Raw genomic sequence first — 60,948 nt, 5'->3', positions numbered from 1 at the left:
AAGCCAGAAGTGCCCTGGGAACAATCGGAGCAGGTTAAGAAAACGGACGGAGGGTGCTGAGCCAGGGAGGCGGGAAGGTGCAGAAGTGTTTGCTCAGGAGTGAAACATGAGCAGTGGCTGGACAGAGGTGGGGAAGGAGCTCTGGATACTGGCAGAAGCTTCCCAGCAGGAGGATCCGCTCCCCGGAGGCCCAGTGTGGTAGCAAGAGCAGGTTGGAGAAGTCGACCGGTGGGATGTAGGGGGCGGCAAACGCAGGCCACAACAGGTTTTGCTTTGCCCTGGGATGGGAGCGGTGGGAGGATTCTGTGTGGAGCAATCCTGTGATCCTACCTTAGACTTTCAAAGGTCCCTCTGGTTGCTGCATGACGGTTTAGGGGTACCAGGGCACAAGTGAAAGACGAGGTGACAGCAGTGACCCACTGCAGGGGTGGCCAGGAATTGGCAGCGGCAATGAGGCAGTGGGACCTGCTCAGATCTGGATGTGTTCTGAGGGAAGGGCTGTCAGGATTTGCAAACCAAATGGGCATGGAGTGAACAAGTGAGAAGCCCAAGTGAGTCAGGTAATTGGTCCAAGCGAACAGAAGGATGCAGGGCAGGCCAGGTGCGGTGGCTCTCGCCTGTAATCCCAGCACTTTGGAAGGCCAAGGCGGGCGGGTCACCGGAAGTCAGGAGTTCAAGACCAGCCTGACCAACATGGTGAAACCCCATCTCTACTAAAAATTCAAAAATGAGCTGGGTGTGGTGGCGGGCACCTGTAATCCCGGCTACTCGGGAGGCTGAGGCAGGAGAATTGCTTGAACCCTTGAACCCAGGAGGCGGAGGTTGCAGTGAGCCGAGATCGCGCCACTGCACTCCAGCCTGGGTGACAAAGCGAGACTCCGTCTCAAAAACAAAACAAAAAAAAGGCTGCAGGGCAGTCCATGGGCAGCTTGGCTGTGCTGTAGAGCCTGAGGGCTGAGAGGACACCCCGGGGCAGTGTAAAAGAGACTGGACTTAGCAATTGGTGAGAGAAGTTGGATAAAGAGAGGGTTTTGTTAGTATGGGAGAAACGGCACCCTTTTATGCTAATGAGAACTAATAAACAACAACAAAAAAACCTGCTGTAGAACACAGAGGGAAACTGCTGGATGGGTGCCTTGGAGGAAGCCACAGGCCAGCGATTGGGTGCACAGGGCAAGGGGCGCTGAGGGAGGATCTGGCTGCAGCTTGCTCAGTGAAGCAAGAGGCTGGGTGAGGAAGGGGTGAGGCGGAGGAGCGGCTCAGGGCTGCCTGCAGGCTAAGAACTGGGAGCCACTGACGCCCAGGGACAGAGGCTGGTGCTGCAGAGAGGGGCGGCGCAGGGAGTCCCTCTTCTTTTCCTTTTAAAAGAATTGCTTTACTGAGATATAACTCACACATCGTGAAACCCACCCTACAAAAACACCATTAACAGGGTTGTGAGCTACCACCACTCTAATGCAAGGGCACGCCCATCCCCCCGAAAAAGAAATCCCGGCCCGCCGCCCCGCTGTCGGCGGCCCCCGCCATGCACCCAGCCCCGGACGCCCAGTCGGCCGTCTGCTCTGCGTGGCCTGTGCCGGGCGCCCGCGAGTGGAGTGCACACCGCGTTCCTCCTGAGCCACGGTTTCCCGAGCCCGGTCTCTAGGTCGGTCCGTCCGCAGCCGGCCTCACACTCCCCTCCGTTCCAGGCTGCGGACCTCGGCGGCAGGACGAACGGCGCCTCTGCTCCTCATTCTGCCCGGGGCCAGCCCGGGCCCAGGGGTACCTGCTGCGTGCCTGGCGCCGAGCTGGGCCCCGAAGACCCCCGAGCCCGCCCAGGGGTTCCCTTCTTGGGCCCGAGCGGGGAGGGGCCGCGGGGTCCAGGGCGCCAGGATCCAGAAACCCGCGCCCTCCCGCCTGGGCAGTCCTCACCGGCCCTCCGCAAGGGAACGGACCTGGCCGCGAGACTCCGGGCAGGCGTGGCGTTGACGCCCAGACCGGAATTTCCTTTCGGCCTCAGTTTCCCGGCCGGCCCCTCCCCCGGCGCCCGCACACCGAAGCCCCTTTAAGGACTTTCTGCGCCCTCCCGCCTCTTTTCTCGCGCGTCTCCCCTCCCCGGCTGCCCCGCCCTCGCCGGGAGCGCGCCTACGTCACCGCGCAGACCTTGGCCGCGTCTTTGCGCCTGCGCCTCCTGGGCCGGGGTGAGCCATTGGCTGCCGAGCTCAGGGCACGTGATAGGGGCGGGGCCTTTGCCGGAAAGGATGGGGCAACGGCGAGAACGGCCGCGTCAAGGGGTAGGTGCAGTCGTCGCCGTGGTGACCCCAGCTCCTGTTGCGTCCGGCCCAGGGCCAGCCAATGGCTGTAGAGCTCTTGGGCACCTGACAGGAGGGGCGGTCCGCCCGCCGGAAGGGGCGGGGCGAGGCGGGCGCCGAGTCAGAGGTAGGAGGGACTGTGGTTGCGCTGCTGGGCGGGGGTCGAGCCGGTTCAGCACCGGCGGTTCTGCGGGCGCCGGGCAGAGACCTGCGGGCGGTGCGTGTCCCGTGTCCTCGAGAGCGCCGGCGGCGGGGCCGGAGGGCGGGCCCAGGGCCGAGTGACAGGCCGCAGCCCCCGAGCATCGCCGAAGGCTGCGCGCCCGCCCGGTGCAGCCGCTGTGCGAGGGCGACCCCGCGGCCCCAGCCTTGCGCGGCCCCGCCGGGCCGCTGCTTTCCCGGGTAGGGCGCAGCTCCCCAGCCTCCGCCCCGGCCTCCCCTGGCGCTTCCTTCCGGGTCCTTCGGCCTTTTCCTGGCGGTGCTGCAGGCTCTCGCCTCTTCCCACCCTGCACGCCGCAGTGCTCGACCCTGGGCCTCCGGGCGGGCTGCCTCCGTTAGGGCCACCCCTGGCCTCCGGGCGCGACTTTCATTGATCTCAGAATTTCTTGGCTCCTTTTGGCCTCTGCAGCCTGGCTGGAGGCTGCCCTGCGGAATCAGTGAATAAGGGAAACAGCAACAGTCACGTTAGGCAAAAGCTGATTTGGACAGTGCCACTGGTTCTTTTAACGCACGGCCCTCAGTGCAGCGTCCCACACGCAGGGGATTGTAGAGGTCCTGAGGTGAAGGTTCACTTTTAAAACTGACTGTAATCGCCACTGTAAAGACCTTGCCGGACACGTATTTCCCAGAGAGGCGCCCACAGAGGTAACGGCAGATGGACCCCAGCCTCACGGTCCTCCCGGAACTTTCGGTTTATATTAGAGCCCCGTAAACACGTTAATAACACCAAGAGCTATAAAATACAGATGGTGATTTAGCATTTCTGCCTTACCTATTTCTAGATATGGATCAGAAACTTTCAAAGTTGGTAGAAGAGCTCACAACTTCAGGAGAACCCAGACTAAATCCTGAGAAAATGAAGGAACTGAAGAAAATTTGCAAGTATGTCTCAGGGTTTAGTAACTCACAGTAACTGACTGGCCCACAGAGCCCAGGACACACACAGGGCCCTGCCGTCCTGCCCCGGCCTGGGAGAGAACCACCCGAGGGACACACCCAGGACGTTTTCTCAGGGCCCTGCAGTACCCAGCTCTGATGGGTGGTCATGTTCTGGGTTCGGGGCATGGGGCGTTGCGGACCCATCACTGCTCTGTGCTTGGTGCTTCTCCCTTCATTCCCGTTTCCGGAGTGCACATATGTGATTTAGAGAGAAACGTGCGGTCTTTTTCTTTGCCGTTGGACTTTGCGAAGGGAGAGAATAGAGCTTGCTGATGGGCGAGTTGGTCCATCGCCTTTAGGGTATGTCCACCCCTGTTAACTTCTCCCTCCGGGAATCCGCTGCCCAGGATCTCTGCAGGTCACCCTCAGGCACCCAGAGACTCATGGGGGAAGCAGAACTTCCCCTCGGAGGGTGGAGCAAAAGTCGTGGACACTGATTATCCTGTATCCTGTGTTTGTAAAACAGGAACTTACAGATTGTTTATAGAGTGATGGAGTGTTGACATTTTAATAGAAAATTTCAGGTCAGGTTTTGCAGCATGCACCAGGAAATCCAATTTGCAATGGTTTATGTGGGGCCAGGAGCTGGGAAGAGGAGCATTCAGGAGGGGCTGGGAGATGTCCCGAGCTCTAGGCCTTCCCTTCCTTCCTGCATCAGGAGGCACCCAGCTGAACAGCGTGCGTGCTGGGCGGTGTGCGTTTGTGCCGGGCGGTCTGCGTTGTGCCTGGTGGCCTGTGTTTAAAGGGCTGGATGGTTTGTGTTTCAGGCTTTGCTGTAAGGCCTCAGCTCTGTGAACGCAGCTGTAGATGATGCAGCTGGATAGATGGGCCACGTTCCAGTGAAACTTTGTGAATGAGCACCGACATTTGAAGTCTCTATAATTTTCACATTTCACCAAGTAGTTTTCATTTGTTTCAACGTTCTTGGCTTATGGGCCACACAGAAACAGGCAGGGGCTGGGGAACTAGATGGGGCCCTTGGGCGGCAGTATGCAGACCCTGCTGTAGAAAAGGGGAGAATGAAGATGGGAAGGCAGTGGTGGTCCCTGCCACACGTGCATGCAGCATCCCTGTACGGAGAGTCTCCCCCCACCCATTCTCTGCATGCGGGGCAGTTGGGTCAGGCTGGCTCGTATCCCCAGGTCTTCAGAGGAGCAGCTGAGCCGGGCCTACCGCCTGCTGATAGCACAGCTGACCCAGGAACACGCCGAGATCCGCCTCTCAGCCTTCCAGATCGTGGACGAACTCTTCGCCAGGTCTCACCAGTTCCGGATGCTGGTTGTTTCCAACTTCCAGGAGTTCCTGGAGCTCACGCTGGGCACAGACCCCGCACAGCCTCTGCCACCCCCCAGGGAGGCGGCACACAGGCTGAGGCAGGCGGCCACCCGGGCCGTGGAAGGGTGGAATGAGAAGTTTGGGGAGGCCTACAAGAAGCTTGCCTTGGGCTACCACTTCTTAAGACACAACAAAAAGGTAGGTGGGCCTGGCCCAGTTTCTCAGAGACTCTGGTTACCTGACATGAGGAGGGCAGACTGTACCAGGGTGAAGATGCACTTCCCTGTCAGACCTGGCACGGCAGGGGTCTGCTTGGGCTTGCCTGAGCACCCCGGCTGCCAGACCATCCGTGGAATGTGGGAAAGTGGACAACAGCTGGGGTCAGGCCCTCCCTGCGAGGGGCGGCGCAGCTCTGAGAAGAAGAGCATAGGGTTTGTGTGTGGATGGAGCTGAGGTTGCATGTGTAATTTTTTATGTGTGTGTAGGAGACAAAGGAAAAGCCAAATCCAACTTCTCACTTGCAGCATTTTCTATGACAGTGGCCCCTGGACTCTGGGACCTGTCCCAGCCTTGCACTTTAAGGCTCCACCCGGATCCAGCTGTGGGTTCTGGCTGGTTCCTGGCATGATGAAACCCACCAGGATCTGCTGCTGTGGCCTGAACCTAGCCTCATTGCCCAGACCCTACCGTGCCCCTTACCCCACCTGCCACGAAGGCTCAGGCCTCCCCAGTGCAATGACCCGGCCCTGCTGGCTTCCCTGTGTGCCCTTGGAGTGCCCTGTCTCCCGGGGTTCATGCTCGGGTTGTCTCAGACCCCTGGGTCCAGTCAGCAGCCCCTGCCTGCCAATGGAACAAGCACACTGCTTGCCTACCTGTGAGGTACTTGCGGTGAGAAGTCTCGTTGCCTCTTTTAAGTTAGCAGATGTGCTGGCTTTCCCAGGCTCAGACAGCAGAGAGGTGTGCATTGTATTTTGTTGTAATGTGCTGTGAATAGCTAGGTGTGAGGGTGCACACCCGTGGTCCAACTGACTCTGAAAGCCGAGGCTGGTGGGTCACCTGGTCCTGGGAGTTTGAGTCCAGCCTGGGCAACACAGCAAGACCCCTGTCTTAAAAAAAAAAACCCACTGTGAACTTACAGACGTGTAGGGCTCCCAGCCACACGTGGATGCTGTGTCTTTTGTTAGGTTTACTTGAACTTTTATCTTGCTCACATTCTGTATAGATGGCCCTAGTTTTTGTTGTGGTTGTTCTTGTTTTTGAGACAGGGTCTCGCTCTGTCCCCCAGGCCGGAGTGCAGTGGTGTGATCTCGGCTCACTGCAACCTCCACCTCCCTGGTCCAAGTGATCCTCCTGCCTCAGCCTCCCAAGTAGCTGGGACTAGAGACGCCTGCCACCACGCCCAGCTATTTTTTTTTCTTTTTTTAAGATGGAGTCTCGCTCTGTCGCCCAGGCTGGAGTGCAGTGACGCGATCTCAGCTAACTGCGAGCTCCGCCTCCCTTGTTCATGCCATTTTCCTGCCTCAGCCTCCCAAGTAGCTGGGACTACAGGCGCCCACCACCACGCCTGGCTAATTTTTTGTATTTTTAGTAGAGACGGGGTTTCACCTTGTTAGCCAGGATGGTCTCAATCTGCTGACCTCGTGATCCACCTGCCTCGGCCTCCCAAAGTGCTGGGATTACAGGCTTGAGCCACCACGCCCAGCCTAATTTTTGTATTTTTAGTAGAGATGGGGGTTTCACCATGTTGGTCAGGCTGGTCTCGAACTCGTGACCTCATGATCTGCCCACCTTGGCCTCCCAAAGTGCTGGGATGACAGGCGTGAGCCACCACGCCCGGCCGACCCTAGTATTTATTTTAAATTGCTCAGGTGGATTTTCAAGACACAAATGCTCGGACTCTGGCAGAAAGAAAGAGAGAAGAGGAGAAGCAGAAGCACTTGGATAAAATTTACCAAGAAAGAGCCAGCCAGGCGGAGAGGGAGATGCAAGGCAAGTGCCCAGGACACAGGCAGGGGCCCACACCTCTGGGGGTTGCCCGTGGTCCGGCAGTTCATTCTCCTGGTCCCAGGGCCCCGCCCGCAAGGGACCCAGGTTTTGAGACAGGCTAGGTGGAGATGATTCAGGTCGGGCTGGAAGGCATTCTCAGCCACAGGACCCCGCCCAACACCCTGCAGGGGCCTCCTGGGCCGTCCACGCCTCTCCCGCGCCCTCTGGTGGTCATGTTCACCCACGCCGTTTGCTGCGCAGACCCCTGGACAGAGATACCGGGCACAGGTGTGCCTGGAGGCAGTGGTCTGAGCCCCAGCCTGGCTGAAGGCCCTGCCACTGGTTTATTTTGTGACTACCTTGCCAGCCCCTTCCCCAAAACTTCACTGTTTGCTTCCCGGCAGTCAGCCTTTCTCGTGAGTGTCATCACGATGGTGTGAGGAGGGGGTGCCACGGCCCTCCTGAGATACCTCCTGACATGGGTGGAGGCACAGCCGTGTCTTCAGACGACATGTGCCCCAGATCCTTCCCCTGACAGACTGTGGTTCCAGACGTGGGCCCTGCCACAGGCCACGTCTGGGAAACACAGGCCTCAGGGGAACCCACAAGGCAGGCAGCCAGGCGCCTAGACGATGAGGAGGCCGCCAGGAGGAAAGCTGCTCCGGCCCGGGAGCTGTGGCATGAACAAAGCTGTTTTGTTGCCCCAGGAAGGAGGTGCCGCCATTTCCTGGGAAGTGCAGGCGGTCTGATCTCCCCTGCACACTCGTGCTCGCTTCCCAGAGGTGCAGAGAGGTTGCCTTGCAGGCCCAGCTGCTGAGCTGGGTGCATTAGGAAGCAGTTGAAAAGTGCACTGCATGGCCAGGCGCAGTGACTCACACCTGTCATCCCAGCACTTTGGGAGGCCAGGACGGGTGGATCACTTGAGTCCAGGAGTTCGAAGCCAGCCTGGGCAACATAGGGAGACCCTGTCTCTACAAAAAAATTAGCTGATGGTATCACGTGCCTGTAGTCCCAGCTAATGGGGAGGCTGAGGCGAGAGGACTACCTGAGCCTGGAAGGTTGCGGCTGGGGTAAGCTGTGATAGTACCACTCCATTCCACCTGAAAAGTGACGCCCTGGGGGGAGTGGGCCTCTGGGTGTGGTTTTGGGTGGGCTGGTGCTTTTGCTGCACATGGTGATGCAAACAGGTGTCTTGATCTTTTGGCAGAAATGTCTGGAGAAATTGAATCCTGCCTGACGGAGGTAGAGAGCTGCTTTAGGCTGCTGGTGCCTTTTGACTTTGACCCGAACCCGGAGACAGAATCGCTTGGCGTGGCTTCTGGCACGTTCGATGCCCTTCACTCCTCCTGCGCGGGCCAGGTGGGCCCTTGCTGGTCTGGCACCCCTGAACCCTGGGATGGGGAGCAGCCCTGCTGCAGTAGAGACCTGCCTGCCTCTGCAGGCCACCCCAGAGTGGGCGGCAGGGCACAGCCACCCCAGACAGCCACAGGTGACCCCTCAGATGAGGACGAGGACAGTGACCTCGAGGAATTTGTGCGGAGCCATGGGCTTGGCTCACACAAGTACACGCTGGACGTGGAGCTCTACTCAGGTAACTGCCTTCCCAGGATCTTTGCGGCGCCACCCTGCCCCAGCTCCCAGGTAGGCCCCTCCCTCACTGGCACCCGGTCCCGGAGCTTTGGACTGCAGGGGCCTCCCCTGGGGGGCTAGATCAGGGGTCACTACCAGGTTTTTCCTTTCTGTGTGGCCTCTGCACTGGGATCCCCCAACCCATGCCAGGCCTCTGTGGCCACGGGGATACTTCTAAGAGCTCATGGCAGCCTCCACCTCAGCAAGGCTGTGGACAGAGTAAGGACCTGCAGAATTGGGGTGAGGTGGGGTCTCGAGGCTGGTGTGGTCCTCGAAGGATGAGGGAGCACAGGCCTGACCTCCAAGTGACCAGGAGCCCTGGGCAGGCTGTGTGGGCATCCCGCCAGCTCACAGGCCTGTCACGGTCTCGTGTTGCCATGAGGGGTCAGGTAGCACCGGCCCTTGCTGGGAGGAAAATGTGATCCAGAAATGGCCACACGCAGCCTTGGTCCTGCAGCCTGGGTGGGTGAGGGTTGCTGAGACATAGCCGCCCTCCGCTCCCCCGGCCCCAGCTTCCTCCCAACCCCACTGATGCCCCACTTGGGGCCCTTTGGGTCTGTGCATGGCTTCAAATTGCTTTCTTTGAGGAACCTACTTCTTTGGAAGCAGGCACAGCTGGTGTCCCTTCACCAGGGCCAGGAGGCAGCTGGGCTGGGAAGCTGCCGGGAGAACTGATCCTCAGGGCTCAGCTGCCCGGAGGTGCCTCAGCAGTGAGGCTGCAGGCCTGTGCGGGGTGGGCACCGCTGCTGCCAGCCCAGGGCTGTCCTTGCCTGCACAGAGCTCAGCCCTGTGCCAGACGCTGAGGGTGCCACAGTAGGGGAAGCCATGGCAGAGCAGAGCTGGAGCTGGGGTGTCTGGCAGAGGAGAGGCCAGGGTGGGTGGGGGCCGGTGAGGCTGGACTGGGCAGGCCCCATCCTGTGGGGTAGTCTGTGGAGGGGAAGGTCCTGTGCCCGGCGGGTGGGGGCAGTGAGTAGAAGAGGCCGTGGGTGGTCTTGCCCCTCCAGGTGGGATGGCTGCAGCCAAGGCGATTTGAGACACACACAGGCAGTGGAGCTGTGTGTGAGGGGAGGCTTTGGTGTTAAGCCACAATGTTCTTTTCTAAGATTATAAAACACTTCCTTCTCACAGCATCCGGTTTGGGATTCCTGGGGGCAGGCATAGGCATCTGGTAGGTTCCCCTCAGGCTAGAGCAGCCTTCACTGCGTGGTCCGCCTCTCCGGGGCCTGTGGGAGATGCCGGCCAGCGCCCTCGGGTGACCTCTGTGTGCCTCTCCCCAGAGGGCCTGAAGGTGCAGGAAAATGAGGACAACCTCGCTGTCGTCCACGCCGCCCGCGACACACTCAAGCTCATCCGGAACAAGTTCCTGCCGGCCGTGTGCTCGTGGATCCAGGTGAGCCTCAAACCTGGTACCTGTGGGTGGAGGGCCGTGTGCAGAGCGCCAGGCATGGGGGGTCCCTTTCTTGGGGGCACTGTGGCCCGGGGGCGTGGCCTGGTGACTTGAATGGTCCCTGACCCACGAGGGCTCTGTGCCTCACCTGCAGCTTCGTCCTCTGCACCCCAGGTGTACCAGGGATCCCCTGGGCCGGTGGACCTGGCGTGTGCCTCCCGGCGGGATGGCTTCCTGGGGCCTGCCGGCCAGGCTCCTGAGCTATTCACACCCCTGTTTTGCAGCGCTTCACCCGCGTAGGGACCCACGGTGGATGTTTAAAGCGTGCCATTGACCTAAAGGCGGAATTGGAGCTTGCACTGAGAAAATACAAGGAGCTGAACATCGAGCCCAAGGGAGGGCAGAGGCACAGGGTGAGTGGGCAGGCGGCAAGCGGGAAGGTGTCCCAGAGGCCTCAGTGGGGGAGGAGAAGCTGTGGGGGGCTGCACCCTGGGCCTGTGGGCCTGGCAGAACCCAACCACACCCCAAGCCCACTCAACCCCAGCAAGGGCTTCCTGTGAGCCCAGGGTCGTCGCCGTGGCAGAGGGGGTGGTGCAGCTGTTGGGTGCTGCCCGGCTGCCGTGTATGGTAGCAGAGCAGAGGTGCTGAGTGCTGCTCGTGCCTCCAGGAAGCCACCAGTCAGGCTGTCCCCCCACAACTCCTTCTAGGGAGTCATCAGCAGTGCGGCGCGTGTCCTGGCAGGCACTGTGTCCACCAGAGGAGAGACCCCCAGCAAGCCCTCAGATGGCCAAGAGGGTCACCGCGGGCTCCAGTGCACTTAGGGGTGGAGACTTGGGTTACTGTCTGCTGGGCCTTGCGAAGGGCTTGGAAGGGTTGTAGGGGGCACTGCACTTCCCTGAGCAAGGAGCATAGGGTTAGGAGGGGGCAGGGCCACCACGAGGGGCTGGAGGCTGGAGGGAGGTATGGGGTGCCTCTGGCGGGGTGAAGCTGGGAGCAGAGACCGTCGCATTGGGCGTGTTGGAGCCGGTCGAGTGGTGGGGGTGCCCGGCACGCTGCTGTGCCAGGGCCTTGAACTGCCTGAGCGCAGAATGGAAATCCGGGCCTCAGTGCCTGGAAGGGCCTGAGAGCTGGGGTCCTCTGCAGATGTCCTCGGCGGCACCCAGCACAGTCAGGCCTTGGGACTGGAGGCACACCACGGCCACCCTGGGCTCGCACAGCAGTGCTGTCTCTCAGGCGCCTCTCCCTCAGGGAACCCAAGCCCTGAACCCCAACGCCCCTGAAATCGGACCCCACACGCAGCCCTGGCCTGGGAGATGCTGGCCTTTTGGCTCTCCCCACTTTAAGGAAAGCTTTGGGGTGGAAGGGCCACTGTGCTCCTGGCTGAGGAAGAGGTCAGGTTCCACAGCGGCAGACTGCGGGGCCATGGAAGTGGGGGGGCGGGGAAGCTCCTCTGGATGAAATGCTGAGCCTGTGGTTTTCCCCGGGTCAGTGGCCTGTGTCCCCAACATGGCGGGGGTGTGCAGACGCTCCGGGGACCAGCAGAGGGCGAGCTTGCTTTTCTCCTTTAAGTCCGAAACTGATTCCCGGAGAATTTATAGTCATGTGGGAGCCCGGTGGCCGCGCCGCTCGTGTGTGGCCGCGTTTGTGGGTGCTGGTCAACACCTCGCTCCACGAGGAAATACTTTTGTGAGTTGTGACAAAAATAGAGTTTTTGCAATGAGAAAGCATGCTGGTCTAGGCTGGGGAGGAAGATGGTGAGTGCCATCAGCATGTCAGGATCAGGGTGAGCTCACTGGTCACGCCCAGCGCACTCAGGCCTACAGGATGGCAGCTGCAGGATCAGGCCCCTATGGCAGCCGCTGTCACCGTTGCCGAGTGGGCCGCATGGGGGCTGCCAGCTGTGTCCACACCTCTCTGTGGCTCACACTGGGGCCCTTTGAAGGTCACTGCCCAGTCTCCACGGCACAGGCGAGGCTTGCTGGAGCCTCACGCTGAGACCCTGCACCAGGCACTGCCCCTGTGCAGCCGCCACCCTGGACTCACCTGGCGCGGCTCCTGCAGTCTGCAGACCGTTCTGTCTGAAGGTGGCTGGTGGGCCTTTGCCTGGCAGTGGAAACCCCTGGAGCAGCCGGCTTATTGGTGGGGGTCCACAGAGCAGAGGGGGTTGATAGGTGGCATGGTCTAGTCTCATCAGGCCTGGGCCCCTCCAGTTGGCACAGCCTTTTTAGTACCAGTAGCAGTGCTGGGGCTGGGGCAGCCAGGTGGCTCTCCTTGGCCTGAGGTTCTGGCAGTGGAACCTTCTGGAATGTCTGGTGCTCCCCCTGCCTGCATCTCATAGCTCCACAGCATCTGGGACGGCCCCCAGGTGGGGCTGGCTGGTGGAAGTGCGTCTGGGCAGCCTCCGGGGCTACTGGCAGCTTGGCCTACTTGGGTGAGGATGAGGAGCTGCCGCTCCCCAAGTCAGGACTCTTAATTCAGCACAGCCGTGGTACCGGCAAGGCCTGCAGGCTCCCGGCCATGGCTGACTTTCACCCACAGCTCCACCTCAGCCTAGTGGATGCAAACTCCCTCGTGCCAGGGGCCTGCATGCTCTTCCGTGAGTGTTCAGCTCAGCCTGGCCCCTGCCCTGTGTGGGCTTAGGAGAGCTGGCCTCCCGGACCTCTGCCGGCTGCGGGCCCCTGCTGGCTGTACCCTCCTGGCTGCAGCGCCAGCCCCTCCTGCCACAGGGCTGCTCAGGGGTGCTATATTCAGGGCCTGGTCTGTGGTGGCCAGGGCCCGCAAGACGGGTGTGGGCCAGGCCACGCAGGAGGGTGCTGGGCAGGGCATAGCCGCCTGAAGGACCGCAGCTGCTGCTGCTCCCACCCACCAGGTCCTGGGGACCCTGCCAATGCTGTTAGCTGTCTCTGAGCTTCTGAGTGACTGACGTGAGCGTCTCACACCCCACGTGGTGGAGCTACCAGCACCACCCCTCCGTGTCGCATGACCCTAGCCCTCGTCAGGCAGGCAGCCACCCTGACCCAGCGTCTGGGACCTGCTGCCCTTCCACTGTCCTTCCTCACTCCTGCTGGCCGAGGGCCCACTCCTGACCCATCTGTGTGCGTCCTCTTGAGATCCGAGTGGTGGCACTGGGTGGGGGGTGTCTGCGGTGCGGCCAGGACTGACGGTGCTTGGAGGGCCCCTCGCCCCCTTCGACCACACAGTCTGGCCAGCAGACACGCCGCAGCTGTGCTTCAGAGCTGGTGAGTGTGCAAGGGCAGCAGGGCCTGTGAGGCTGGATTGAGGGTGTCACAGCTCTGGCAGGAAGGGAGGCGCCACGCTGCTCCTTTGTCAGTTGAATGGACACTCTCTAGACCCTTCTCCGCAAACTGGTGTCTTTTAAAGCACCGCTCTGAAGTCCTTGGAGATTTTGCTCGCGGCAGCTGGAGTGCGAGGAGCTGCCTGGAGATGAAGTGATTGGCGGGCTCGGCGGGCTCAGGTGGGCGACGCTTCCCAGAATAGATGCCGCGGCGCCACTGCGGTATCTGCCCAGCTCCCTCCTGGCTCCGCGCGGCCACCGCATCCAAGTGGCGCGTGTGTGGCGGGTGGCTGGCTGACGAACGTGGATGTTAATTAGAGCCGTTTTAATTAGAAATTATGAATGAGGTGCTCCTCGTTAATTTTCGAATAAAATTTACAGAGGGTTTAAATCACTTCCCTCAGTGTCTCCCCATTTAGCACGGGATTGGCGTCGTTAACTCCGTGTGTAGAACAGAGCACGCTAATTCAATCATGCCTGATTTAAATATTTTTAGAACTTCCAACAATTGTGTAGGAGATGGGAACGTGCAACGCTGCTAGCTGCAGGCAGGAGCCTGGAGCCCAGCGCTGGAAGGCCCAGCCCATCCTGTGGCGGCTCCGCCCGATGCTGGTGCTGAGGCTCTCAGGCAGTCACCCGGGAGCAGACACCGTGTCTTTCCGTTTTATCATTTCCACTTGGTTTCTACGTAGTATTGTTTTCCTTTTGACACAGATGTTCTGTCTTCAGAAAATGCTCACGCTGGTTTGAATATGTGTGCTGTGCATTTGGAGTGCCTCTGTGTGGCTTCCGTCCGTGTGCTGTGCGTTTGGAGTGCCTCTGTGTGGCTCCCGTCCATGTGCTGTGCGTTTGGAGTGCCTCTGTGTGGCTCCCGTCCGTGTGCCGTGCGTTTGGAGTGCCTCTGTGTGGCTCCCGTCCATGTGCTGTGCGTTTGGAGTGCCTCTGTGTCTCCCGTCCGTGTGCTGTGCATTTGGAGTGCTTCTGTGTGGCTCCCGTCCGTGTGCCGTGCGTTTGGAGTGCCTCTGTGGCTTCCGTCCGTGAGCCGTGCGTTTGGAGTGCCTCTGTGGCTTCCGTCCGTGTGCCGTGCGTTTGGAGTGTTCTCTGTGTGGCTCCCGTCGGTGTGCCGTGCGTTTGGAGTGCCTCTGTGTGGCTCCCGTCCATGTGCCGTGCGTTTGGAGTGCCTCTGTGGCTCCCGTCCGTGTGCTGTGCGTTTGGAGTGCCTCTGTGTGGCTCCCGTCCGTGTGCCGTGCGTTTGGAGTGCCTCTGTGGCTTCCGTCCGTGTGCCGTGCGTTTGGAGTGTCTCTGTGTGGCTCCCGTCGGTGTGCCGTGCGTTTGGAGTGCCTCTGTGTGGCTCCCGTCCATGTGCCGTGCGTTTGGAGTGCCTCTGTGGCTCCCGTCCGTGTGCTGTGCATTTGGAGTGCTTCTGTGTGGCTCCCGTCCGTGTGCCGTGCGTTTGGAGTGCCTCTGTGGCTTCCGTCCGTGTGCCGTGCGTTTGGAGTGCCTCTGTGGCTTCCGTCCGTGTGCCGTGCGTTTGGAGTGCCTCTGTGTGGCTCCCGTCGGTGTGCCGTGCGTTTGGAGTGCCTCTGTGTGGCTCCCGTCCATGTGCCGTGCGTTTGGAGTGCCTCTGTGGCTCCCGTCCGTGTGCTGTGCGTTTGGAGTGCCTCTGTGTGGCTCCCGTCCGTGTGCCGTGCGTTTGGAGTGCCTCTGTGGCTTCCGTCCGTGTGCTGTGCGTTTGGAGTGCCTCTGTGGCTTCTGTCCGTGTGCCGTGCGTTTGGAGTGCTTCTGTGTGGCTCCCGTCGGTGTGCTGTGTGTTTGGAGTGCCTCTGTGTGGCTCCCGTCCGTGTGCCGTGCGTTTGGAGTGCCTCTGTGGCTCCCGTCCGTGTGCTGTGCGTTTGGAGTGCCTCTGTGTGGTTCCCGTCCGTGTGCCGTGCGTTTGGAGTGCCTCTGTGGCTTCCGTCCGTGTGCTGTGCGTTTGGAGTGCCTCTGTAGCTTCCGTCCGTGTGCCGTGCGTTTGGAGTGCCTCTGTGTGGCTCCCGTCAGTGTGCTGTGCGTTTGGAGTGCCTCTGTGTGGCTCCCGTCCGTGTGCCGTGCGTTGGAGTGCCCGTGGCCGTCGTTGGAGTGCCTCTGTGGCTTCCGTCCGTGTGCTGTGCGTTTGGAGTGCCTCTGTGGCTTCCGTCCGTGTGCCGTGCGTTTGGAGTGCCTCTGTGTGGCTCCCATCGGTGTGCTGTGCGTTTGGAGTGCCTCTGTGTGGCTCCCGTCCGTGTGCCGTGCGTTTGGAGTGCCTCTGTGGCTCCTGTCCGTGTGCTGTGCGTTTGGAGTGCCTCTGTGTGGCTCCCGTCCGTGTGCCGTGCGTTTGGAGTGCCTCTGTGGCTTCCGTCCGTGTGCTGTGCGTTTGGAGTGCCTCTGTGGCTTCCGTCTGGAAGCAGGCCAAGGGTGAATCTCCTGGATCGATGTGCAGCGTCATTTGGTAGATTGAGTGTCCAGCCTTGCCGCACTCCAGGGCAGGTGTGATCATCCGTGGCTGCGTCATTCACTGAGCTGATAAAAATCCTCTGGAAACTTTCACATTGCCTGCTGCCAAATTACATAGCTCAGATCACCAATTACTTTGTATTGTATAATTAACAAAATATTAATTTGCTATCGGCCAGTGAGTCAGAAAACCATCTTAAGCATCATTCTCTTTAGTTCTGTCAGCGTGGCTCTTTCCTTCTGCTAGTTACTGGGTTACTTGTTTCCATGGCTGAAAGATGCATTTGTTTTTGTTCTCGCCGGTGTTGAGTCCGTTGGGGCAGCCACGTGGGTTCGGCCATGGGCGCGTCCTCCGTTGCTTACAGAACTGGAGTTGTCCCCCCACCTCTGTGGTTTTCTTTTTTTGAGACGGAGTCTCGCTCTGTCGCCTGGGCTGGAGTGCAGTGGCCGGATCTCGGCTCACTGCAAGCTCTGCCTCCCAGGTTCACGCCATTCTCCTGCCTCAGCCTCCCGAGTAGCTGGGACTGCAGGCATCCGCCACCTCGCCTGGCTGGTTTTTTGTATTTTTTAGTAGAGATGGGGTTTCACCGTGTTAGCCAGGATGGTCTCGATCTCCTGACCTCGTGATCCGCTCGTCTCGGCCTCCCAAAGTGCTGGGATTACAGGCTTGAGCCACTGCGCCCGGCCTGTGGTTTTCTTTCTCTGTCAGCTGCCTGTCTGCCTTCTCCACCGGCCTTACCACCAGAGCTCTGATCTTTGGAGTTAGAAGCCAGAAGCATTCTCTTGCCCTCATGTTCAGTGGGCTCGGGGTTGCAGCCGACAGCCTCCCGGGGACCCTGTCAGCCCCTGGGATGGAGGCCCCACCTCCTTTCCCTGCTGTGCGTGAGGGAAAGTTTTCTGTGATGCTCTGGAGCCATGGGAGTGTCTGACTCCCGGGAGGTGAAAAGGACAGAAACTGAAAAGCCAGGGATGAAATGTGGACCCACCAGGCACAGGCAGGGGAGAAGGGACCTAAATCAACGCCATCGGGAAACCTTGGACCGCCGTAGGGCTGGGAAGGAGCCTTCCTGGGTGATGGGGCCTCCATCATGCCGAAGGCCAAGCCGCCACGTCCGCCACCGTGTCCGAGGGCTGCCCGCCGGGGGGCGCAGACACACGGGCTCTCCGGAGTCAGCACGGGGAACACGGGGAGAACACCTGAGGCCCAGCCGGGGCTCAGGCCAGCCCTCCCTCTCACACCGGTGGCTCAGGCCTGTCTCTTGGGCCTTCACCGTCCCTCAGTACCTGTCTGCAAAACAGAGGGCACTTCCCAGACAAGCCCAGCGCTGCTTGAAACACCTCCCCACGCTGTTACCCCTTCCGTTTGGAAAGCAGCCCTGTGGGGTCGCTGGGTTTTCCGCCCCATTTTACAGACCGGGAAGCTGAGCCCTGGAGAGGCTGTGTGGGCCCAGCCTCCTTGTCCAGGCCTGGCCGCCTGGTGAATGTGAGTGCGCCTGACGAACCGGCACTGTGGCCGCACAGCTGAACGTCCGCGCTTCCCAGAGCCTGGCATTCTGGCCCCTGTGGGCCCTGGCTGCACTCTCCTTCCCTGAGAAGGTCAGGCTGAAGCAGGGTCCTTTCCCGCCCCTGTGTGTGTGTCTGTGTGTGTGTGTGTGTGTGTGTCTCACTGGAATCCAGAAGCGAGGACACAGGCAGCCCTCATTTTCCCGAGCCCAGAGTTAGCTTTCCTTGCAGAGCTCGGGGGCAGGAGCTACTAGATTTGGAGGTGCCAGGAGTAAGAAGTCATTCCGCTCTCCACTGAAGGGGGCGTTTGTGACCCCTGGTGCCTCGAGCTGCTTCCCGAGCACCGCACACAGCGCTCCTGCTCAGCAAGAACCAGGCCCACAGCCTCTGCTCAGAGCGTCCTGTGTGGGACCCAGGGACAAATGCCAGTTTGGCTGCCCTAGGAGAAGAGGCCGCCCTGGCCCAGCTCCATCCGTCTGGAGGGCAACAGAGACCCAGGACCCCCAGCCCGTATCTGGTTGGCAGATGTATGTCTCCATCTGGCAGGCGGCCCTGGGGACCCAGCAGAAATTTTGCCCCCAGCCTGGCTCTGGAATTGACCTCCAGGCATCCTGTGAACCTGAGGCCTCCTCCTCTCACGCCCAAGAAGGCCCCCAGGCCTGTGGTGCTGTGGCCCTGGCCCCTGCAACTGGGACTCCAGGAAGTGGTCCGAGGCCCACCGTACTGGTTAGCAGCTCCCAAGGTCTGTCTGAGCCTCATCCCTGGGAGTGATCTGGGTTAGACGAGAATGGGAAGAGGCCCACAGCGCTGTTTTGTGATATTCTTATAAGAGCGTATTGATGACTGTAGATTTTATAGTAAAGAGCCAGTCGTTCTAGAAAGCAACGATTTGCCTCAGCAGAACCTCCAGGCTCTCGTTTCAGAGGTGAGGACGTGCCCATGGTGCTGTGTCTGTGTCCAGCAGGTTCCGCTCGGCCCCGACAGTGCTGCCCGCCAGGTGCCCTTCCCACACGCTCACTGTGGTCAGCCCTGCTCCGCGCCGCCCTCCGTCCTCTCAAGGTGCGTCCCTGGCAGCCGGAGATGCACATGAGATATTGGCCTGGCTGGGCAATTTGCACGGCCTTCCAGGGAGGGCATTAGCATATAAATAGCAGATGCAATGAGGACCATCACAGCTGAGCACGTTTAATTTTTAGTTTATAAGATAGAATGGGTTTTTAAACGCATAGCCATCAAGGCGCTGAAAGACAAATGTAGTTTGGAACTCACTTGTCTGACGAGGCCTTACATCATTTTTTTTTTTTTTTTTTTAAAAAGGGAAACACACACACATAAAACTGAACAAAAGTAATTTCTTGGGTGAAAAGTAATTGAGACCGCATACCAAGTTAATTAGATCGTACAAAATTTATTTAATGGCCCCAGCTGTATCTCCCAGCCTGCGTGTGGTGGACGAACCTGCCCCTTCACCCAGGCCTCTCCTCTTCCTTTCCTTCTCAAATAATTAGTAATCTCGCCACCCTACTCCTGTGAACTGATTGCATTGTATATTTTAGCCGTTTTATTGCTTGTTTAATTATGATCGTGGAGGCTCATTTTTCTAAATCCTTTTAAGTGTGGGTGAGAATCCATTTGTATGAAGCCAGCAGAGGCCCCAAGTGCTCCTGCCCGCCTCCCCGTGGTGGCCGGGGTTCCTTTGGAGGCACCCTGTGCACGGGCGGTCTTGGCTCTCCGTGTCGAGGGTCTGTAGCTCCTGTAGCTGCTGCACTGCGGACCAGCCTCGGGAGGCTTCCAGTGCCTTGCAGGGGACTTGGCCCATTAGGGAAGGTGTGGGCACAGGTCACAGTCCCCTTGGGAGGGGCAGCCTGCTGGTGACCTGTGCCTCCCACGCCCCTGCGTTATCACAGGAAGCTCGGCTTCCAGGTTGGTGTCAAAGCAGATTGCTCTGAGAACCTTTTCCAAACCTAACCTCATTTTGTAGACATTTCCGGTCCCAGCACCGCCGTAGGGTGTGTGATCTCCTTTCCAGGATTCTTGCTCGTCCAGAGCCCCCCAGCGCCAGTGCGCAGCCCCTCGGCAGGGCCTGCAGACACGTGGTGCTGGCCCCCGGCTCGTCTGTCCCTGACCTTGAGGGTGGCTGGCTCTTGCCTGTCACCACTTGATGATTTGACTTCTTAGAGGTGAACTGGAGGTGTGTGGGACCACGTGGAAGGGGTGCTTCCTGTGGGGTCTCACCCTCCCTTTGGGCTCCGTGCGCTTTGAGGCTTCGGGGAGCTCTGTCCCCAGTGACCACGCTGTTCCTGTCCTCCGAGCAGGCTCCTGAACAGCCACACAGCGTCCTGGGCTCCCAGCTTCCCCATCTTCAGCATCCCTGCCTGTCCCTGACTTTCAGTGTGCCCAGCACCAGATGTCGGAGGTGACCGCACTGTGCGTCTGTGGGTTTCAGACATGAGAAATTATCCCGTGTGAATGGAAACCTGAAAACAGCAGCTTTCAGCCTTCCATTTAGTATTATCAGTGAAGTCCCTAAAACCTGAGTTGCTGTGGTTTGAGGGGCTACCACAGCCTCTAAATAGTTTCAAGCTGAAATGTGGAAATGGTGGCTGTGGTGGGCTCTTGCCCGGGAGAAAGCCCTGGGGCTTCCTCAGAGGTGAAGGGAGATCCACCCACGGGCCGGGCTGGTGTTAGAGGGAGCTGCTTACCGGGACCAGGGTGGCCTCATCAGCGCTGATTTAAGAACAAAGGGGAACCCGGGGCTTCTAATTTAATCACAGAAATGAACCATTATTTGGGGAGAAAGAAGGTATAATTCCTAATAGTTAGCTTAGCAGTTGAATATTTTTTCGGAAATGAAAATTTGATAAAAGTCCCCGATGAAATTCAAGGGTGCGAGCAATAAGCATAATATTTTTTTAAAATGACCCCCATATTTAAAATCTGGCACTATATGTTATGCATTGTAGCACCCGGTCCACATCTACCTTTCAGAAAATTAAAACACATAAATTCTGTTTAGTGTGTGATCCGCACTGCACTGGCTGAGAACCGTAATGCCCTGAAACCTTGGGCTGCTCTCCACCTTTCATAAATTCCTGGCAGATTCTGTACAGAAATAATTTTCAGGTCCGTGGCTTGTTGTTATTCAGACGTGATGGATCGCCATCATTTGCTCAGCGCGGGAGTTAAGTGCCCCCGTCATTTCCAAAGAGTATAATTGGGACGTTTCACAGGTCAGCGGTGGAGACAGGCTTCCCTTTTGATCAGTGTTAGACTGATAACAAAAATTACAGTTTCCAGTGATTAATGTCTCCTGCTTCCCAGATGCTTGGCAGCGGGCTGCTCCTAAACAAAGTGCACTTGGTCTGACGATCGGTGCCGGGGCCACCTCCTGGCAGGGTGCTGGTGCCCGGGCCCCGCGGCCTTGTGCAGCCTGGCTCCGTGGGGGCCACCTCCCGGCAGGGTGCTGGTGCCCGGGCCCCGCGGCCTTGTGCGGCCTGGCTCCGTGGGGGCCACCTCCTGGCAGGGTGCTGGTGCCCGGGCCCCGCGGCCTTGTGTGGCCTGGCTCCGGGGGGCTGGATGTGGAGCCACGGTCCCCTGCTCCCCCGGCTTTGTCTCTGGTGAACATGTGGACTCCTGCCCTGGGGGGTCAGGGGTCAGGCCCTCTTCAGCTGTCCTTCCTCCCTTCAGGAAGCAAAGCTGCGATCACAGCACCTGTGAGGTGCTGATGCTGGGAATGCGTTTTAGAAATGAAGGTGTGTGTCAGAGTGATTACGGTTTTCGGTTTTTCTCTTATCAACCCGTTAACAGTCCCCTTGCTTGGTGTTCCTCTGATAGGAATCTCCCTTCCGGGAAGTTTCCCTTTCTCAGGTGCCTCCACCCCGGGGGCACCTCCACCCTGGGGCACCTCCACCCTAGCCACCCCAGGGCACCTCCATCCTGGCCACCCTGGGGTCATGACCTTCAGCTGCCCTAGCAGCCCTGCCAGTCCCTCTCCTGGCCTGAGGGAGCTGAAGGTGAGGAATGACTGCCCTGCTGTGCTGAGCCCACACCAGGTTTGTGGTGGGTGAGCTGCGGAGGCGGGGCTCTCAGGGAAGGATGGTGTGCCCTGGGGGCTATGTGTGAGCTCCCACACCCTGTCCTGGGCCGTGGTGGGGCTGTTGGAAGGATGCAGGCCAGTGGGAAGGTGAGGCGGAGAAGAGTTTGCTCATGGCCACACCTGAGCACATGGATGGAGCAGGTGGTGCCCACCGTGTGGCCATGTTACTAAGCAGTGGGCTCGCTACCGAGTGCACACAGAAGCCAGTACTACAGCAGCAGCCTTTGGGAAGACAAAGGCTTTATCGGGGCAGGCAGCCTTTTTCTCATGGGAGGAGGGAGGCGGGGGTGGCCTGAGGGCTTCCAGACTCAGTGAGGGATCCCCTACATCTACCCTGGCAGAGAAGTGACCTTGTCAAAAGGAAATTGAGGTGGTTTTCATTCAAGCCCTCAAGGACAGAATGTTCCAGAAGTACTTGTCCCTTTCGGTCATCTGACATGCTGTGGTCACACCAGCGCCACGGGAGAACCCCCTGTGCGGGGAGCTAGCCCTGGCCATTGCAGAAGAGCAGATGCACCTGCTCCACCTGGTGGGAAGATGACTCCCCTAAGCCATGGGGGCACGGCCACCCTTGCACCAGTGCGACGCCATTCCACGTGAGGACCTCACCTCCCACAGGGACCTGGGGAGTCAGCCAGGGTTGCAGTTCGTGGATTTGACGTAGACTCTAAACAGCCCCCAGCGCAGGGGCAGTGCGGAGGTGGTGTGATGTTGGGGAATGAGAGCAGCCTTGGAGACAACCCTAACTGCAGTCCAGCTGTGGCTGATGCTGGAGCCCTGAGCGGGAGAAAAAGCTCCACAACAAAAAGGCATTTCCAGGGCTCTGCCCACTGAGAGCTGTGTTCATACACAGGGTCTGGGGGTTGATCTGTACTGGGGCATCTTTCCACAGACGGAAGCCCTGGGGAATGCGGAGGAAGATGAGGATGATGAGGACTTTGTGGAGGTCCCTGAGAAGGAGGGGTATGAGCCCCACATCCCCGACCACCTGCGCTCTGAGTATGGTGAGCAGCGGGCCCTGTCGGAGGGTGCCTGGGTGGAGGGTCCCCCACTCAGGATGTGGCCCCTTGGGATCCATCTGGTGGTAACTGCTGCTTTGGTTTAAAATACTGCTTTTCCTGCTCGTGATCGTAGCCATGAGGCTGAGAAGTTGTGTGCGTGCTTTTCCTCTGTCCTTTGGCTCCATCTTGGGGTCTCGGGCCTAGCGTCCTCCCTGCAGCCTGCCCCGAGGTGTGCTCCCTCTCCGGTGGTCCTGCTGGTCCTCCTCTGCCAGGCAGGCCCTCAGGTGCCCAAGTCTGGGTCAGGGGCCATCCTACTCTTGGTTCTTGTGTGGAGGCCCCAGCACACCGGCCTGCTCTAAGGACGCATCAGGGCAGGTCCTGACCTCCCTCTGCCATCAGCAGCCCTGCTCAGGGACAGAAAGGCCTCACGCACGAGGGTGGGCTCTGGTGGGCTCCTTGAACTTGAGGGTTGTGGGTGTGATTCCCGCAGCTACAGGAGCCGCTGCTAGCAGGTGGGAGGGGCCGCCACCCCACACCCTCCAGGCTCCCCTCCCCACTTAGTGGAGTCACAAGCACAGGCATCCCTCCTCACCACTGGTGATGCCACAGACTCGGGTCTGGGCCCAGGGCTGCTGTGCCCTCCACAGCAAGGAGCTCCTGTCATTCTCAGGGAGCACTCGGGAGGTGCTGAGTGCTGCCACAGCCTGTGCTATGCCATCGAGGGCTTAGGTTTTTCAAAAATACCTCCCAAAGCCACGTTCCCATGCCACACCCAGGATTGTGCCCTCAAGGAGGGGCGTGGGCCCAGGTGGGTCTACTCTTCAAGTTCCCCAGAGTACCCACAGTGGTATTTGCATGGAGGGGAAGCAAATGAAAACAAGACCGTCAGCTTTTGTGTGAAATGGACAAGTTGGTTTGAATCAGAGTATAAGAAGAGGTGTAGACCGGGCGTGGTGGCTCACGCCTGTAGTCCCAGCACTTTGGGAGGCCAAGGCGGGTGGATCATGAGGTCAGGAGATTGAGACCATCCTGGCTAGCACGGTGAAACCCTGTCTCTACTAAAAATACAAAAAACTAGCTGGGCGAGGTGGCAGGCGCCTATAGTCCCAGCTACTCGGGAGGCTGAGGCAGGAGAATGGCGTGAACCCGGGCGGTGGAGCTTGCAGTGAGCCGAGATGGCGCCACTGCACTCCAGTCTGGGAGACACAGCGAGACTCCGTCTCAAAAAAAAAAAAAAAAAAAAAAAAAAAACACAAAGAGATGTAAATTTGTTAAGAGAATTTAGATGATTAGACAACTCATGTGTGAAGATATGACCCATTAAGGGTGTCATGCCAGATTAGCACAACCAGGCTTCTAATGGTCCTCCATTTGTATGGTCCTGTTTACTGGGGTCCTGCTGTCTTCTGCCCTGGGGCCACCCAGTGAGGGCCCAGGCTGTGAAGGCTGAGCTCCTGGGGTCAGTGTGAGCTTGAGGGTCTGGAAGAAAGCCTCAGATGCCTGGGGCCAGCTGCGACCTCTCTCTGGGCACCATTGTGGCCTGGCCCATTCCGGACCAGGGTCCTGTGCTGCTTCTCCAGGGGTTCTGGCCAGGCAGGCAGAAGCCGAGGGACCTGCACGCCTGTCCCCCCTACCGACCTCACTGTGTCAGACCCCGTCCCCCGCCGGGCCACAGCCCCAGCTGTGCCCTCATTGGGCTTCCCCCGTCCCCACCTCACACACTCTGTTCTTCCAACTCCAGCGTCCACCTGAAATGGTCTTTCTGCTGATTCCCCCCCTTTGGGCAGGAGTCCCCATGCCTGACGTGAGGGCCCTGGGGGTGCCTGAGCAAGCTGTTGGCCGCTGCAATCTCTTTCCTGGTTCTCGGCCACCCTCAGGTGGACCAGGCCGTGGGTCCAGCTCCAGGAGCACCGGTCGAAGCGCAGAGGTGTCTCCTGGAGGTGCTGCAGCCGGGGCCTAGGCAGCCATGTTGTCTGCATAGGCCCACCCTGACCCGGCCTGCTGGGCTGCCTCATCTCCTGGATCCCTTCTGGGCGTCTTCAGAGTCTGGGAGCTGGCACTGACTCTTGGCCTATAGAGTCACTGACATTTCCTGGCCCTGGGTCTCTGCACGGACCTGTTATGATGGCTTCTGAGCCCTTTGAGCGGAAGTTACACATCTTAGACGGGGTGATGTGTGGCGTCTCAAAGGCAGAAATCCCCACTTCCCCTAAAACCTGACTTGTGGCTCTAAATTATCCAAAGCAAAGCCAGAAGCGAAACTCAAACGAGGTGACTCTCCCCAAAGAACAGAGCGGTCTTTCATCAGAAGAGGTGAGGCTCCCTCCGGCCTCTGGCCAAACACAATGGTGACACCGCTCACTCGTCACCAGGCCTGGCCGTCCCCTCCCCACTGGAGCCCAGGGGTCCTGAGTCCATCCACAATAGCGTCCAGCCAAAGGGGCTGAGCTGCACAGGCCTCGTAGCCCCTGCTGGGTGTGCCGGGACACCTGCTCTGACACAGCCCTGCTGCAGGTACACCTAGCCTCACAGGGTCACAGGTAGGCACTGGGCGTGGCAGTCCTGATTAAGCCCCACTGGTGGGCTGTCCCAGCCTGACCCTGGTTGTGAAGGCATCTCCAGATGTGTGTCTCCAGCTCAGGCCCCAGGCTCAGCAGAGCAGAGATGAGCTGTCCCTGCTGGGTCAGTCCTGGTCCAGGGAAGTGTGCATAACTGGTGCACTGGCCACCGGTTCTTGTCATTGCAGCTGCAGGTCCCCACAGCGCCCTCCTCTGCTGGCTCCAAGCCTCCTCCACTGTATGGCATCTGCCCCTTCGCTCTCAGGGCCCACGCATGCCTGGCGGAGGGGAGGGTGCCTTAGAAGCGGGGGGCTCCATCACAGCCTTGCCTGGGGCAGGCAGAGGCCCTGGCAGTTTTATTGCCACTGATTGACTTCTTGAAGTGGGAAGGCTGACCACCTTCTGCCTTCAGCCTTGAAGGTGCCGATGGCCCCTGTAGGCCTGGCCTGGGTGTCCTCGGCGGCACTGCTGGGAGTCGCCTGGGTGCAAGTGTGCGGCACCGGCTGTACCAGCCCCAGGCGAGGGCTGGAGGGCCCAAAGGAGGGGCAGGCCCTGGTGACAGAGCTGCCCTCTGGGGTGTGCAGAGGGGACCCCCCGGCCCCACTCAGCTTCTCACCCCAGGGGCCCCAAGAGTGCCGGAGGCAGGGACCAGACGGAAACCGTGGGGGCAGACGCGGGGCCAGCTCAGTCCATAACACGAGTTTATATTCTGTCGCTGTTTTTTCAATTAAACGTGGGCGAATCTGAAGTAGTTAGATTTAGTCTAAATCCACACCACGGAGGAAACCCGTGCTCTTTTGCTTGCTCATTTCTTTCTCTGAATTTTCACTGAAGGGCCTTTATCTTCCCCTTAATCCTACCATTTCTGTCAGGACATAATCTCTTTCTCAAATTTACATTTTAATTACAAGGCCAGCTGAACTAGGTAAAATCAATAATGTCAGCGCTGGGCAGCCCGCCTGGGCGCAGAGGCCCCCGCCTCTCCGTTTCCTGCCATCGATTCCCTCCCGCACTGTCCGCTTTGGTGCTTCAGGCAAATAGGTGCCACTTGGCCAATTTAAACAAAAAAGGGGATTTGGACATTTTTATGATTCTTTCTAAAAACAACCGTGGGAGTGAATTTGAGCCAAGATACTGGACTCAGTGAGACGCGGTGCGGGCGGGGCAGGCCGGGTTCGGCTGTGACGTGTGGCCTCTTGTTTCCAGGAGTCATTCTTCTTCCTGAAAATGCGTGCTCCCGGTGCCTGAGGAATGCTCTCTGCTTTTTGGGGTTTTGCTTTGAAAGTATGTCAGTGAGATTGATTTTCCACGCGATGCTCAAGTGGGAGTGTTTTTAGTGCCCTAAGTATTTACCCTGCTTTAACACGCTTACCCATCTTTTTAATGGTTTAAAACAACAAATCGATGAAAAATATATTTCATTCTTGTAACTCTTAGGAATTCTCATATTGATCTTTTGGCTGTGACTGTATCTAAATGTCACATTGTTCACTTATCAGTCTTGCCTCCCTCACTGTGAGCATGCACGTGTGTGTGCATGTGTGCGCGTGTGCGCGTGTGTGCGTGCATGTGTGTGCGTGCATGTGTGCGCGCACGTGTGCATGTGTGTACGTGCGTGCGTGTGTGCGTGCATGTGTGCGCACGTGTGCATGTGTGTGCGTGCGTGTGTGTGCGCGTGTGCGTGTGTGCGTGCGTGTGTGTGCATGTGCAGGCATGTGCTGTCAGCCCGTATCTGTGTCATGTACATTTCCGGAATACTGAGGGGCACTTGGCAGGTCTGTGAGTAAAAAACCCAGGACATGGCATTGAGTGCCAGGGCCGAACAGAGGCTGCCCAGTGTCTCCCAGGTGCGTGCCGTGGGGCTGGAGGTCCGGCCCTTTCACCTGCTCTGTGGTGGCTCTGTCTCATGTCCTCTGCTCTCAGCCCCTGGGAACCCAGGAAATGGGAGCGGCCCCGCAGGCATGCAGCCGCGAGCAGGTGTGCAGCTGTGCACGGCTCAAAAGAGCTCCCGAGTGGGACAGGCACCTTCTGTGAAGGGCCAGAGCGCAGTCTCTTCAGCTTCAGGGGCCACACGAGGCCTTGTCTCTGCGTGTAGATGATGGGTGCGACTGTGTGCCAGTAACACCCTATTCACGAAAGTAGGCGGTGGGCTGGACTTGGCCCACAGCCACAGGCTGGTGAGCCCTGAGCACAGGGTGTGGCATTTCTGCATGTGCCAGACTGACCTCTGCCCAGAGAGCTGGTGGCCAAGTCAGAGGTGGTTCCAGACTGCCCAAGTTCTGTGAGCCTTTTTGGAGAGGCAGTTTTTCCCTCCTCTGCAACTCAGGGATGGGGTTGGGGCCACCTCCTTGGTTTCCAGGATGCTTGTCAAGGGCCTGAGCAAGGCCCTTTGTCCTTACCCACTTCCGTCCCAGGAAGCCCCTGCACAGGCAGCCTTGCAGTACCCCCACTTCTCACGCCTCCTCATTCTCCTCCCAGCTCTTCTCCAAACAGAGCATTCCTGGCTATGCAGATAGGTAAGTGGAGGCACCGTGGGTGCCCTCAGAAAGCCTGCCGTGAGCACATGTGTGTTCAGTGACAGCATGCCTGTAAGGACGTGCGTGTGTGGACATGTATGTGTGTGTGTATATTCAGTAAGCCTGCACAAACAGAAGGCCTGCATGCTCTGCGGCTCACTCGTGTTCAGTGAGAGTGCGTCTGTGCGTGGACCTCTCTGTGTGTGTGTGTGTGTGTGTGTATGTAATCGATCACGTGTACATGAGTTTCTGGGCGTCTGAGCTCTCTGGCGGCCTCTGTTTTTGACGCTCTGTTCTGTGGTCTCAGGACACAGTCTGGGCGATGCTGATTCTTGGGAGGTGACTGAGGCCCCTGTTGACTTAGTAGTTGGTTTTCTCTCGTCGGTTCTGCGTGTGTGTTGGAGAAGGACTTCTTGGATATTGTATTAGTCCATGTTCACGCTGCTGATAAAGACATACCCGAGACTGGGCAATTTACAGAAGAAAGAGGTTTATTGAACTTAACGTTCCCCATGTGGGGGAGGCTTCACAATCATGGTGGAAGGCAAGAAGGAGCAAGTCACATCTTAAGTGGATGGCGGCGGGCAGGGAGAGGGCTTGTGCGCAGAAACTCCCGCTTTTAAAACCATCGGATCTCGTGAGACGCATTCACTGTCACGAGAACACCACGGGGAAGACCCACCGGCTCCTTCCCACCACGTGTGGGAATTATGGGAGCTACAAGATGAGATTTGGGTGGGGACACAGAGCCAGACTGTATCAGATAGGAAGTCTCATGGTGTCTCTTAGTTTGGTGGTTTTGACTATACTGTACAGACCACTCGTGATACGGCTCATTCTTTGCCTAACGGCCACTTTCCAAGAGGGTTCGCCGAAGTCCCTACAGTCAGGGGTGTCTCTGCACCCGTAGCCCCTCAGCATTGCTTTTTATGTTTTGAGACTGCATTTGTAAGTTACATATCTGTTCATGTTTATTACACCTTCAAACATTCCTTCTTTTACCCTCTTATTTTTTACCTGAAATCTAGTTTTTCTAGTACCCACATAGGACCTCCTCTGTTTTTTGGTCACTGTTTTCATAGTAAATCTTTTTTCATCCCTTTATTTTCAACTTTTCACTAACCATTGTATTAAGTGGGTCTTCTTTTTTTTTTTTTTTTTTTTTTTTGAGACGGAGTCTTGCTCTGTTGCCCAGGCTGCAGTGCAGTGGCCGGATCTCAGCTCACTGCAAGCTCCGCCTCCCGGGTTTACGCCATTCTCCTGCCTCAGCCTCCCGAGTAGCTGGGACTACAGGCGCCCGCCACCTCGCCCAGCTAGTTTTTTGTATTTTTAGTAGAGACGGGGTTTCACCGTGTTAGCCAGGATGGTCTCGATCTCCTGACCTCGTGATCCGCCCGTCTCGGCCTCCCAAAGTGCTGGGATTACAGGCTTGAGCCACTGCGCCTGGCCCTAAGTGGGTCTTCTTTAGATGGCATATTGCTAAAGATGTCCACTCCGGAGTCTGTCTTTTCATTAATCTGAATCTGTTCAGTTAACGGTTGTTACGAAGTCTTCAGAAGACACATCTGGCGGCCTGTCATGCGTCCACCCGTCACACTTCCTCTCCGACTTCAGCCACCGTCCTTGCCTCGTTTCCTCCTTTCTCCCACCGTTTATGTGCCCCGTTGCTCCGCTGGTTTTTATTCTTCGGATGGTCACTCCTTGTTGTGGAAAGGATTTACACACATACGCACCGTTCACTGTTTGTTTCTAGAGTTTCTCAATTACTGTACTATTTCCTGCATAAGACAAACCACCTAGCACCCTCTCCCCACGTGCGGCCTCCTTCCACCCCGTCACATTGGGTCATCCAGAACCAACTTCATTCTGGTTGATATGAACACTTGGGTTTGGGTAGAGACAGGCAGGAGTCAGCTTTACAAAGTCATGTGCTCAGTGTTCCTTCCGAGTCTCTGCACTCACCTCCCACACCCCAGTACTCACCTCCTGCATCTCAGGGCACTCACTTCCCGTGTCTCAGGGCACTCACCTCCCGCGTCTCTGCGCTCACCTCCCGCGTTTCTGCACCCACCTCCTGTGTCTCTGCACTCGCCTCCCACACCCCTGCACTCTCCTCCAGCATCTCAGGGCACTCACCTCCCGCATCTCTGCACTCAACCTCCGGCATCTCAGGGCACTCAACTCCCACATCTCTGCACTCACCTCCCACGCCCCTGCACTCACCTCTAGCATCTCAGGGTACTCACCTCCCATGTCTCTGCACTCACCTCCCGCGTGTCAGGGCACTCACCTCCCATGCCCCACACTTACCTCCCACGTGTCAGGGCACTCACCTCCCATGCCCCTGAACTCATCTCCTGCATCTCAGGGCCTCACCTCCTGCGTCTCTGCACACTCACCTCCTGCATCTCTGCACTCACCTCCCGCGTCTGCACTCACCTCCCGCATCTGCATTCACTTCCCGTGTCTCCGCACTCACCTCCCGTGTCTCAGGGCACTCACCTCCCACGTCCTTTCACTCACCTCCCGCGTCCCTGCACTCACCTCCCCTCGTCTCAGGGCACTCACCTTCTGCGTCTCAGGGCATTCACCTCCCGCGTCCCTGCACTCACGTCCCGTGTCTCAGGGCACTCACCTCCCGTGTCTCTGCACTCACCTCCTGTGTCTGCACTCACCTCCCGCGTCTGCACTCACTTCCTGTGTCTCTGCATTCACCTCCCATGTCTCAGGGCACTCACCTCCCGCGTCCCTGCACTCACCCCCTGCGTCTCAGGGCACTTGCCTCCCGTGTCCCTTCGCTCACCTCCCGCGTCTCAGGGCACTCACCTCCCACGTCCCTGCACTCACCTCCTGTGTCTCTGCACTCACCTCCCGTGTCTCAGGGCACTCACCTCCCGCGTCCCTGCACTCACCTCCCATGTCCCTGCACTCACCTCCCGCATCTCAGGGCACTCACCTCCCGCGTCTCAGGGCACTCACCTCCCATGTCCCTGCACTCACCTCCCGCATCTCAGGGCACTCACCTCCCGCATCTCAGGGCACTCACCTCCCGCGTCTCAGGGCACTCACCTCCCGTGTCTCAGGGCACTCACCTCCCATATCCCTGCACTCACCTCCCGCGTCTCAGGGCACTCACCTCCCGCGTCTCAGGGCACTCACCTCCCGTGTTTCTGCACTCACCTCCCACGTCTCAGGGCACTCACCTCCCACGTCTCAGGGCACTCACCTCCTGTGTCTCTGCACTCACCTCCCGCGTCTCAGGGCACTCACCTCCCGCGTCTCAGGGTACTCACCTCCCATGTCTCTGCACTCACCTCCCGCGTCCCTGCACTCACCTCCCGTGTCTCTACACACTCAGTGCTCATGTCTCAGAGCACTGCCCATGTCTTGCTCCACCCCCCTGACTTTTCTTTGTGACTACTGGCTGTGAAGGTGTTTTCAAAGCGCACCTCACCATGGCAAACCTCAAAAGGACTTGTCTCCATGAGGTCATCGTCCTCTGCCTACACAAGAAGTGATCGTTTAGCTGGCTGTAAAACTGAGCTTGAACTTCTCCTTCTGCACTTTCAAAGTGACCTTCTAAGATCTTGCATTCACGGTTGCTATTGAAAATCTTGTGTCAATAGAATTTTTATTTCTTTGAAAGTATCAGCTAACGTACGTGACCAGAAGGTCCCCCAAGAAGCCACCTGCAGGCTGAGGAGCGAGGAGATCCAGTCCGAGTGTCAAAACTGAAGACCCTGGAGCCCGATGGTGGAGGCAGGAGGCGTCCAGCACGGGAGAAAGATGCAGGCTGGGAGGCGAGGCCCGCCTCGGCTTTTCACGGTTTCCTGCCTGCTTTATGTTCACTGGCAGCTGATTAGATGGTGCCCACCAGATGAAGGGTGGGTCTGCCTTTCCCAGCCCACTGACTCATGTTAATCTCCTTTGGCAACACCCTCACAGACACACCCAGGATCAATACTTTGTCTCCTTCAGGCAGTCGGGTTGACCTCCGTACTCGGTGGTAACTGTCTCGGGCCGTGGTGTTCTTTGCTTTTCCTGTAGCGCCTCTAACCGTGGCTTTTCCTCTGTCTCCTTTGACTCTCAGTGAGCCTTCCAATTCCAGGAAAATGTGGCTCATCGTTTCTTCAACTCTTTTCTGCGCTCCAATTATTTCTGTCTCCTCCCGGGATTTTAAGAGAGACGAGGATGCTGACACCTGCGCGTCCCCCTCACCCCTTGGAGCTCTTAAGAGGGTCCTCCATCCTTCCTCCCTCGCTGTCTGCGGTCACCTGTGTCTCACTCGTGCTGTGGCCGGTCCCCTCAGCCATCCAGCAAGTCCTCTGCACCTGACAGTTTTCCTTGCCCTTCATCTTTAGTGGAGGCGTCTTCAGGATCCCCCCTCCCCCCTCCGTCCTGGCCTCTTGCTCTGTCTCCGTAGCTTCTGGGGAGCGTGGCATGGGCTGTGCGCCTCTTTGCCCGGGCTGCCGGTCCGTTTTCTGTCTGTGGATTCCACCACAGCCAGGACGCCTTAACTAGGTCCGTTTTCTTTCTGTGGATTCTGCCGCGGCCAGGACGCCTTGCTCGGTCCGTTTTCTTTCTGTGGATTCCACCACAGCCAGGACGCCTTAACTAGGTCCGTTTTCTTTCTGTGGATTCCACCACAGCCAGGACGCCTTAACTAGGTCCGTTTTCTTTCTGTGGATTCCACCACAGCCAGGACGCCTTAACTAGGTCCGTTTTCTTTCTGTGGATTCTGCCGCGGCCAGGACGCCTTGCTGGGTCCATTTTCTTTCTGTGGATTCCACTGCAGCCAGGACACCTTGCTCGGTCCGTTTTCTTTCTTCCATGGCAGCTCTCCAAAGTCTGGCTTCCCTGCGGTCCAGGTTCCTCTGGGGTCTTGAGCCCCGCTGACTGGCAGCCCACAGGGGAGGACAGGCTCAAGTGCAGGCCTTAGTTGCTCCTACAGCAGGTTTGGGGAGGTGGGTGGTGCCCTTTGTCCTAACCCATAGCCTGCTGGCACCTCCTGTGCCCCCTACCATCCTGATGTCCCAGGACACCAGCTCAGACAGCCACTAGGGAGTATAGGCCCCTGCCTTGACCGAGAGGTGCCATGAGGGTCACGGTGAGCCCCGCAGGGCAGCCTGAGAGCCAAGCCCAGGACGTGGTACAGGAGGAGGGGAGAGGCAGGTGAGGGGAGAGGCAGGTCAGGGCCCAGCAGTGTTGGAGAATCTCCTTGTCCTGCTCCAGGGACCCTGGGTGCACACTGGGCTGTGGAGGCCAGGGGCTGGTGGCCTCGTCCCTGTCTATCTCAGTGGGATGTTCGTGAGATACAGCGCCATGGCCTTGTCTTGCTGGTGGCGGGATGGGCCCTCTGCGACAGGCGCTCCGGGACGGCATCTTGCTCATTGGAACTCAGCCTCTGCCTGGCACACAGAGGGAGGGAGTTGCCAGGGCCAGGGCCGTGGCTCTCAGAGGCGCCTGCTGAAGCCGTGGTACAGCCCCAGGTGTTTCTGTGGGGACGCAGGGGCTGGAATCCCCGCTAACATCGCGGTTTTACCTCGGCGTGAGTCGTGGGTTGAAACCCTGTGTGGAAGTGTGTGTTCTCTTCTCCTTGAAGACCATGTGGACACCCCGTGGGTGGCCTTTCCAAGCGGCTGCCACCTCAGGCCTGGGGGCTGGGGAGGGCTGCAGGCTGCCTACATCTCACAGGCATAGAGTGCTGGGCAGTCTGGGCTCTTGCTGCTGCCCAGCTTCTTTACAGCCTGGCAAATCCGTCTGCTCAGGCTGGCCGTTCTGCAAAGCCAGGTAGCACGGTGCGTGAACTGTGTGGCCACAAGGCAAGACTGCCGGAGCCCCCAGCGCACGCCATGTTCTGGCAGAGTGTGGCCTGAGCTGCTGCTCCGGGCCTCACCCTCGCCCGTGAGGTTCAGATGGCAGGCACCCACCTCAGGACTGTTGGAAGATGGAACACGCTAACGCGTAGACGCATCCTAACTGCCCAGTCTCGCGGATGTGCCTGGCGGGTGGTGGGAGTGGTGGCAGGGAGTGGACACGTGTCTGTTTCAGGGCTGGAGGCAACACTAGAGAAAGACACGGCTGTGCGCGGCTTGCGGACAAGGATGAGGAAAGACGAGGAGGAGTCGGACCCCACTTCTGCGGCTGCTCAGCTGCGGCGGCTCCGGGAACACTTGCCCCCACCCTCGTCTGCCAGGTGACTCCCTGTGTCCTGTGTGCTGAGCCCCTGCCTGGCGCTGCCACAACCTCTGCCCAGAGCACTGGCTGGCCTCGACAGGCTGCTCAGTGCCTTCTCTGGATATCTTGGTGGAAGCCTGGGGTCTGCACCCCCGGCCGGGTGAGCACTGTTGGTGCCCTGTTTGGGCTTGTCAGTGCCAGCATCAGCGGGAGCCTGTGTGGGGCTGGGCCAACAAACACCCTTCCAGACACTGGTCGTGCCTCTGAGAGGAGCCCCCAGGCTGGGGTTTGAGAGGCAGGTGTCGGGTCCCCCCTGGGCCAGGGGGAAGAGCTCCAGACCAGAGGCCAGCTATTGGCCAGGGCCCAGAGCTTCTCACAGGACCTCAGCGGTGGCTCTGAGGCCCAGGTGTCGTGTGGCGGAATCCATTGCTCACCTGAGCCGACCTGAGGCCCCGGCCGTGCTGTGAGGGTGGAGAGGGAGAGGCGGGTGGCTGTGGCTAGCACCAGCAGCACACAGTCAGGGTGTCCTACTCTGTTCCTGTAGCCCCCCCAGAGTGTTGCCAGAGCCACAGGAGGCCCAGAAGCTGGCAGCAGAGCGGGCCCGGGCACCCGTGGTGCCCTATGGCGTAGACCTGCACTACTGGGGCCAGGAGCTCCCCACAGCCGGGAAGATCCTCAAGTGAGTCCCCATGTCTCTGAAGTCGACCAGGGCACACAGCCAGGGTCCCAGCCTGGGGAGGGGCTGCTGGCTTGCCAGGCCTCCCTGGGTCTGAGGAACCTGGCCCCGCCTCCCAGCTCTGCCCTACCTTCCGGGCACCTGGAGGGGTACAGGGATGGGCCTCCCCTGCTGAGTCAGCTCGTGGAACCCAGCAGGGCTTTTGTGAGCCTTTCTGCTGCTGCGTCAGGGGCCGTCCATGGAACATAAGTGTTATCAGTCCTGTGGGAACAGCTGGACGAGAAACCACTTCCCTAAAGGCGGCCCTGGGGCCCACGGAGTTCGTTCTGCTTCAAACTGCAGTTGGCTGAGGTCGTGAAGAAACAGCCGTCCCTGCCACACTTTGCCACCAGGGGTGCCCCAAGGCCAGTGCTTGGTTTTGGAGCCTGGCAGGTGACACCCAGCAAAGCTCCCACCTAGAAGCGGATGCCTGCCCCTCCTCCCGCCTGCCTGGCCTGTCCCCAGGACCACAGGCTTTGCCCTGACCCCCTGGGCAGTTGGGCTGAGAGAGAGGCCTGAACAGCTCCTGGTGAGGACCCGGTTAGTCCTGGATGGCACCAGGGCCCTGCTGGGCAGGCCTGGCTTCACGTGCCACCCGCCTGGCCGTCAGCACCACGCACCTGGTGCGTCAAGCTCGTGGTTTCATGTTTCCCCAGCAGCCTGCAGACTGCTGCAGTGGCCGGCTTGATGGAGTTGCAGCCTGAACATGGCAGTGGCCTGGGCTGGGGAAGGGCCCTGTGTCAGTCGCGTGGGTGGAGGTGCTTGGGCTGGTGCAGGAGATGGCCCCTGGGTGCCATGTGTGCCCCACAGGCAGTTGAGGGCCACATTCTTCCTGGCTGGCGCCTAGCCAGGATGGCAGAGCCTGCTCACCCCACACTCCCTTGCCAAGTGGAGGGCTCCTGCCCTCTGACTCTCTGCCACATTTAGGGATCTGGAGAGCCTGGGCTCACCCCTTTCAGCCAGGAAGTCAAGATGATGAGGGTCCAGAAGGCCGGGGCCTGACCGGGCCGTGGTGGGAGACAGGGCTGATGGGGCTGGCGCCCCTGGGCCCTGGAAACAGCTCGGTCTCCACAGCCTCCGGAAAGACCCCTGCCTATGAGGGCCTCGTGGCCACAGGCAACTGCTGGAACGAAGCCATGCTGGTACACAGAGGGCTGGTGGGCCCCGGCTGGGTGCAGTGGCTCACGCCTGTAATCCCAGCACTTTGTGGAGGCCAAGGCAGGTAGATCACTTGAGGCCAGGAGTTCGAGACCAGCCTGACCAACATGGTGAAACCCCATCACTACTAAAAATACAAAAATTAGGTGTGGTGGGTGCCTATAATCCCAGCTACTCAGGAGGCTGAGGCAGGAGAATCACTTGAACCCGGGAGGTGGAGGTTGCAGTGAGCTGAGATCGTGCCATTGCACTCCAGCCTGGGCGACGGAACAAGACTCTGTCTGGAAAAAAAGAAAAAAAAAAAGACAGCCAGTGGTCCTCGGCCGAGGGGAGTATCCCTGCGCCTGGATGGGGAGGAAGCGGTGGAGCCCGTGGTGTGGCTGCTGTGCATCGGGTCACTGCGATCCACAGGGCGTCTCTGGTCTGAGTTCTGGGTGGCAGAACGCATCGCTGCTTCTCACACGGGGCCTCTCCTGGTGTGGCAGGAGGCATTTGACCAGGCGGTCAGGCACCCTCGGGGGAGCCGCATGTACCCCTCCTGACTGCAGGGCACATGGCCAGGTGTTCTTCAATCCACCAGGGCTTTGCCCGAGATGCTTCTCCCTGTAGTGGGGCCAAGGCCCCAGGCAGCACGTTCTGCCTGCGTTCCCACCCACTGCCTTATCCCAACCCAGCCTCATCCCAGACCAAGGTGGGTGCAGAAATGAGGTCCAGGCAGCCCCAGGGCAGGGCCTCCTGCTAGTCCCTTCTCCCTAGTGTGGGCCGTGCCTGGGGCCGTGCTCCTGTCTGTGGACCCGGGGCGAGGGCAGGGCTGCTGGGCTCTGCTCCTCCAGCACCCTCAGGCACAGGGTGTGGGAGCCCAGGAGCCTTGGGCAGAGCCAACCGTTCCCCAGTCAGCAGGCGGTGAGTGGTGTCTCTCATCACTGGGAGCCCTTGGCACTGTCCATCTGTCCTCCCCGGTTCCTGCTGGCCCCAAGTGTGGCTGTATGCCCTAGAAGGAGGCCTGGTGGCAGCACAGGGACAGTCGGGTCTGTGTAAGTTCCCCTCAGACACTTCTCCTCTGCCTGGGTATCCAGGTGGGCAGGGGACATAGTTCTCTGAGGCCAGCCTCCTCTGAGGCCAGCACACCCAGCTCCCCCATCCTGTGGCATCCACAGGAAAGCATCAGGAAAGCATCAGGCTGGTGACAGCAGCAGAGCATGGGACCGGACATACCTGGGAGACCTGGGACGCCTGGGAAACCCAGGGCTGCGGAGTCTGGTCTCCAGCCCCTGGTCCCTCTGTGCTGCCGAGGGCTGAACAGCCTCCACTCCTTTTCCTGGGTGCGCTACCGCCCTGTCCTTACGCCCCTGCAGTGGAAAGACGACCTTCACGTGCACGTCCCGTAAACCCTCAAGGTCACGCCTCAAGGACCCAGTGGCTATCGCCCTTGCCCTGTAGGGAGAGCCCATCCTGCAGGTGGCAGTTGTGCCCATGGTCTTGCAGCTGGTTCATGTGGCGTCAGAATTCAGACCCAGGCAGGAGCGACCGTGTTCTCCGGCTTGCGTGCTATCGGCGGGGTCGGGTGGCTGGGCTGCGGTAGGTTTGGCCTTCCCCTGTGCCTGCACCACCGTGGCCACGCTCCTCTGGGGTCCCTGCAGATGCTCTGAGGGCCTCTGGCTCTGTCTGCAGATCTGACTCCGAGCACCGCTTCTGGAAGCCCAGCGAGGTGGAGGAGGAAGTGGTCAATGCCGACGTTTCTGAGATGCTCCGGAGCCGCCACATCACTTTTGCAGGGAGGTTTGAGCCTGTGCAGCACCGGTGTCGCGCCCCGAGGCCAGACGGCCGGCTCTGTGAGCGCCAAGATCGGCTGAAGGTAAGGCCATGGCCTGAGGGCAGGGGTGGGCATGGGCTGGACCAGGGTGGGGCAGCCGGAGGGGTGCCGAGCCCCACCTGCCCCTGCCCTGGGTGGGGAAGCACTGAGAAGCCCGTGGAAGGGGCTTGTCCGTGGTGGGCAGAAATTGCTCAGCCGTTGGTCATCAGAATGGTGTCTGGGGCTCCTGCCCAGGGCCCTGAAGCCTGACACCTGGGTACACGGCCTGGGGACTCTTCAGGGGCCGAGACACACAGTGTTCTCCATGGTTGCAGCCCGGGTCTGTGCTGGGCCTGGGCTCCTCAAAAGTGAGGAGAGGCCGGGGGGCCAGGGCAGCTCCCAGCCTGGCAGCTGGGCATGGTGCAGGGGGGTTGCTGTGGCCATGCTGGCGTGAGGGAGGCCTAAAGTCTCCACAGCTGCCTGAGAGCTCCCGGCTCCAAGCGGGGAGACGGAGCCACCCACACAATTCTCAGGACGCCCTCCCCTGAGGATTCCAGGGTTGTGTATACTTTGGCTCTGCGATGCTGCCCTCCCTGGTCGCTGTTTGTGCCTGAGTCGCGGTGGGGCAGGTGTCGAGGCGGGTGGACCCCTCCCCGCTGTCAGCCACCATGTCCTCGCTGTGCAGTGCCCTTTCCACGGGAAGATCATTCCAAGGGACGACGAAGGGAGGCCACTCGACCCGGAGGACAGGGCTCGCGAGCAGCGGCGGCAGCTGCAGAAGCAGGAGCGCCCGGGTAGGTCTGGGCGGGCGGGTGGGGCGGGTGCCTGGGAGGCACAGCCTGGGACTCACTGCCACTGGCTGCCCGGGGTACGTCTGCAGAGTCATAGAGCACCCTCTCTGCCAGCTCAGTCCACAGAGCTACACGCCGCTCAGTCGTAACTGGTGGAATCAGGAGGGGATGCCGCCCCGCGGGTCTTGGATTTGGGGGCTCCAGAGGAGGTTCCGGCTTCAGGGGGCGTTATGTGTTCATGAGACCCCGACCGGGAGGTGGGCACCCAGGGCCACGAAGCCACAGGTGCCATCTGTGTGGCTGGGTCCTGCTTCCTCGTGTTTTCAGGCAGGTGAAGGCCTTGAGGCGAGAGAAGTGATGGGGCTGAGCCGGGAGTGGCTTCCAGGAACCCCTCTGGCCTCCTCAGCCATGCCCCGCACCTGCCTCATTGTACAAGTGGTCAAAGCTCTGTCCAGGAGGCATGTGGCCACTGCTGTGGCAGCAGGAATGCGGGTGCCCAGAGGCCCCGGACAGCAAGGCCACTGTGGGGCAGCACTGCCACGTCAGCAGGGCCCATCTGCCTGCCCTGCCTCCCCCGGGCTCATCTGCCCCCCATGCCTCCCCGAAGACTCATCCCCGTGTGGGGGTGCGTTTCTGTTTTCTAAGGAAGACTTTGTTTTTAGAGGCCCTGGCCAGCCTCAGACTCTCTCTCTCCTTTTTAAATCTGATTTGGCTTTTTTTTTGAAGCAGGGTCTTTCTCTATCACCCAGGCTGGAGTGCAGTGGCGCAATCATGGCCTCCCAGATTCAAGCCATCCTCCTGCCTCAGCCTCCCGAGTAGCTGAAATTACCATGCCACTGTGCCCGACTAAGTTTTGTATTTTTATTTTTGGTAGAGGTGGGATGACACTGTATTGCCCAGGCTGGTCTTGAACTCCTGGACTCAAGCGATTCTCCTGCCTCACCTCCCACAGCGCTGGGATGACAGGCGTGAGCCCCGGCCAGCCTCAATCCCTTCTGGAGAGTGGCCACGCCTGCAGGCTTGGCCCTGGCCTGAAGTGGGGGGATCACACCTTGTCTTGAAGAGCAGTGCTGGGGGCCCGGGGGCCCTTCCAAGCAGTCTCTGTCATGGCTCCTGGGCATCTTGCACTCCGGTCATGAGAGGCGGATGTTGAGTGCAGCCTGAAGCCCAGAGGCAGCAGCTCGGCCCTGGGCGGTGGGAGGGCCCTGACCTGCTCATCTCTGGGTGAGGCCTTCCCTGGGGGCTCACACTCAGGAGCAAATTAAGTACCTATTTTTTGTGTCAACCCTGAAGAGTATCTGGTTTTCCAGCCCTTGGTGACTTGTTAACAAACAGGTATCAGGCCGCGGGCTGCGGCCAGCGCTGGCCAGTCAGATGTGAAATAGCATCTCTTTACTAACTATAGTATTGATCCCCGCCTCCCTCGCGCAGGGCGCAATTTTCCTTTCCCTGGCGCTAACCTCAGTGACAATGTGCGTGTGCTACAGGGCCCGTCAGCGCCCAGGAAGGCGCTTCCCAGCATCTATTGATTTTCCTCAAAGCCTTTTAAATTGCTCCTTCATTTCACTGAGACGCTCGCTCCATCTCTACTGGGTGCCGGCGCCTTTTCGTTGTGTTTAAACAATTGCTCCATTCACTGGGTTCCTAAACTGTGACGCCTTCTTATTACTGGGAGATAAACTGTTTGGACAGTTTTCCTTAATCTTGGATTAATCGTTCCTGTATCTGAATTGTGGGCCCCATATTCCTTCACTTCAAAGAACCCGCTTGGGAGGCCTGGCCATCAGTCCGAGGCGTAGGCATCCCTCCGGGGATGTGCCCCCGTGGCCTGGTCGCCCCCGTGGCTGGTCCCACTGGCTCAGCTCATGGGGTCCTGTCTGCAGGAGCAGGTGCCTCTGGAGCATCAGTGCCCAGCCCCCTTCTGCGAGTCAGGGGTGTCTGTAAGTCCCTTGGCCATCACAGTCCCGTCGGGTGGCCTCTCCGAGCCCGACCAGTACCACACCTGGTGGAGACCTTCCTCCGCCTTGTGTGGGGAACCCCACGGGAAGCCTGGGCCTGTGACCCCTGAGGGCCTCGGTGCCCGTCTGCGCAGTGGGTGCTGTGGGCCTGGGAGGCTGCTCAGTGGGGCTGGTGACATTTGTGACCCCTCACTGCCACAGGGCCTCAAGCAGACAACGCCTGGCTTGCTTGGGAAGGGCAGCTCTGTCTAGGAGAGCCCCACCCTGCATTTCTGAGGCCTGAGGCCAGGTCATCTTGGGATCAACGAAAAAGAAAAGCCCTTTGCTGAGCATCATGCTGGGTCCAGCCCTGCCGCACATACCTCCCCACCAGCAGGCGGGTCCAGCAGGGCCACAGTTGGCCTAATGGGGCACGGTCTAGCCTGCAGGCAAGGAAGTAGCTTGCGGATGGCACCAACCGCCAACCACTGGCCTTGGCCGCCTTCCAGCCTGGGAGGTCCATGGGTGCCCTAGCAGTGGCCTCTGGGCCCAGCCCCGGCTCCCCATCTCTGGGCGGCAGGGGCCTGTGGGAGTGTGGGGCAGTGGGGACGAGCTCTGTGTCGCCTTCACCCCACGGGGACCAGTGTGCCCACCCTCCCCAGCTTGTTGCTCAGGGAACCCTACCCACCGAGCATCCTCTCGGGCTTGCTGGTGCCAGGGTACGGCTGTAGGCAAGCCCACCCGGCCCCGCTGTCAGGACGAGACCAAGAGCCCCTCCTGGGGGCCTCGGGTAAGACGGGCTGTGGTCAGTGCCAGCTGTTTCCTGAAGTGCTTGAGTTTTGTTTGCAGAATGGCAGGACCCTGAGTTGATGAGAGACGTGGAGGCAGCCACAGGGCAGGATCTTGGCTCGTCCAGGTACAGCGGGAAAGGCAGGGGGAAGAAGAGGAGGTACCCCAGCCTCACCAACCTGAAGGCTCAGGCCGACACTGCCCGTGCTCGCATCGGGAGAAAAGTCTTCGCCAAGTAAGAGTGGCTGCTGGGCCACCTCCCACCGCGTGGCCCCAATGTGAGGGTGTTCGAGGGGGGCCTTCTGAGCTCCAAGATATTCCAGGGACCTGGGGCTTCCAGGGGCTCCCCTGCTTTGAGTTCCCCTGGGGGACCACCCAGCCTTTCCCCTGGGAGGGGCGGTGCCAGCCAGCAGGGGCAGCTGGCAGGGTCTGGTCAGGAACGCCCCTGAGCATTCCCCGGGATAAGAGGGGCTCGACCACCAGGCACCGTCATCCTCGCTTCCTGGGGGAGCCGTGCCAGGACACAGGCCTCGGCTGGTACAGAGTGAGCCCCCTTGTTTCTCCCTTGCCTGGCTGTGCCCCCAGGTCAGTGCCTGCGTATTTCTGCAGCGGTGACTTCAGGGAGGGTGGTGACTGCAAAGGCGGCCACAACAGGGGTCCATGCATCAGCCCCAGCAGAGCCCAGTCCCAGCGTGGCTGCTCTGAGCACTGGCTCTGGGAGGCTGGCCTGGTGTCTCTGCAGCCCAGCGTGGGCCTGTGTGACTGGTGAGGCCTTGGCAGGGCCAGAGTGCGAACCCCACCAGCCCGACATCCCTGCATGCGGTCTGTCGGCTGGGGCACCAGCCACTCGCATGGCCTTGTGTTTCTGTCTTCACATTGCCTTATTCTTGCCCAAGAAAATCCAGAATGCTTGCTTAGAAGCCACCTGAGGTTGCTGACTCCCTCCCACATCTGTGCCAAGTGCCTGCTGGTGCAGGTTTATCTGGTAGCGCCAGTGAGGTGGCCCCACCCATCGCCGTCCCAGAGACCCTCCCTTGGACACCCCTGGAGGGTGCTGAGTGCGCCGGGCAGAGGCGGCCCCTCCTGGCCAGCATGACCTTGCACCGACCTGAATGGGCTCGGGCGGGAGGCGCCTTCGCAGGGCTCAGACCATGCATTCCCTGGGCTTGTGGGCGGCGCATCCACAGCTTTGCTTGGGCGGGGCAGGGGTGCTGGTGGGGGCTGTGGAGAGGCTTGCCTGGGGCCCCTGGCGCAGAGCTGGACCCATCATGTCAGCCAACCACCCAAGGCAGCCTCGACCCCTGGTAGCTCACGATGAGGCTGTTTTCCTGTGGACCAGCCAGGGGCAGAGGCCAACCTGAGTGCTGATGCCCAGGAGCAGGCACGGCCAGTGGCCCCATGCCAGGCCTCCTCCCTGTGTCTCATGGGGGCAGGGAAGCCCATGGCAGGAGCTGGCTTTTCACAGCAGCCGTGTGGCCCAGAGCCCTCCCTACAGAAAGGACTGGGGGTGACCACAGGCGAAACCCTGCCTTGAGGGGCCCCCATAGCAGTGCCTGGCAGCCCCACAGGGCCGCAGCTGAGCGGCGGTTTCACCACCTTGTGGCCTCAGGCCCTGCTGGCTCCACACCGTCGTGTGTCGTGGCACCTGAGCTGGTCAGCACAGCACACCTCCCTGCTGCGGCCCTCCACATTTCCGTCCCTGGCTGTGGAGCTGTGCGTGCAGCCGTGGGCAGGGCCATCCTGATGCCTCCTGGCTGCATCTCCTGCAAGGCCACTCCCCAGGAGACCAAGAGGGCAGCTGTGCCCTCATCCTGGAGTGTGGGGGGCCACAGGAGAAGTGCCAAGGTGGGGCTGGGGCCACCTTCACCACGCAGAACCACCCGCCACAGACCCCAGCTCTGGGACCTGGGTGGCCCTTTCCAAGCCTGCCTCTGTCCTGGGACAGGGCCAAGGGTCCTGTCACCCATCTTTCTCTGAAGGTGGCACCCACAGGCAGTTAGCATCCAAGGGCAGCAGCTGCCCCAGGACCAGTGCGTAACCCTGGTGATGCCACCACTGGGAGCCCAGGCCCCTGGCGGAAGCTTCCCAGGTCACATCTTGCCTTGTTTCCCCACAGAGCAGCTGTGCGGAGGGTCGTGACAGCCATGAACCAGATGGACCAGAAGAAGCACGAGAAGTTTTCAAACCAGTTTAACTATGCACTGAACTAGAGAGCTGGGCCCAGTGCACTGGCCATTAGCACCTTCTCCCTCTGCCAGTGTCTCAGGACAGCAGAGTGGGCGTGGGTCTGGGCAGTAACCATGCTTTGGCTATTACTGTGTTTGATGTAAAGAAATGGCACATTGAAATGCCCTGAAGGTCTGGCCGTGCTGCTGCGACAGGGTTCGTCATCATCTGGTGACGGGTCTGTCTTCGTAGAAGAGGCCCTCGGGCCTGGAGATGTGAACACAGGCAGCAGTGCTGTTCCAGAGGGCATCTGCGAGTCCTCGTGAGGCCAGTGCGTGTCATGGTGCGGGGTTCAGCACTGACGGAGTGTGCGTGCAGCTCAGCTTTCAGAGCTTGCATTCCCCAGCTGGGAGGCGACCACTCAGGAACTCTGGGAAACCCACTTTTATGTAAATGTTGTTTTTAACACAAACACAAAGGCTAGTGAACCGTTCACTCATCTGCTTTCTGTTTCTGGCTTTTCATACAACATGTGGCCTCTTGTGCCTGGCTTCTTGCACTTGGCATTCTGTTTTCAGGGTTCATCTGTGGAGTTCCCCTCCGATGTATAAAACAAAGGAGGTGAAAACCTGTCCACGCGGAAGCTCGTGCACACATGTCCACAGCAGCGTTGAGGGTACTGAACATCACCTGTGCTCACGGGCCGTTTGTGTATCTTCTTTGGAGAGGAGTCTATTCAAATCTCTTGCCTATTTTTAATTGAATATTTGTCTTGAGTTGTAGCAGTTTTTTTCTCTCTCTTTTAGAGATGAGCTTTTGCTCTTACCCAGGCTGAGTGTAGTGGCATGATCATAGCTCGCTGCAGCCTCAAACTCCTGGGCTCAAGCCTCCTCCCACGTCAGCCGCCCAGGTAGCTGGGACTGCAGGCACATGCCACAACACTTGGCTAATTTTTTAAATTTTTTGTAGAGACAAGCTCTCACTGCGTTGCCCATGGTGGTCTTGAACTCCTAGCCTCAAGCAATCCTCCTGCTTCGGTCTCCCAAAGTGTTGGGATTACAGGCACGAGCCACCACTCCTAGCCAGGAGTTTGTATGTATATTGTGGATACTAGATCCTCATGTGATTTGCAAAAACTTTCTTTTTTCTTTTTTCTTTTTCTTTTTCTTTTTTTTTTTTTTGAGACAGAGTCTAGCTCTGTCGCCAGGCTGGAGTGCAGTGACCCAATCTTGACTCACTGCAAGCTCCACCTCCCGGGTTCACGCCATTCTCCTGCCTCAGCCTCCTGAGTGGCTGGGACTACAGGCGTGCACCACCACGCCCAGCTAATTTGTATATTTTTAGTAGACACGGGTTTCACTATGTTGATCAGGCTGGTCTTGATCTCCTGACCTTGTGATCCACCCACCTCGGCCTCCAAAGTGCTGGGATTACAAGTGTGAGCCGCCATGCCGGCCGATTTGCAAAAACTCTTCCATACTGTCCTTTCACTTTCTGGATAGTGTCCTCTGAAGCACAAAAGTTAACTTTGATGAAGTCCAGCAATTTATCTGGGTTTTCCTTGTGTTACTTATGCTTTTGCTGTCACATCTCAGAAGCCATCGCCTCATCCAAGATCACAGAGATTTACACCTGGTTTCTAATAAGCGTTTTATAATTTCAGCTCTTACGTGTAGATCTTTGATCTGTTGTGAGTTAAGTTTTGTGTGTGGTATAAGAGCCCGCATTCTTTTGCCTGTGGATATCCAGTTGTCTCCACACCATTTGTTGAAAACATTATTTTTCCCCATTGAATTATCTTGGCACCCTTATTTATAATCAGTTGACCAAAAATGTACAGGTTTATTTCTGGGCACTTGACTCTATTCCATTGACCTTCACCTTATGCCGGTACCACAATGCCTTGATCAATGTTGCTTTGTTGTGATAAGTTTTACTTTGTTCTATTTCAAGGCTGTTTTGACTATTCTGCATTCCTTGCATTTCCAAATGAATTTTAGGATCTGCTCATCAGTTTCTTCAAAAAAAAAAAGCAGCTGAGATTTTGATAGGAATTACATTAAATCTAGAGATTGCTTTGGGATGTATTACCATCTTTTTTTTTTTTTTTTTTTTTTATGAGACGGAGTCTCGCTCTGTCACCCGGGCTGGAGTGCAGTGGCTGGATCTCAGCTGACTGCAAGCTCCGCCTCCCGGGTTTATGCCATTCTCCTGCCTCAGCCTCCTGAGTAGCTGGGACTACAGGCGCCACCACTTCGCCCTGCTAGTTTTTTTGTATTTTTAGTAGAGACGGGGTTTCACCGGGTTAGCCAGGGTGGTCTCGATCTCCTGACCTCGTGATCCGCCCGTCTCGGCCTCCCAAAGTGCTGGGATTACAGGCTTGAGCCACCGCGCCCGGCCGTATTACCATCTTAATATTAAATCTGAGTCATGAGCTTCTGATTATCTTTCCATTTATTTGGGTCTTTTTAAATTTATTTCAACAGTATTTTGTAGTTTTCAGTATATAAGTCTTTCACTTGTTAAATTTACTCATATTTTATTCTTTTTTATTTATAACCGAAAGGATTATAAATGCAATTATAAATTATTAAAAGATTATAAATTGCATGTATAAAAGCAATTATAAATGTAATTGTTTTCTGAATTTCATTTTGGGGCTGAGCATTGCTAATATGTGGAAGTACAATTGACTTTTGTGTATTGATCTTGTATTCTGCATTCCTTGCTGAACTTGTTTATTCATTCTAATTAGTTGTGTGTTCCTTAAGATTTTCCATACACAAAATCATGTCATCTGCAAACAGCTGTCTTTCTAATCTGGGTTTCTTTTATTTCTCTTACCTAATTGCTCTGGCTAGTACCTCCAGGACAACGTTGAATAGATGTGGTGAGAACAGACATCCTTGTCTGACTCTTGACCTTAGCAGGAAGCTTTCAGTCTCTCACCATTGAACGTGATGCTAACCATGCTGTTTTGTGTAGATGCTGTCTACCAGGTTGAAGAAGTTACCTTCTCCTCCTAGTTTGTTAAGTGTTTTTGTCATAAAGTATTGAATTTTGTTAGATGCTTTTTCTCCGTGTGTTGAGATAATAGTATAATTCTTGTCCTTTATTCTAGTGATATGGCATATTACATTGTTTCTCATATGTCGAACCGACCTTGCATTCATGGGGTCAATTCTACTTGTTCATGGTATACTATCCTTTTTTCATGCTGCTGGATTTAGTTTGCTAGGATTTTGCATCTGTATTCATGAGGGATATTGGTCTGTAGTCTTTTTGTGATGTCTTTTTGTCTGACTTTAGTCATGTCACTACTGACCTCATAGATTGAGGTGGGAAGTGTTCCCTCCCCTCCTATTTTTTGGAAGAGTTTGTGAAAGATTGTTGTTAATTATTTAAACATTTGGTGGAATTTACCAGTGAAGGCTGGACTTTTCTTTGTGGGATTTTTTTCCCTAATTCAGTATCTTCACTTATTATAGATCTGTTTATTTCCAGTAGTTTGCATCTTTCCAGGAGTTTGTCCCTTTCTAGGTTCTTTGTTGCAATCTGTTTATATGCAATTGTTCATAGCATTAAAAAAAAGTTTTTTTAACTGACAAGGTCTCACTCTGTTGTCCAGGCTGGAGTGCAGTGGTGCAATCATAGCTCACTCCAACCTCAGACTCATGGGCCCAAGTGATCCTCCCGCCTCAGCCTCCCAGTAGGAAGGACCACAGGCATGTACCATCACATCCAGCTAATTTTCTGACTTTGGTTTGGTTTTGTTTGAGGCAGAGTCTGGCTCTGTCACCCAGGCTGGAGTGCAGTAGCACAATCATGGCTCACTACAGCTTCGACCTCCCAGACTCAAGTGATCTTCCTGTCTCAGCTTCCTGAGTAGCTAAGACTTCAGGGGCATGGCACTATGACTGGCTAATTTTTTAAAAGCTTATTTTTGGTAGAGATTGGGTCTCACTATGTTGCCCAGGCTGGTCTCAAACTCCTGGCCTCAAAAAATTTTCCTGTCTTAGTCTAGCAGAGTGCTGGGATTACAGGCATGAGCCACTGCACCCAGCCCTAATTTTCTTTAAAATTGTTTTGTAGAGACAAGATCTCGCTGTGTTGCCCAGGCTGATCTTTGTCAACCTCCTGGCACCGAGTGACCCTCCCACCTTGACCTCCCAAAGTGCTGGGATTATGGATGTTAGCCGTTGCTCCCGGCCTATTCATAGTATTTTCTGGTGTTAGTAATTTGATTCTTCTCTCTTTTGCTCCCCGTAGTCAGTCTGGCTAAAGACTTATCAATTTTGTTGATCTGTTTAAGAAACAACTTCTGGTTTTGTTAATTATTCCCTATGATTTTCCATTCTTTATTTTGTTAATTTCCACCGTAACTGTTATTATTTCCTTTGGGTTGCTTTGGGTTTCATTTTCTTTTCTGTTTCTTGTTTCTTAAGATGGAAAATTAGTTTATTGATTTGAAATCTTTTTAATATAGACGTTTGTAGCTGTAAATTTTTATCTCAGCACTGATTTACTTCATCCCTTAAGTTTTGGTATATTGTGTTATGCCTTTTTTTTTTTTTTTTAGAGACGGAGTCTCGCTTTGTCGCCCAAACTGGAGTGCAGTGGCCGGATCTCGGCTCACTGCAAGCTCCGCCTTTTGGGTTTATGCCATTCTCCTGCCTCAGCCTCCGAGTAGCTGGGACTACAGGCGCCTGCCACCTCGCCCGGCTAGTTTTTTTTTTTGTATTTTTTAGTAGAGACAGGGTTTCACGGGGTTAGCCAGGATGGTCTCGATCTCCTGACCTTGTGATCCGCCCGTCTCGGCCTCCCAAAGTGCTGGGATTACAGGCTTGAGCCACCGCGCCCGGCCTGCCTTTTTTTAATCTCAAAGTATATTCTGATTTCTCTGGTGATTTCTTCTTTTACCTCTTGGTTATTTAAGAGTTTGTTGTTTAATTTCCACATATATGTGAATTTCCCAAGTTTGCTTCTGTTATTGACTTCTTTTCCTTTTTTATTTTTGAGAAACAGGATCTCACTTTGTCTCCCAGGCTGGAGTGCAGTGCCGTGATCACAGCTCACTGCAGCCTCGACCTCCCACCTCAGCCTCCCAAGTAGCTGAGACTACAGGCATGAGTCACCAAACACAGCTAAATTTTTAAAAATGTTGTTGTAGAGACAGGGTCTGACTGTGTTGCCCAGGCTGTGTTGGAACTCCCGGGCTCAAATGATCCTGCCACTTTAGCCTCCCAAAGTGCTGGGATTACAAGCGTGGGCTACCGTGCCTGACCTGTTACTGATTTCTTATTGCACTCCATTATGGCTGAAGAACATAACTGTATGATTTCCTGCCTTTTATATGTATTGAGAGTTATTTTATTGGCGTACCGTATTTTCTGTCCCAGAGTGTTGCAGAATTTCTATCCTGCTCTTGTTGGGTGGAGTGTTGTATAGATGCCTGTTGGGTCTGATTGGTTTGTAGTGTTGTGTAGATGCCTGATGGGTCAGATTGGTTTGTAGTGTTGTATGGATGCCTGTTGGGTGTGCTTGGTTTGTAGTGTTGTATGGAAGCCTGTTGGGTTTGATTGGTTTGTGGTGTTGTATAGATGCCTGTTGGGTCTGATTGGTTTGTAGAGTTGTGTAGATGCCTGTTGAGTGTGATTGGTTTGTAGAGTTGTATGGATGCCTGTTGGGTGTGATTGGTTTGTAGTGTTGTATAGATGCCTGTTGGGTCTGATTGGTTTGTAGAGTTGTATGGAAGCCTGTTGGGTCTGATTGGTTTGTAGTGTTGTATGGATGCCTGTTGGGTCTGATTGGTTTGTAGAGTTGTATGGATGCCTGTTGGGTCTGATTGGTTTGTAGAGTTGTATGGATGCCTGTTGGGTGTGCTTGGTTTGTAGTGTTGTATGGAAGCCTGTTGGGTCTGATTGGTTTGTGGTGTTGTATAGATGCCTGTTGGGTCTGATTGGTTTGTAGAGTTGTGTAGATGCCTGTTGAGTGTGATTGGTTTGTAGAGTTGTATGGATGCCTGTTGGGTCTGATTGTAGTGTATGGATGCCTGTTGGGTCTGATTGGTTTGTAGTGTTGTATGGATGCCTGTTGGGTCTGATTGGTTTGTAGTGTTCTGTGGATGCCTGTTGGGTCTGATTGGTTTGTAGAGTTGTGTAGATGCCTGTTGAGTGTGATTGGTTTGTAGAGTTGTATGGATGCCTGTTGGGTCTGATTGGTTTGTAGTGTTGTATGGATGCCTGTTGGGTCTGATTGTAGTGTTGTGTGGATGCCTGTTGGGTCTGACTGGTTTGTAGTGTTGTATAGATGCCTGTTGGGTCTGATTGGTTTGTAGTGTTGTATAGATACCTGTTGGGTGTGCTTGGTTTGTAGTGTTGTATGGAAGCCTGTTGGGTCTGATTGGTTTGTGGTGTTGTATAGATGCCTGTTGGGTCTGATTGGTTTGTAGAGTTGTGTAGATGCCTGTTGAGTGTGATTGGTTTGTAGAGTTGTATGGATGCCTGTTGGGTCTGATTGGTTTGTAGCGTTGTATGGATGCCTGTTGGGTCTGATTGGTTTGTAGAGTTGTATGGATGCCTGTTGGGTGTGCTTGGTTTGTAATGTTGTATGGAAGCCTGTTGGGTCTGATTGGTTTGTAGGGTTGTATAGATGCCTGTTGGGTCTGATTGGTTTGTAGTATAGGTGCCTGTTGAGTCTGATTGGTTTTTAGAGTTGTATGGATGCCTATTGGGTCTGATTGGTTTGCAGTGTTGTATAGGTGCCTGTTAGGTCTGATTGGTTCTGATTGGTTTGTAGAGTTGTATGGAAGCCTGTTGGGTCTGATTGGTTTGTTTTGTTGTATAGATGCCTGTTAGGTCTGATTGGGTCTGATTGTTTTGTAGTGTTGTATAGAAGCCTGTTGCGTCTGATTGGTTTGTAGTGTTGTATAGGTGCCTGTTGGGTCTGATTCGTTTGTAGAGTTGTAGAGAAGCCTGTTAGGTCTCATTGGTTTGGTTTGTAGTTTGATTATTTACATCTTCTCTTCCCTTATTCATCTACTGCCTAGTTATATTGATATTGAATGTGGGATATTGAATCCTTCAGTTTTGTCAGCTTTTGTTTCATAAATTTGAAACTCTGTTAAGTGCATCTGTGTTTCTGTTTCTTTCTGATGAACAGACCCTTTTATCATTATGACATGTCCTTCTTTGTCTCTAGTGAAAAAAAAAATGTCTTTAAGTTCCTTTTGTCTGATGTTAGTATAGCCACTCAGCTCTTTTTTGATTATTGTTTGCATATTATCTTTTTTCATCCTTTTACTTTCATTGTATCTCTGAATCTAAAGTGTGTTTCTTGTGGACAGCATATAGTGGGATTGTGTTTCTCATCTGTCCTGCTGGTCTCTGCTGTGAATCAAAAGTGTGTTTCTTGTAGACAGCATATAGTAGGATCATGTTTTTTATCTGTCCTGCTGGTCTCTGCTGTTTGAGAGGGATGTTTAATCCATTTACATTCAGTGTGATTACTGATAAGGTTGGATTTGTATCTGCCATTTCTAAATTTGTTTTCTATATTGTCTTTTTTATCTTTCTTCCTTTATTTCTCCATTACTTTTTTGTGTTAAATGGACATTTAATTCTCTGTAACATTGTAATTTCCTTGTCTGTTTTACTGGGTTTTTTAGAAGTAATTTTCTTAGTGGCTGCTCTGAGTATTACAGTAACAATGTAAAACCAATCAAGTGTTCAGATGAACTTAATAATGTACAAAACCCTTTGCTTCAAGTAGCTTTGTTTCCTCTCAGCCTCTTGGTGCTCTATCTGTCATATAAATGCTCCTTTTAGATTGTAAGTCCATCAGCAGTCTTGTAATTATTGCTTTCTGCAGTTAGTTGTCTTTTAAATCATGTCGAAGAAAAGATGTACGAACAGAAATGAGTCTGTGCTATCTCTGTTGCTGGCTTTGCTGTTGTCTTTTTTGGTGCTGTTTGTGTGGGTTTGAGTGTGGTGTCTTGGACTTCAGCCTCAAGTATTTCTTGTAGGACAGATCTTCTAGCAATGAATTCTCTTTGTTTTTGTTTATCTGGGAATGTTGTAATTTCTCCTTCTCTTGGGAAGAATCATTGTGCTGGATATGGCCCTCTTTTTCTTTCAGCCCTCTATAGATGTCACTCCACTGCCTCTGGCCCCCATGGTTTCTGTGGCGGGAGCACTGCACCACGTCTCAGTCTCTTTTTAGCTTCTGACCGTTTGACTGTGGTGTATCTAATTGTGGATCTTTCAGTGTGTCCTACCTGAAGTTCTTTGAGCTTCTTGGATATAGAGGTTAATATTTTTCAGCAAATTTGGGAAATTTTTGTTTGTCATTACTTGAAATATTTTGTGTTCCTGCTCTCTGTCCTCTTGTTGGACTCCAGTTACGTGTGTTTCTGTGGAGCTGGGCACAGCCTCGGAGGCCTCCTTGACTTTCCCTTATTCCGGAATTTTTTCTTCTTCTCAGAAAGAATCATCTCAATTGACCTATCTTCAAGGTCACAGATGCTTTTGCCAAACAAAACCTGATGTCAAGCTGCTGTGGTGAATTTTTCATTTCAGTTATTGTACTTTTCTACTCCAAACTTTCATTTGGCTCTCTTTTATAATTTCTGTATCTTTGCTCATATTCTTTTTTTTTTTTTTTTTTTGAGACGGAGTCTCGCTCTGTCACCCAGGCTGGAGTGCTGTGGCCGGATCTCAGCTCACTGCAAGCTCCGCCTCCCGGGTTTACGCCATTCTCCTGCCTCAGCCTCCCGAGTAGCTGGGACTACAGGCACCAGCCACCTCGCCCAGCTAGCTTTTTGTATTTTTTAGTAGAGACGGGGTTTCACCGTGTTAGCCAGGATGGTCTCGAACTCCTGACCTCGTGATCCGCCCGTCTCGGCCTCCCAAAGTGCTGGGATTACAGGCTTGAGCCACTGCGCCCGGCCCATATTCTTTATTTAGTGAAATAGGCTCATACTTTAATTCTGTAGACACAGTTTCCTTTAGTTATATGAACATATTTATAGAAGCTGATTTAAAGTACTTGTCTAGGCCAGACGTGGTGCTGCGCACCTGTAATCCCAGCTACTTGGGAGGCAGAGGCAGGAGAATCACTTGAACCTGGGAGGCAGAGGTTGCAGTGAGCTGAGATCAAGCCGTTGCACTCCAGCCTGGGCCACAGAGCAAGACTCTGTCTCAAAACTAAGATAGATAGATAGATAGATAGATAGATGGATAGATAGACCACTCCAGAAAACTAAGATAGATAGATAGATAGATAGATAGATAGATAGATAGATAGATAGATAGATAGGATTAGATAGATAGATTAGATAGATAGGACTTGTCTAGTAAGTTCATCAACATCAGGGCCTATTCAGGGAAAGTTCCTATTGATGGCCTTTTTTCCCATGTCTGAACCAAGGAAATAACAACCTCTTTCTTTGTGGTCTCATGTATATCTATTGTTTTTGAAGACTGGACGCTTTAATTACGTGCTGAGCAACTCTGGAAATCAGATGCGCTCTCCACGAGTTTATTTTTGTTTTGTTGCTGTTACCATTTGTTTAGTGTGTGTTCTGGACCAATTTGAAGTGTCCACCTTGTCAGCTTCATGTTCAGCCAGTGACTGGACCGAGGACCCCTTTAAGTGCTTTGCACCAATAACTCTCACAGTTCTGCCGACACGCAGTTGATGCATGGTGTGTGTGCCTTCAGCGCTCCAGCAGGCAGCTGCCAACTGTGCCTTTGCCTTCACTTCTTGCTTGCACACAGCCACAAAGCCAGCCGGAGGTGAGGGCTGGAACGACTCAGGTTCCTTTTGGGCATACACACAGCTCTGTGCCTGTGTGGGCACGGCCTTCCACGCCTCCAGGAGTGTGGCAGAGCTTCTCAGCGGCCACCGTGGGCATCTCGTTCCTCAGATCCTCCTTTCATAAGTTATGTAGTTGAATTATCAGTCTTTCTTGGCTTCTAAGTTTTGTGTTCTAGTTATAATGCTCTTCCCCACTCAAAGATTATATTTGAAATGTTTTCCATATTTTCTTCTAGTAGTTTTATGGGTTTCATTTTCATATGGAAATCATTGATCTACTTCTAATTTTTGATACAAAATGTGAGCCAGGAAACCCAGTTTTTAAATTTCACATAGCTGTCCAGGTGTCCCTGCACCTCTTATCAGTGAGCCCTTGCTTTGTGCCGATTTGGAGTGCCCGCCTGCTCACACAGAGCCCTGGCACGGTGGCTCTGTGGGTTTCCTGTCCTGCCGGCTGAGTCAGACGCTGTTACCGTACATTCTACTCATGGTGGCTTTTTAATACATTTTTATGTCAAAGGCCCCTTTTATATTTCTTCCCACCTTGAGATAAAGTGGGAATATTAGGGATGAGATGGAAGAGGAGAGGGTGTTTTTGTAAAATTGAATTCAGGACTGATTTGTTAGCCTGGTGCTTTTTGTATCAGACTTTTAATGAATTTTCATGAATGCTGATTAAAAGACAAACCTGTGACTCTGTGACCAAGTGAGGGGCCCTGTGCGGTGGGGGTGCTGGGCTGGCCCTTCTGGCTGGTGGGGTGAGGGGGTGGGGACTGTGCCCCTGGGAGCAGCTGACTTGGCACTAAAGGGGTGCTGGGAGTGAGCCCATCCTTTTCTCAGATCCCCTCAGCAAACCCTTTCCACCCATACTTGCCACAAAGTGGTTTGGGTCCCCATGAGCCAGGCAGATGGAGAGGGCAGAGGAGCCTGGGGCAGCCTGGCCTGCAGATGCATTTAGAGCCAGAGGACGGGGCTGTGTCCAGTTCCTGCAGGAACCACCATGGGAGCAGGTTGCCCCCTCCCTAGGGAGGGAAGGGACCAGCGAGGATTCAGGCGGGGAAGAAGGCTGGGCCTGGGCAGCCCAGGAAGGGGTGGGGTTCCTGAGGACCGTGAGAGTGGTCCCATGGCTCAGGAAGTATGTGCAGACTCCCTTCGCCTACCCTGCCTGCTGGAGCGACCCCCAGCAGTTCCTGGGATCTCCCAGGAGCTCCCTGCAACACCCCTGCCCCCAGCCCTGCACACCTGGGGTTGACTGAGCCTGGGAAGCTGAGAAGCAGCACAGAAGCCAGGGGTCAGCAGCTTGCCTGTCCCTCCCGTGTCTCCGCTGACACAGGCCGGTAGCCCAGGCAACTGGGCTTTAAAAACAGGACCGTCCCCAGAGGCTTCAGGCCCAGAGGGGACAGGGCAGGCACTATAGCAGCCTCACGTTGCACGCAGGGTCACTGCAGCTGTAGGGGCCTTGGCAGGTGCACACTGTCAGTCCCAGTGAGAATGGGAAGGGAGCTCCATCGGTCCAGCATCCACAAGGAAGGGCAGAGGCGGTGGAGGCTGCGCAGAGGCCCCAGGCTGCCCAGGGTCACAGCTAAACAGACAGTGACCCTGGGTGGTGGGGACAGAGGAGCTGGGATCTGGAAACAGTTGCAGACAGAGCATGGCCACCAGACACAGGCACAGCTGCATCGGTGATTGGATCTGCTGGGCATGGCTCTTGAGAAGGGCAGAAACAGCAAGCAGAGAGATTCTAGAGGCAGGGTGCCCATCACGGCAGGTGGCCTGGGTGTGGTGGGCAGGGCTGGCAGGAGCAGGTCCTCAGTGCCAGGCCAAGGGTTCAGGGTTCCCTCCCAGGGATGCAGGGGCTACTGGTGGGGCTCACAGTGGGAGGGAGCCTGTGCCGGCTGGTCCAGCGTGCTGCTGCCCTCATCCAAGGCAGACTGGCTGAGGTCAGCACAGAGAGCAGCAGAGGGTGGGTGCGAGGAGTGACCAAGGAGCACTGGTGGGCATGGGTCACAGCCCCAGTGCTGGGGTGGATGGGCCACCATGGGAAGTGGTATCAGGGTTAGCTACACACAACCAGAAACTCCAAGTAAGAGTGGCTCATAGACATAAGGGTTTGTGTCCTGTTGATCCAGAGCCCAAGGGTAGGTGCCCCCAGGCACCTATGAGGGGGCTCAGTTCCACCAGGACCTTGTCTTTTTCCAGTTCCTGGCTCAGTATCAGAGCACGTGGCCTCCAGCCCCAAGGCTATCTCATGGCCCAAGGTGGCTGCTGGGGCTCCAGCCATCACCAGGTCTGCAGAAGGGAGGAGAAGAGCTTTGCCTCCCCTCTGAGCTGATTCCCATAAGGAGCCTTCTTGGCCCCCCACCCCCACACACTACTTATGTCGACTTGGCCAGAATCTAGTCACAGGCTGCACCCAGCTGCCCGTTGCCCCAGAGGCAGGACATGTGGCCCTCAACCTGGGAGTGAGTGCTCAGCCACAGCCTCCCAAGAAAAGGAGAAGGCATCCCCACCAGCAGAGCTGTCTACCCTGCAGGGCAGTCAGGAGGAGGTGGGATGTGGACATCCCCAGGTTGTCACCCAAGAGCAAGCTCCCCCGCCCAACAGTGGATGAGATGCCCCCACCCCATGTGCCTCTGTGGAGGAGAAGGTGATCTTGGGATGGGGGAGGGGCAGCAGTGTCAGAGGCAGGTGGGGACTGCAGTGATCATGGGGGCAAGGATGGGGCTCAGCCCTGCCTCCTCCCTCAGGTGCAGTCCTGCAACCCTGCCTGGCCACCCACCCCTGCCCCTTCCTCCCCACGCTCACCTCCCTCTGCTGCCGGCCTGTTTGTTCGGCTTCACCTCCCCCCATGGTAAATGGCTTCTCTATAGGAAGCCTCCCCTCCCAGCTGACGCTGTGCACAGCCGACCAGAAGAGACCAGGAGTGAGGGGGCACTCAGTCACCAGGGAAGAAACGGGGGACCCAGGTGGCGGCCATCACAGGCAGGACACTGGGTGTGGGGAGGTCTGAGCACCGCAGGGAGGCCCCTAGGGATGGGGGGGCAATGGGTGGCAGGGGGCACGTTGGATGTGGGGTATTTTGGGGCATCTGGATGTGGGTAGATTAGGTTGGATGTGGGGAGGGTGTTTGGTGCCTGGGGTTTGCTCTGAGGCTGTGGGGCTGGCTTCATCTGGGAGGAGCTTGGTCTGGCTCTGTGGTGCCTGAAGGGCCCCTGGCCCCAGGAAGGACATCATGGGGCAAGGACAGGGCCAGACACACCATTGCCAGGACATCATGGGGCAAGGACAGGACCAGGCACACCATTGCCATGGCAGGAAGGCAAGTGGGGGATGAGGGCTCCCCAAGCCCAGGCTGCCCCAGGAATCTGAACAGGAGGAACCAGCCACCAAGTGAGCAGGGCACTGGGAAGGCAACGCCAGGATGGGGCAGCCAAGGGCCCGAGTGATGGTAAGAGCCTGCTTGAGGGTGGAGAAGTGAGGAGGAGGAAATGTAGACAGCAGGTGTTGATGGCTCTTTTGATACTTTGGCTTGAGGCTGGAAGGAAAGGGGGAGAGCTGGAGGCCACACAGGGTCCAGGGAGGGTTATGCCTGAGCTGGGAGACACTGGACGCATCTAAAGCCCAGCAGGGACCGTCTCCCCTGGCAGACACAGGCAGGTGACAAGATCCTGTGGCTGAAAGATGGGCTTGGACCTGTGGCCAACCCAGGCTGGGGTTATGGAGAGGGTACACCAGACACCTAAGGGTGTAGGAGCTGGGTGCCCACCAAGGTTGAGGCCCTGAGCTTTGGAAAAGACCAGGCGGGCTGAGGGAGACTTTCTTCAGCAAGCCCAGCTGCCTGGGGCTGGGGGGGTGGGCAGGTGGGCATGGGGGTGGAGAGCACAGGGAGGCTCGGCAGCGGCAGCCAGTGGCCCCAATTCATCCTCCCCTTTCACTAGGAGTGAGATGCCCACCGGGGGAGACTGCATCTCCCAGCCTCCCTTGGCTAGGAGAGCACCCATGACCCAGCTCTGGCCAATGGGACATGAGCAGCTGTGTTGTGTGGGCTTCCAGGAAAGCTTCTTAAAAGAGATGGGTGTTTCCAGCTGCTCCCTTTTTTCCTGTTTGCAGCCGGGGGTGAGGATGTGGTGGCTGGAGCCTCAGCTTCCACTGAGGTCTGTGAGGCTGAGGCCTGCCCAGGCCTGATGCAGCACAGAGAGCCAGGAGCTGGGTCTCCAAGGACTCAGTGAAAGTCTCAAAACTGCCCAGGGCTGCCACCGGCCAGAATTCCCTCACAAAGAGAAAATAAACAGTCTCCTTTCAACTCTCTTCATTCAGGTTTTTTCTTACACGCAGCCAAACCCAATCCTGACCCCCACAGCAACGGACCACAGCACCATGGGCTGGTGGGGGTGGGGAGGTGGCCTCATTGGGAGGCCTCTCACCGTCTGGGTCAGTGGTCCCTGGGCAGGAGACGGGAGCCCAGGGCATAAGAGCAAATGCTGCCCTTGTCTGGGCTCATGCTCACTTGACAGGAGGCCCCTTCTGTGCCTGGCTTTGCAGCGACATGCGTGCAGTTCTGGGAACTCAGGGCAGGTGTGGTCCAGAGCAGGATGAGTCCTAAGCCCTAGGAGGAGGGTCCATGGAAGAGCATCCTCAGATCCTGGGGTCAAGACCTTCCCTCACGGCCCTGACACCAAAGTGGGGGACACGTCAAAGCCCCTAACAAGGCTCCTGCTCACCTCTGCCTGCAGCACAGGCCAAGGGAGCTGAAACCAAGTCAGGCACAGGCAGCCTAGACTGGAAATGGCGGGTAGGGGAGGCCCAAACCTGGTGGAAATGGGGGTGGTGGGGCAGCCCAAGGGTTCCCTGGGAGGCAGCCAAGGGAACGGCATCCCAGCCTCCCCAGGGAGACTGGGGGCCTGGGGACCCAGTAGGAGTATGGGCTAAAAAGTGGGGGCTTCTCCAGGAGGGAGCAGGGCACCCACTAGCACCACAGCTGGCACTGCCCTCAGCAAGCCCTGTGACCTCCCAGCCTCAGTTTCCCACATTTGACTCTCAGCAAAGCACAGTGGGAGGCTCAGGTGGCTTTGCATGCAGTCCTCCTATGACAAGGGTCCGCTGTGCAGCAACTGTGAACCAGAGACTGGAGGGACCCAAGGAAATGTCCCCCACGCCTGCAGCATGAGGCTTTGGGCTGTCCAGGGAGCTTAGAGAAGGGGTGGGCGACGCTGGTGCATAGAGTGGGTATTGCTTCCCAGACCTCACAGCCCCCGGCCCATAACCTCCATCCCATCCGCAGCCAGGGGCACTGCTAAAGGGCCCTCCGGTGTGGCTCTGTGTTTCTGGCTGAGCCTTGAGGGGAGGAGACAGAGGAGGCCAGGGTGGGGGCATGTGGAAGCTGGAGGGATGGGGAGCCAGGATCTAAGCTCCATGGGAGGGCTGCACGCCGCGGTCTGGCCAGCTCTGAGTGGGTCTGAATCTGGCCTGCACTGTCACAGCCACCTTCTGTCATCTCCCTGTAGGGGCTGAACTCCTGGAATGTTCCAGCAAGCTCAGCAAAGGGTCAGGCCCTTGCAGCACAGAGCTGGTTCCCTCCCAGCCATGCGGCAGCTGCTTTCCCGCTCAGCAGCCCCAGTGCCCAGCTCAGGCCAAGCCTGCTGCACTGACTTCAGCTGAGTCGACCCTCTGGCTATACTTGGTCACCTGCAGGTGGGGCTCACCTTCCCTCACCGACCCCCACCCAGCAAGCCTGAGCTCTGCCAGCAGAGGGAGGAGGGAGAGGCTGCCCTGCCCCTGGACTGGTGAGCCTCAGGACGCTTGCTACAGGCAGGTGACTTCACCTATGCAGACCCAGAAAGGGAGCAGAGAGTAACTGGGAGTCAGGCTGGCCCTCGGCTGGAGAAGCCAAGGCCTGCCTGGGGCCCGGGATGTGGGGGCAGCAAATGCACAGGGTGGTCCCAGCCACCCCTGCCCCACCCCCACCAACCTGCCTGATGGCTGGTGCTGCTCTGGGCCTGCTCTCTGTCCACAGGTGCTGGCCAGTCAGTGGGCAGCTCTGTCTCCCATCTTGCCTGTGGTACTAAGTATTCCACTGCCACCACCTGCTCCCAGCCCTCCCCCAGTGGCTGGTGCCAGGTTGACAGCCCAGAGATGAGCTCAGCCCACTCACAGAAAATGGACAGGACACCAGGAGACCCGGCCCAGTCAGGGCACAGCCGCCAGGCAGAGCCAGGCTCCCTCTGTGAGGCAGGGCTCAGGACACCCGCCAGCAGCAGAAGAGGGGTGGGCACCTGCCCAGCTGTCACCAGTGTCCCATGCCACCTCCCCACCCGTTCTGGGGCTCTGAACCCTCCCCATGTCGCCCTTCCCCGCTTGGAAGCATCAGCTTTTGCATCCACACTGCCACCTAGCCCTGGCGCCTCTGGCCTCCCTGAGCCCAGCTCATGCGAACACCAAACCCACAGGGCTCCCAGAGCCTGTGCGGGGAATGTAGGGACCGTTTCCAGCGTCGCTGGAGGAGAGGTGGCCACACCAAGAGGGAGCACTCGACCCGACTCTTGGGGGCCGGGCTCTGAATGGGCTGGGACGCTCTTGGGCAGGTAGCTGCGCCCCCGGCCAGCCCCTTCTTGCGCCGGGTTAGCCCCTTCTCCTCCCCGGGGAAAGCAGGCAGGTGCTCCTTCCTCCAGGCAGTACCCGAAACTGACACTGCCCCCAGGCTGACACGCCCAGACCGGTGCTCCCTTGCGGGGATGTGGACCAGGGGAGTGGGACCGGAGTAGGCTGCAGGGGTGGGGAGCAGGAGGCAGAAAATGCTGCGCCCCCAGCTGCGGTCCCACCAGCTCAGTGGCTAAGCGGAGAGGCGAAGAGGAAGCAGGTGGTCACTTTCCGGGACCTGTGATCTTCTTTCTTGGGGCTTGGGGGGCGGTAAGGGAGGGGACGCTGAGATTTGAGTCTCAGCCAGCCTGGCGGGTGAGCCCTTGCACCCATCCCCAAGCCCAGGACGACGGGCAGGCACCAGCAGAGAGGCCTGAATTCTGGCCGGAGGACGCCAGGCCGGTGGGAAAACCAGCTGGAGTCCCGCGCGAGGCCGAACACCCTAGGCGCCTTGGTCCCCACGGGAGAGGATTCATGGGTGGGGTGGGCCGGGCCGGGCCGGGCGGAGGGCGGCGCCGCCGGAACCTGGGAGACTGGGGCGCGGCCGCCTGCGGTTTATTGATTGAGTGAAGTTCTGCAAAGTGCTTCTCAGCGGGCCGAGCCCTCGGGAGCCGCCTGCTCGGTCCCGACGCGCATGGTCATTTATAAATTTAAAACTCTTCCGTAGCAACCGGTTATGTACAAAGTCAACGACTAGAATCGTAGAAAACAGCCGGGCCCGGCGGCGGCCTCGGGGGCGGGGAGAGGCACGGGGCTCAGAGGTGCGGCGCGTAGAAGGCTGGCGCCCCGTAGGTCTGCGAGCCCAGCACGAAGGGCGAGAGCACCGCCGGGCTCGACAGGAACGGCAGCTGCGCGGCGCACACCAGGCCTCCGGGGCCGTGCGCGGGGTACCCAGCCGGGCCATGCATGCCGAGAGGGGCGCCCATGGGCGGTGAAGGGCTGAGTGGGCTGAGGCCACCGGGCAGCCCCGTGCCAGGTCCGGCCCCCGGCCCCGGTCCTCCGCTGCCGCCGGTCGGCGCGCTGGTGTCGGCGCCCGGGTTCTGCTTCTTCCACTTGGTTCGGCGGTTCTGGAACCAGATCTTCACCTGCGTCTCGGTGAGGCTGAGCGACAGCGCCAGGTTGAGGCGCTCGCACACCGACAGGTAGCGCGTGGCCTTGAACTTGTTCTCCAGCGCCACGAGCTGCTCGTAGGTGAAGGCGGTGCGCGCTCGTCGCGGCTTCCCAGATTTGGAGTCGGACCCCGTGCGCTTCCGTTTGGGCTTCGCCGCGGTCGCCGCGCCCTGCGGAGTGGTCCCCGCGCCCCCCGGCGCCGCTGCAGCTCCCGGCGGGCCCGGGGCTCCGGGCGAGTTCCCGCGGGGTCCGGGGACCGCGGCCTCGTCGACGGTGGCGCCGGGGGACGCGTCCGCCTCAGCCGCGTCCGGGCAGCCCGACCCGCGGGCCCCGAGGCCGCCGCTGCCTCCCCGCGCCTCCTCCGCGCCTCGCGCCGCCTCCGTCTCGGGCGCTTCGTCCTCGTCGTCGTCCTCGTCGTCGGGAACCTCGTCCCGGCTGTCCGCGCTAGGGCTGTGGCCGCCGCCGCCGCTGCTGTAGCCGTTAGTGTCGTTGGTCTCGGCCTCCCCTGCCTTGTAGGGGTCGCCGGCATCTGCGGGCGGGAGGAACAAGGACAGGACAGGGCAGTTAGGCAAGGCCCGTTCCCGGATCCCGCCCTTCGCGCGCCCCGCTTCCTCCCCCAGGGTTCCCTCCCGCCTCCTGCTCAACTCCTCCCTGCTTTTTCACCCGCCTCCTCTCTCTCTCCTTCGCTCCGTCGTTT

At 57.3% G+C, this 60,948-nt stretch overlaps 2 protein-coding genes across 8 annotated transcripts in view; one reads left to right on the top strand and one right to left on the bottom strand.

The window, feature by feature from the left end:
• The first annotated feature begins 2,248 nt into the window (after positions 1-2,248).
• Positions 2,249-44,830, top strand: UVSSA (UV stimulated scaffold protein A). 7 transcript variants are annotated; one of them, XM_030920591.1, is made up of 14 exons: positions 2,249-2,418; positions 3,290-3,389; positions 4,589-4,919; positions 6,590-6,710; positions 7,915-8,298; positions 9,614-9,726; positions 10,008-10,136; positions 21,982-22,093; positions 33,216-33,360; positions 33,886-34,020; positions 36,886-37,069; positions 37,692-37,800; positions 40,584-40,758; positions 42,640-44,830. In XM_030920591.1, exons 2-14 carry the CDS (start codon positions 3,292-3,294, stop codon positions 42,731-42,733), a joined length of 2,130 nt encoding a protein of 709 aa, XP_030776451.1. In that variant the 5' UTR covers positions 2,249-2,418; positions 3,290-3,291; the 3' UTR covers positions 42,734-44,830. The 7 variants fall into 7 exon arrangements, with proteins under 7 accessions (XP_030776451.1, XP_030776466.1, XP_030776456.1 ...); XM_030920606.1 differs by lacking the exon at positions 2,249-2,418 and adding an exon at positions 2,471-2,508; XM_030920596.1 differs by lacking the exon at positions 2,249-2,418 and adding an exon at positions 2,515-2,690.
• A 15,066-nt stretch (positions 44,831-59,896) lies between these two features.
• NKX1-1 (NK1 homeobox 1) overlaps positions 59,897-60,948 on the bottom strand; it is a 3,506-nt gene continuing 2,454 nt past the window's right edge. Inside the window, exon 2 of the mRNA XM_010375343.1 lies at positions 59,897-60,780. Within this exon, the coding sequence (XP_010373645.1) occupies positions 59,897-60,780 (884 nt within the window). The remainder of the gene's footprint in view (positions 60,781-60,948) is intronic.

The sequence above is a fragment of the Rhinopithecus roxellana genome, chromosome 2 (genome assembly GCF_007565055.1).
Source record: "Rhinopithecus roxellana isolate Shanxi Qingling chromosome 2, ASM756505v1, whole genome shotgun sequence".
Taxonomy (NCBI): domain Eukaryota; kingdom Metazoa; phylum Chordata; class Mammalia; order Primates; family Cercopithecidae; genus Rhinopithecus; species Rhinopithecus roxellana.
This window is presented reverse-complemented; position numbering and strand designations above follow the sequence as displayed.

Excerpts from the sequence above, each read along its gene's own strand:
- UVSSA (XM_030920591.1), top strand. The coding sequence starts at position 3,292 with ATGGATCAGAAACTTTCAAAGTTGGTAGAAGAGCTCACAACTTCAGGA. Across the intron at positions 22,094-33,215 it reads CCACCTGCGCTCTGAGTATG|GGCTGGAGGCAACACTAGAG; the intron begins GTGAGCAGCGGG and ends TGTCTGTTTCAG. Across the intron at positions 33,361-33,885 it reads CCCCCACCCTCGTCTGCCAG|CCCCCCCAGAGTGTTGCCAG; the intron begins GTGACTCCCTGT and ends CTGTTCCTGTAG.